Raw genomic sequence first — 72,089 nt, 5'->3', positions numbered from 1 at the left:
TCACACAGCTGTAGTCCATGGGCAAACAAAGCAGAGGTCACGCAGTGGGGCCCACAGCTCTGAAAACGGAAGGGAAAGTCACAATTCAGTTAACAGGAACTGGGGGGGGAACTCAGACAGTAGAGAGGCAGGAGACTTTAAGTAAATGTAAAATGGCGTGGTTGATTCGTACCTGTGTGCTACTGAAAATACTGTTGTATCACTGTGTCCCTGTTGTCTGTGTCGTCCCCGTCGTCTTCCTCCTCTTCACTCTCCACAGGCTCCACAGCTGCTACAACACCACCATCTGGGCCATCCTCCTACAGGAAAGGCACCTGGCGTCGCAAAGCCAGATTGTGAAGCATACAGCAGGCCACGATAATATGGCACACCTTCTTTGGTGAGTACATTAGGGATCCACCTGTCATATGCAGACACCTAAACCTGGCCTTCAGGAGGCCGAAGGTTCTTTCTATAATCCTCCTAGTTCGCCCATGGGCCTCATTGTACCGTTCCTCTGCCCTTGTCCTGGGATTCCTCACTGGGGTAAGTAGCCACGAGAGGTTGGGGTAACCAGAGTCACCTATTAGCTACACACGGTGTCTCTGTAGCTGTTCCATCACATAAGGGATGCTGCTATTTCGCATGATGTACGCGTCATGCACAGACCCAGGGAACTTGAAATTTACATGGGAGATGTACTGGTCAGCCAAACAGACCACCTGGACATTCATCGAATGATAACTTTTTCTGTTCCTGTACACCTGCTCGCTTCCACTGGGGGGAACCAAGGCCACATGGGTCCCATCAATGGCACCAATGATGTTGGGGATATGTCCAAGGGCATAGAAATCACCCTTCACTGTAGCCAAATCGCCCACCTCAGGGAAAGCAATGTAGCTCCGCATGTATTTCATCAGGGCAGACAACACTCTGGACAAAACCTTAGAGAACATAGGCTGAGACATCCCTGATGATATGGCCACTGTTGTTTGGAATGATCCACTTGCCAAAAAATGGAGTACTGACAGAACCTGCACCAGAGGGGGAATCCCTGTGGGTTGGCGAATGGGGGACATCAGGTCTGGCTCCAGCTGGGCACACAGTTCCTGTATAGTGGCTCGCTCAAGTCTGTATGTCAGTATGACATGTCGTTCTTCCATTGTCGACAGGTCCACCAGCGGTCTGTACACGGGAACATTCCTCCATCTCCTCGCAAGTCCCAGTGGACGGTGCCTAGGAAGGACAACATGGAGCACAGAGTCAAGCAACCCACAGGTACGTAACCACAGCTTGCACAAAACACGATTCGCTATGCATTGAATGGCTTGTATGAGTGGAAATGCAAGGCCTAGGCCTGTGTGACGCAGTAGAAATTAAGCCATGTGGGCCCTTGAAATGGCGGCTGCCTGACCTGTGAAGTGTGACAATGGGATGTGAGGTCAATGCGCTGGCGTGGCACACCGTGGCGGTAGGCGGTCGAAGACCGCGGCGCAAAGCAGCATTGGTTAACATTGAACCCTATGGGTCTCAGGAGCCAATGACGATGTGCGCCGGCGGTCGCGGTACGCACCGCCGCGGGCGTGACCGCCTTTTTCTAACTGCTTAATCACTCGAGACCTGATCATCCACAGGAGAGGACCTATACTGCAAGTGCTGCTGTGACCTCGGTCTGGGAGATACAATGGCTGCTGCGACTGAGGAATTGGAAAAACTTGTGGATGGGGTCCTCCCCCAGTATGCGCTACTCTACGGTCCTCCAGACCAACAGGTAAGTACACAGGGAGCACGTAGTATGGGCTATGCCTGTGTTGAGTGGGGTGGGTGTAAGATGGTGGGGAGGGGTGCGAATGGGGAGTGCAACGCACGACAGATGAGAGCATGTGCCACATGGCAAGGTTGGGGAGGGGGGCCACTCACATCGACCATGCAGGAAAGTGATGATATTTCTTGTTCCATCCTGTCCATGTCACATAGGTCAGCGCCCATCAGAAGATCGACATTTGTCGTGCCATCGCCAAGGACGTCCGGGCCCTGGGGGTTCACAACAGACAGGACACCCACTGCCGCAAGAGGTGGGAGGACATCCGCCGCGGGAGCAGAAAGACCGCGGAGGCTCTGCTGGGGATGGCCTCCCAACCTAGGAGGGGAGCCACACGGCAATTGACCCCCCTGATGTCCCGGATCCTGGCGGTGGCCTACCCCGATTTGGATGGGCGCGTGAGGACATCACAGCAGACACAAGGGGGTGAGTATCAGCACATTCTGCTAGATTAGCGCACAGTGGAGGTGTCTGGGTGGGGGAGGAGGGCCGTGGCTATCTCTAGGCCAGGGCGGTTTCTGTAGGCTAGGCCCCTCCGTTAGGCATGGCCCTGTGCCCCCGCCCCCCACCTCTGTAGGGTGCTAAGTACAGATATCCATGGTTGGGCCTCACCTATGTGTGCATTTGTCGTCCATTGACTTGTAGGCCAAGTCACAATAATTGAGTAGTGTACCCCGAGTGGGCGGCGTAGTGCAGGGGGCTTCTGTGTCTGTCCTCTCTGCCAACGGTGCCGCCAATGCATGCACTCAACATGTCTTTCTTTCTCCCCCCCCCCTTTTTTTGGTTTTCGTGCTCATGTGTGCATTAGCATCATCAGGCGGAGGAGAAGTGGCATCGGCGCTCGAGGGAGCTGCATCTCACATGGCCCCGGAGGGCCATGCAACCGACTCAGAGTACACCATTGAGACGGAGGGCGAGGGGGGCTCCACAACGGGGACCCGTGGAGACGTCAGCGACACCGACACGTCCTCGGAAGGGAGCTCCCTTGTGGTGGCGGCACCACCCGTGCCCACCGCAACAACAGGTACAGCCGCCACCCAGCGCACCAGCCCCGCCCTCCCAGCAGCCCCTCAGCGTTCGCCCCGTGCCCGCTCGGCCAGGAAGCCGGGCATCTCCTTCGCCCCTGGCACCTTAGGTCCTGCCCCAGTTACCCTTGCTGCCCTCAGTGCGGAGATCATTGACCTCCTCCAGACGCTCATTGTTGGGCAGTCTACCCTTTTGAATGCTATCCAGGGGGTAGAAAGGGAGGTGCATCGGAGCAATGCATACCTGGAGGGCATTCATTCGGGTCAGGCTGCCCATCATCGATCGTTCAACACTCTGGCCTCAGCCCTGACGGCAGCAATTGTCCCTGTGTCTAGCCTCCCCCCTCCAACTTCCTCAACCCAGTCCCACTCCCCTGTTCCTCTGCCTATCCCAGACACACCTACAGACCAGCCTGCACACACCTCAACACCCAAGGGCAGCTCATCCAGACATAAGCACCACAGATCACACAAGCATTCACCCAAGCAACATCCACATGCAGACATGCCAACAGCCACTGCCTCCTCTGTGTCCCCCTCCTCCTCGTCTCCCTCCTCCCTCCCTGTGACGTCTCCTCTCACACCTGCATGCACACCACCATCAGCCAGTATGTCCATCACCACCACACCCACAAGAACAGTCCGCACACGTGCAGTCACCACCCCCACTGCCATTTACACGTCCCCTGTGTCCTCTCCCAGTGTGTCTGTCACCCCCTCTTCCAAACCACACAAACGCAGGCAGTCACCCACCCAACAGCCATCCACCTCACAACAGCCTCCGTCACAAGCACCTGCACCCAAAGACAGCACACTTGACTCTCCTACAACCACATCCTCTCCCTCCACTCCCATGCCCACTGCACCTACCCTTCCCATTGCTCCTAAAAAGTTGTTTCTCTCCAAAATTAACCTCTTTGCATCACCTGACCCACCCCCTCCATCTCGTAAGAGTCCAAACAGCACCTCAGCCACCACAAGCCCTGCACCTACTAGGACCATCGTTCAGGGCTATTGGAGTCCACCAGCTCCTAGGGCAGGAACATCGGCCAGCAGCAAGGGGACAGCCAGCCCACCCCCTGGGAAAAAAACCAAAAAAGGGAAGGGCCGGCGCGACAGGCCTGAGACGGCTGCCCCCAAGGACACCACCCTTGCACCGTCACCTGGCCCATCCACAAAGGGAGGCAAGGGCCCCAGAGATTCCGCCAAGGGGGGCAAGGGCAGCAGGGCAGACAAGTCCGGCAGAAGGCGAGCTGCCCAGGAGGGCCCCACCAGCCCCATTTGGGGTGTGACAGAGGACACCCAGGGGCCCAGGAGTCCTGCACAGGAGGGCCCCGCAAGCGATATTGGTTCTTATTGAGTCGGGATGAAACATTAAAGAAATTCATAGGCAAAAGACCAGAGGTGATTTATAGAAGAGGAAACACCCTCAATAATATTCTGTGTCCGAGTTATCTGACAGAGGAAACTACAAAGGATTGGCTTACGAAGCGAAATTTGGGCTTCTTTAAGTGTGGATCATGCGCAGTATGTAAATGGGCATGGCAACCAAAAAAATAAAAAAAAGGATTTGGAGGGCATTAGAGGAGAAAAAAAAAAAAGAAAAAAAAATACCCATAAGATCACATATTGATTGCAATACAAAATTTGTTATATATATGCTCATATGTGCTTGCGACAAAATATATATAGGCAGTACGATACGGCCTTTGAAAGTTAGAATATCGGAACACTGTAGGGCAATTAAACAAGGGGATGAACGGTATCCCATAGCATCTCATATGAAAACATGTACAGCACAGGATGTTCATAAAATGTTTAAATTCATAGGTTTTGATTATTGTGAAATAAACCCACGGGGGGGTAATAGGGAGTTAGAATTACGGAGAAGAGAATCGAAATGGATCATGAGACTGGGAGCAGTAGAATGTGGTTTGAACACAGATTATGAGTTGGAATATTTTTTAGGTGATAGATAGTTTAATTGAGAGCAGGGTCTAGGTTTCATTTAAAAAAATTGTGTAGATATATATGAGATTTGTCCTCTAGAATATAATACATTAATTTAATTATAGTACATTTGCTCTATAATAATCTAGTCCGTTTTAAAAGAGTAGTATATATTTATCTAGACATAATGTATTTATAGTATAAGAGTGGAACATAGTGAAATACATGAGACACAAGGTATATATTAGCTCTTATTATATGGAGTAAGATACATGCAATTAAATTTATAGGGAAGTTTGATAATATACTATTTCTGCATTTTACTTATTAGTTTTTTCAAAAAAATGGTGAAAGCGGCATATATATTACTGCTGGAGTAGATTGGAACATTATAGCTGCAGTTGACAACATCGGGGAAATGTTATTGTTATAACAGAAATATTGAAAAGAAGTCCGTCATTAGTTTCTACCATCCCGGAAACGGTGATGGGAATGTTTGAAGTCCGTCCTCCATTTCCATCTTAAGGAAAGACGTATAAATGGCTGGAGGTTACGGAGCCTCGGTTTCTAACACTGGAGCCGAACAGGACGGCAAAACAATAGCGTACTCGCTTACGTTAATATATTTATCAGGTAAGAATAGAATACTAGGACTATGAATATAACTTTTAGGTTATATTATGGGTGATTTTGGATTTAAGGACAAGGATTTATCAAATATTGCATTCTTCATATAATTTTATAGGGATACAAAGAAGATTATAATTAACGATTGGAGCTACTAAAAAGAAAATAAAGAAAATGTAGGCATACTGGGTGAGTGGTATATATATATACATTGCAGTAATGTATATTTTTTAGATTATACTTAAAAAGAAATGTTTGCTGAAGAGTTATAATATTTTACATGTGTTTAAAATAGGATATAAGAAACAAACAAATAAGCTATAAAGGATACTATGGTGTATAGATAACAATCAAGGTTACTCTGAAGGTATGATTACTTTAAATATAGCTTGAGAAACTTGGCTAAGTTTGGGGAGCATCCTCTATGAACACACTACAAAATAGGGTGACCTGTGCATGAGATGTACACTTCTGTCTGTCTTGTGATGTAAAGGATATGCATGCACACTTTGGATAACTAGTCACAGTTTTTCACACATGGTATTTTGATTTGTAAATGTGGAGTAGTAATGCTAAACCTGTTACAATCAAGTAATAGATATATACATATATTTCCACTGCCAAGCATGTAATTTTGCCACAATGCAACTAATCGAATAGTTTATGGAACATACAATATATGTAATGTATAACATTATGTGCACAATGTTATTATAGGAGGTCCTGACGAAATCCAGGGGTACTCCCCGGATGAAACACGTGTTGACAAAGGGACAAAGGAGGAAGTTGCTGGACTGAATGGTAACTTTGGAACAAATTACATAAGACAACACAATTTGACTAAGGGATAAAGGAGGAAGTTGCTGGACTAAATTGATGACTCCGAAATTAATCATATAGGAAACTCAATTTGGACTTGTAGATACTATTTTTGGACTGTGGAGATAATACAAATATTTTGGACTGATTTGTGTGGAACCTATATTGGAAGAAGATTTGATTGGAGATTGGACTGCAAAACAATTTGATTTTTGTTTCTGTATATATTAGATGTGCAATATGATCTGAATACATCATTGAAACTTGAATGGTTTTTGTGTTACTGTTACGTGTGCAAATATATCTATTTTTTAGGTCGGATGGCGACTGAGTGGGAATGATTGCCCAGATCTGGTTCCCTAGGAACACAAGAGAAGCACCGCTGAACAGGGCCCCGCCGAGAGAAGCACCGCTGAACAGGGCCCCGCCGAGAGAAGCACCGCTGAACAGGGCCCCGCCGTGAGAAGCACCGCTGAACAGGGCCCCGCCGTGAGAAGCACCGCTGAACAGGGCCCCGCCGTGAGAAGCACCGCTGAACAGGGCCCCACCAAGAGAAGCACCGCTGAACAGGGCGCCGCCGCGAGAAGCACCGCTGAACAGGGCCCCGCCAAGAGAAGCACCGCTGAGCAGGGCCCCGCCGTGAGAAGCACCGCTGAACAGGGCCCTTCCTGTCAAGCACCGCTCCGCTGGGCCCTTCATCTCAAGCACTGCTTCGCTGGGCCCTTCCTGTCAAGCACCGCTCCGCTGGGCCCTTCCTGTCAAGCACCGCTCCGCTGGGCCCCGCCGTCTCTGCACCGCTCCGCTGGGCCCTTCATGTCAAGCACCGCTCCGCTGGGCACTTCCTGTCAAGCACCGCTCCGCTGGGCCTTCCTGTCAAGCACCGCTCCGCTGGGCCTTCATCTCAAGCACCGCTCCGCTGGGCCCTTCATCTCAAGCACCGCTCCGCTGGGCCCTTCCTGTCAAGCACCGCTCTGCTGGGCCCTTCCTGTCAAGCACCGCTCCGCTGGGCCCCGCCGTCTCTGCACCGCTCCGCTGGGCCCTTCATCTCAAGCACTGCTCCCCTGGGCCCTTCCTGTCAAGCACCGCTCCGCTGGGCCTTCCTGTCAAGCACCGCTCCGCTGGGCCCTTCATCTCAAGCACTGGTCCGCTGGGCCCTTCATCTCAAGCACCGCTCCGCTGGGCCCTTCCTGTCAAGCACCGCTCCGCTGGGCCTTCCTGTCAAGCACCGCTCCGCTGGGTCCTTCATCTCAAGCACCGCTCCGCTGGGCCCTTCATCTCAAGCACCGCTCTGCTGGGCCCTTCATCTCAAGCACCGCTCCGCTGGGCCCTTCATCTCAAGCACCGCTCCGCTGGGCCCTTCCTGTCAAGCACCGCTCCGCTGGGCCCTTGCTGTCAAGCACCGCTCCGCTGGGCCCCGCCGTCTCTGCACCGCTCCGCTGGGCCCTTCCTGTCAAGCACCGCTCCGCTGGGCCCTTCATCTCAAGCACCGCTCCGCTGGGCCCTTCATCTCAAGCACCGCTCCACTGGGCCCTTCCTGTCAAGCACTGCTCCGCTGGGCCCTTCATCTCAAGCACCGCTCCGCTGGGCCCTTCATCTCAAGCACCGCTCCGCTGGGCCCTTCATCTCAAGCACCGCTCCGCTGGGCCCTTCATCTCAAGCACCGCAACGCTGGGCCCCGCCGTCTCTGCACCGCTCTGCTGGGCCCTTCCTGTCAAGCACCGCTCCGCTGGGCCTTCATCTCAAGCACCGCTCCGCTGGGCCCGCCGTCTCTGCACCGCTCCGCTGGGCCCTTCATCTCAAGCACCGCTCCGCTGGGCACTTCCTGTCAAGCACCGCTCCGCTGGGCCTTCCTGTCAAGCACCGCTCCGCTGGGCCTTCATCTCAAGCACCGCTCCGCTGGGCCCTTCATCTCAAGCACTGCTCCGCTGGGCCCTTCATCTCAAGCACCGCTCCGCTGGGCCCCGCCGTCTCTGCACCGCTGGCCCATTGGCAGGGCCGGATCTGTGTCGGGCAGGGCTTCACGAAGCACTCTGGGCACCATGCCTCCTCCACAACCAGTGGAGTCTGTAATCCACCAGATGGACTGTGGCTTTGCACTCCCCAGGATGGTACAGTGGGCAACCCACCCACTGTAGAGACTTGAGAGACTGTGGCTTTGCACTCCCCAGGATGGTACAGTGGGCAACCCACCCACTGTAGAGACTTGAGAGACTGTGGCTTTGCACTCCCCAGGATGGTACAGTGGGCATGGAGGCCCCTCGTGGATCTGGCGTCGTGGACTCATGTGGCTGAGGTGCCCCCCCTTCTCTTCCCCCTGAGGTGCCTGTGGTTTTATTATCTGATGCCCCAGCAGTGTTCTCTCCAATGGAATCGGGTCTCGTGTGTGGGCTTTGCCCATGTGTTAATGCACATTGTCTGCCGCCTGTCTGTTGGCGGTGACCGCCGCGCTGTTTGTTTGCCCCGCCGTGGCGGTCGGAGTGTTAAAGTGGCAGGCTGTGTTGGCGGTTCCCGCCAGGGTCAGAATTCCATTTTTTTTACCGCCTGCCTGTTGGCGGGTTGGCCGCCGCTTTAACACCGACCGCCAGGGTTGGAATGACCCCCTTAATTGCTTGAACATGCGATTTGACTACTTCTCCACCAGGCAACTCCCTGAACTGGCATTTGAGAATTAGTTTCTTGCTGAAAAGCTTCATTAAGGAAATTATCTTAATGAACACAACAGATGAGTTTTAGTAACTTTTTTCAAAACATAGGGCCTCATTCCGACCCTGGCGGTCATGGACCGCCAGGGCCGGGGACGGAGGAAGCACCGCCAACAGGCTGGCGGTGCTTCTTGGGCAATTCTGACCGCGGCGGTAAAGCCGCGGTCAGAAAAGGGCAACCGGCGGGAAACCCCTGCCCCAAAGAATCCTTCATTGGCGGCGCTGCTCGCAGCACCGCCATGGGGATTCCGACCCCCTTCCTGCCATCCTGGTCCTGGCGGTAAAAACCACCAGGAACAGGATGGCGGGAACGGGTGTCGTGGGGCCCCTGGGGGCCCCTGCAGTGCCCATGCCACTGGCCTGCGGTCGCCCAGTGGGAAAGTCAGAATGACCGCCGCGGTACGTCTTCTGGCGGTTCCCGCCAGGCGGCGGCGGAAGGGTCGGAATGACCCCCATAATTTCTTAAAACAACCAATACGGGATCTTCATTTATGACAGCCATGAAACCTGAAGTGCAATGTCTTGTGATGACTGAAGATTATTTGATTTATTGATTGATGCCGATTGTCCCTGCCTGACCCCAGCCCATAGAACAATGCTGCTGTCTCATTTCTCAGGTCAGCTTCTGGAAGTCTTAATTAAAATATGGCGAAAAACAAGCAAATGTCACCACCAGAAAAAACAGAATAAAGTTAGAACAAAACAATTGGAGTTATTTGACCTCAAATATTGCAAGTCATCAAGAAACATCAAAAGATCCCAACGACTAATTGAAACACTAGGCACGCTCATGCTAATCAAAAAGGGGGTGAGCCATCATCTCATAACTTGGGTGACAGTCACCACTACATGCAGGTAGTACTTTGATACCAGACTCCAATCAGAGGAAGTCAGTAAGAAAGGGGAAGAGGCACTGATGAGCAGGAAAGGTCACTTGTTCTCTACCAAAGGATACAGTAACACGTTTGGGGCGGAGCTCTAAGCAGACGAAGACCCTGTAGCAGTATGGTGCTACAACCAATCGATAAACTGTAAGTGAGAATGATTTTTCTGCAGCTGCATGGAGATGTAATGCAACCTGGAAAAAAAATGTGACACGGCCTTGTTACTGTTTTGCCTTTCAAGAATTATGAGAATGGGGGTCATTGGTCTCATGAGGCCTTAGGCCAAGCACCATCATTTGCAACTACCTCACTGTGTCAATGGTCTTCCTTTCAGGAGTAAGAAAACACCTCTCCACTCCCAGGCAATTGTCCCTGCTCTGGGAGCATTTGTCAGACGTCTTCCACACCTAATTCAGGCCAAGTGCAGTTACATTTCCCATATAGTTAATACAAATTCAACTTTACAATTAGCTAAGATTTGTATTTACTATCAAAAACTTGTCTTTAAATCAAGTCTGTTGTTGGTACAGACCAAAAGTTAAAACTTTAAGTGTAAGTGTACAATCAATACTTTGACTTTTCCTATGTGCTAAGTACAGCCTGGCCAGTGACAAGGTAGTATTGGTAGTTTTGGACCTAATCATGGTGGAACATTCCATTTCTAATGTCACATATGTCCCACTCTGCATATCATGCACTCTGTCTTCTGGGAAGCAATGTGTGCCAAGGAGTGATTTATTTAATATTTAAAATCAGGTTTGCCTACCTGCTGTATCATTAGAGTTAATCTTCACCTTTATATAACTGCTTTATTCAAACACAGCATCTCTTGTGTGAGATACCCGAGTATGTCAGACACAGCTTTCTTACATGGAAATTAAATACACGCCAACCTTTGGCAACTCCTTAATGGAAGATTTCATTAAAAAACTGTAGAAACCGATGCTTCCCTAACTTGCGTTGGAGTCAAGGACATTTAGGCTCTCATTATGAGTTTGGCAGTCTGAGTACCGCCACGGTGGAGGTGGCAGTCGCACTGCACAGGCCCGGCAGAGAAGACTGCCATAATATGAGCATGCCAATGTTCCCAGCGGGACACAACCAATAGACCGCCAGTACCACCAGTGAGGACGGACCTCTACGGCTGGAGGCAGGCATCTTTAGTCCGGCGGGGACCATGTTACCGCCAAGCATATTACGTGGTTACACACCACCAGGATATCTGGTGCAGTCGGACCTCCATTAAAACCCCGCGGAAACCACTAGTATAAAAGGAGACACTCACCTTCAGGAAAACAAACTTTTCAGGAGCCGCCATGGAACCTGAACTTGAAGTCTTCCCAATGCTCCTGATCGCCCTACGACTCCAGAACCAGCGACTAAGACAACAACCAAAAGTACACCCACCTAGTACACTGGAGGGAAAGACATTAATACACACTCACACAACACACACACATCCGGGATGGTGAGTGATGGCCACACATGCAAACTAACACCTATACCAACACACATACACACACCAACATAAACACACGCACATACAAACTACACACACCACGGTCAAAATACACTTGCGATCCACATACCACCCTGCACACACATCTCCGCCAATGTCTGAACCAAACATACACAGCACCACAGACACACACACAATGACATCACTACTGCAAACACACAAAGCCATTGGCAAGGAACAACACTGCACACCTCCACATGAAAACACATACTGACAGCAACATGTAACAACGACATAAAACCAACTCATACCAAAAACAATGCCACTCAACGTGTCAGATGTCACACCACGTCCACATATAACACATGACAAATCCATCACCACACAGACGCATGCACACACAACCACACAATGCCATACAACACCATCACAACACATCACACCGAGTAGAATGCACAAGGAAAAGCACACACGCAACACAATCACATACAAAAAACACACACAAACCAAATCGCAAAAATACAACACATCCATCACGCAGGAAAGGCAGGACAAGTATGTCTCCATCGAGACCAACAGGTGGTTGGCACATATATGTTATTAATAAAGATATAAAACTATCAAAAAAGTACAAATAGAGCCAACTGGCTAGTCCAAATAGTCCAAGTGCCACCAGGCACAGATGGCACTTTTGACTCCTGACTGCAAAGTGGCCTCTGTAGGAAGGTAGCCTCTTTCTAGCCTTGTTACCCCCACATTTGGCCTGTTTGTGAGTATATGTCAGGGTGTTTTTACTGTCTCACTGGGATCCTGCTAGCCAGGGCCCAGTGCTCATAGTGAAAACCCCATGTTATCAGTGTGTTTGATATGTGTCACTGGGATCCTGCTAGCCAGGACCCCAGTGCTCATAAGTTTGTGGCCTATATGTGTTCCCTGTGTGGTGCCTAACTGTATAACTGAGACTCTGCTAACCAGAACCTCAGTGTTTATGCTCTCTCTTTGCTTTAAAATTGTCACTGCAGGCTAGTGACCAATTTTACCAATTCTCATTGGCACACTGGAACACCCTTATAATTCCCTTGTATATGGTACTTAGGTACCCAGGGTATTGGGGTTCCAGGAGATCCCTACGGGCTGCAGCATTTCTTTTGCCACCCATAGGGAGCTCAGACAATTCTTGCACAGGACTGCCACTGCAGCCTGAGTGAAATAACGTCCATGTTATTTCACAGCCATTTTCACTGCACATAAGTAACTTGTAAGTCACCTATATGTCTAACCGTCACTTGGTGAAGGTTAGGTGCCAAGTTACTTAGTGTGTGGGCACCCTGGCACTAGCCAAGGTGCCCCCACATCGTTCAGGGCAAATTCCCCGGACTTTGTGAGTGCGGGGACACCATTACACACATGCACTGCACATAGGTCACTACCTATGTGTAGCGTCACAATGGTAACTCCGAACATGGCCATGTAACATGTCTAAGATCATGGAATTGTCACCCCAATATCATTCTGGTATTGGGGGGACAATTCCATTATCATCCGGGTCTCTAGCACAGAACCCGGGTACTGCCAAACTGCATTTCCGGGGTTTCCACTGCAGCTGCTGCTGCTCCCAACCCCTCAGACAGGATTCTGCCCTCCTGGGGTCTGGGCAGCCCCGGCCCAGGAAGGCAGAACAAAGGATTTCCTCTGAGAGAGGGTGTTACACCCTCTCCCTTTGGAAATAGGTGTGAAGGGCTGGGGAGGAGTAGCCTCCCCCAGCCTCTGGAAATGCTTTGATGGGCACAGATGGTGCCCATCTCAGCATAAGCCAGTCTACACCGGTTCAGGGATCCCCCAGCCCTGCTCTGGTGTGAAACTGGACAAAGGAAAGGGGAGTGACCACTCCCCTGACCAGTACCTCCCGTGGGAGGTGCCCAGAGCTCCTCCAGTGTGTCCCAGATCTCTGACATCTTGGATTCATAGGTGTTGGGGGCACACTGGACTGCTCTGAGTGGCCAGTGCCAGCAGGTGACGTCAGAGACCCCCTCTGATAGGTTCCTACCTCTCTTGGTAGCCAAACCTCCTTTCTTGGTAGCCAAACCTCCTTTTCTGGCTATTTAGGGTCTCTCCTCTGGGGTATTCTTCAGATAACGAATGCAAGAGCTTACCAGAGTTCCTCTGCACTTCTCTCTTTGACTTCTGCCAAGGATCGACCGATGACTGCTCCAGGACGCCTGCAAAACCACAGCAAAGTAGCAAGACGACTACCAGCAACATTGTAGCGCCTCATCCTGCCGGCTTTCTCAACTGTTTCCTGGTGGTGCATGCCCTTAGGGCTGTCTCCCTTCACCCTGCACTGGAAGCCAAGAAGAAATCTCCTGTGAATCGACGGAATCTTCCCCCTGCTAACGCAGGCACCAAAAAACTGCATCACCGGTCCTCTGGGTCCCCTCTCATCCTGACGAGCGTGGTCCCTGGAACACAGGAGCTGGATCCAAGTGACCCCAACAGTACAGTGATCCTTCAGTCCACGTTTGGTGGAGGTAAGTCCTTGCCTCCCCACACCAGACAGCAAACCTGTGTGCTGCGTGATTTGCAGCTGCTCCTGTTTTTGTGCACTTCTCCAAGGATTCCTTTGTGCACAGCCTAGCCTGGGTTCCCAGCACACCGTCCTGCAGTGCTCAACCCTCTGAATTGGACTCCGACGACGTGGGACCCTCCTTTTGTGACTCTGGTTTCATAAATCTTCTAAGTGCCTGCTCTAGTACTTCTGCGGGTGCTGCCTGCTTCTGCAGGGGCTCTCTGAGTTGCTGATCGCCCCCTCTGTCTCCTCCTCCAAGGGGCAATATCCTGGTCCTTCCTGGTCCCCAGCAGCACCCAAAAACCTCTACAGTGACCCTTGCAGCTAGCAAGGCTTGTTTGCAGTATTTCTGCGTGGAAACACTTCTGCAACATCCAGCTCACCGTGGGACATCTTCCATCCAAAGGAGAAGTTCCTAGCCCTTTTCGTTGTTGCATAATCTTTGGCTTCTTCCACCAGGAGGTAGCCCTTTTGCACCTTCATCTGGGGTTTCCTGGGCTCCTGCCCCCCCTGGACACTATCGCGACTCTTGGACTTGGTCCCCTTGCCTTGCAGGTCCTCACGCCCAGGAATCCGTCTTCAGTGTTTTGCTGGTGCTAGTGGTTCTTGCAGAATCCCACTATCACGATTATTGTGTCTTTCTGGGGTAGTAGGGTAACTTTACTCCTACTTTCTAGGGTCTTGGGGTGGGGTATTTTGGACACCCTTACTGTCTTCTCACAGTCCCAGCGACCCTCTACAAACTCCCATAGGTCTGGGGTCCATTCGTGATTCGCATTCCACTTTTGGAGTATATGGTTTGTGTTGCCCCTAGATCTATGTTTGCCTATTGCATCCTATTGTGATTCTACATTGTTTGCACTACTTTTCTTACTGTTACTTACCTGTTTTGGGTTTGTGTACATATAACTTGTGTATATTACTTACCTCCTAAGCAAGGTTATTCTCTGAGATACTTTTGGCATATAGTCACTAAAATAAATTACCTTTATGTTTAGTAACTCTGAGTATGGTGTTTCCGTATGATATTGTGCTATTTGATATAAGTGGTATAGTAGGAGCTTTGCATGTCTCCTAGTTCAGCCTAAGCTGCTTTGCCATAGCTACCTTCTATCAGCCTAAGCTTCTAGAAACACCTCTATTCTAATAATAAGGGATAACTGGACCTGGCACAGGGTGTAAGTACCAAAAGGTACCCACAATAAGCCAGGCCAGCCTCCTATAGCCTCCACATGGTAGGGGCATCAACGGGACAGGCAGGCACCTCAGGGGTGATGGGGTGGCGGTCGAGAAGGGGATTTGGGAGAAGGTCCTTGGGTTTGCCCTTGGGTTTGGAGAGGGGTTGGGCTTGGCTTTTGCCTTAGTTTGGGGCTCCTTAGGTTTGTCCTTGGGAGGCCAGAGCTTGGGTTTGGTAGGGGTGATTTTTTGGCAGGGGGAGGGGCATGTGAAACATCAGGGGGGCACGGGAGGACTGGGAGGTGGAAGGACTGAGGTTGGGGAGGGACACAGTGTGTTTTGGGGAATCACAGGGTGGGAGAGTGGTAGGGAAGGGGGAAAATTAATGTAGGAACCTTTTCTTAGGGACACAAGGCTGGTCATTGGAAAAGCATTTGGGAGTGGAGGGAGAGGGAGTGGTTGTGAGGTGTGTTCATGTAGGTGTCCTGGGTGCAGGTGTGTTGGTGGAAGGCATTTGTGTGCTGGGTGTCTGTTGGGTGTGTGACTGCGGTTGTGTAGGTGTGTTGGGAGGAGGGGGGAGCAGGTACAGGGAGATGTCATTGTGAATGGGTGACTGTCTATTGGGGTGGTGCCTTGAGGTAAGGTGGATGTGCTGCTTGTGGGGGTGCTGGTAGTTGTGGTGAGTGCGCATGTGGTGAATGTGGTGGATGTATGTGGGTCTGGAAGTGTGGTGACTGTGGGTATGATGGGACTTGTGGCTGGATCAGGGAGTGTTGGTCTTGTGCCAGCAGGTGTGAGTGGTGTAGTGTCTGTGAAACAGGGGGTGGTGTGGGGGTGAGTGTAGGGAGTGGATGTTGTTGTGTGTGCAGCTGAGTGTTGCCTGTGTGCATGCCAGTGTGGGTCTTGTGCTTGTGTTTGTCACTGCGAACCGTGTCTGTTGAGCTGGATGAATGGTGGTCTGACTGTGTGCTCTGGATGAGCGTAGGGAGAGAGGTATGGGAATAGGCAAAGGTAGCTGGAGGTGGACGGAAGAAAAAGGGACACTGGCTGCTATCTGCGAGGAGGTCAGAGCCTGAAAGGATCTCTGCAGGCCAGCCACGGCACCGTGAATGCCTTCCAGGAACACGTTGTAATGCTGTACCTGAGCTACCAGTGTCTAGATGGCATTCAGGATGGTTGTCTGACCCACAGAGATGGACCTCTGAAGGTCAGTAGCCTCCTCTCTGAGGGCAGCAAGTGTAGGAGGCTGGCCTGGCTTGTAGTGGGTACCAAGGGGTACTTACACTCTGTACCAGGTCCAGTTATCCCTTATTAGTGTAGAAGAGGTGTTTCTAGCAGCTTAGGCTGATAGAAGGTAGCTATAGCAGAGCAGCTTAGGCTGAACTAGGAGACATGCAAAGCTCCTACTATACCACTGGTGTCATATGCACAATATCATAAGAAAACACAATACACAGATATACTAAAAATAAAGGTACTTTATTTTTATGGCAATATGCCAAAAGTATCTCAGTGAGTACCCTCAGTAGGAGGATGCCAAATATACACAAGATATATGTATACAATACCAAAAATATGCATTAATAGCAAAAGGAAGTAATGCAAGCAATGTAAAGTTACAGTAGATTGCAATAGGAGCACATAGGTATAGGGGCAACACAAACCATATACTCCAAAAGTGGAATGCGAACCACGAATGGACCCCAAACCTATGTGAGCTTGTAGAGGGTCGCTGGGACTGTAAGAAAACAGTGAGGGTTAGAAAAATAGCCCACCCCACGACCCTGAAAAGTAGGTGTAAAGTGCACCTATAACCCCCAGAGAGTACCTGTGAAACAAGGGGACCAAGTCCAAGAGTCGTGACAATGTCGAGAGCGGGCAGATGCCCAGGTAATGCCAGCTGAGGGTTCAAAGAAGCTGCCACCGGATGGTAGAAGCTGTGGATTCTGCAAGAACGAAGAGGACTAGGAACTTCCCCTTTGGAGGATGGATGTCCCACGTCGTGAAGAAGCTTGCAGAGGTGTTCCCACGCAGAAATACCGCAAACAAGCCTTTCTAGCTGCAAGGGTCGCGGTTAGGGTTTTTGGATGCTGCTGTGGCCCAGGAGGGACCAGGATGTCGCCACTTGGATGAGGAGACAGAGGGGGCGCCCAGCAAGTCAGGGAGCCCTCACAGAAGCAGGCAGCACCCGCAGAAGTACCGGATCAGGCACTTTGAAGAGGAGTGAACCGGAGTCCACCCGAAGTCAGAAAAGGGAGTCCCACGACGCCAGAGGACAACTCAGAAGGTTGTGCACTGCAGGTTAGAGTGTCGGGGACCCAGGCTTGGCCGTGCACAAAGGAAATCCTGGAAGAGTACACAGGAGCCGGAGCAGCTGCAAATCATGCGGTACCCAGCAATGCAGTCTAGCGTGGGGAGGCAAGGACTTACCTCCACAAAACTTGCACTGAAGAGTCACTGGACTGTGGGAGTCACTTGGACAGAGTTGCTGAGTTCCAGGGACCACGCTCGTTGTGCTGAGAGGGGACCCAGAGGACCGGTGATGCAGTCTTTTGTTGCCTGCGGTTGCAGGGGGAAAATTCCGTTGACCCACAGGAGATTTCTTCAGAGCTCCTGGTGCAAGAAGGAGGCAGGCTACCCCCAGAGCATGCACCACCAAGAAACAGGCGAGAAAGCCAGCAGGATGAAGCGATACAAGGTTGCAGAAGTCGTCTTTGCTACTTTGTTGCGGTTTTGCAGGCGTCCTGAGCAGTCAGTGGTGGATCCTTTGGCAGAAGGTGAAGAGAGAAGTGCAGAGGAACTCTGGTGAGCTCTTGCATTCGGTATCTGAAGAATTCCCCAAAGCAGAGACCCTAAATACCCAGAAAAGGAGATTTGGCCACCTAGGAAGGAGGATAGGCTAGTAACACAGGTAAGAAGGAGTCTCTGATGTCACCTGCTGGCCCTGGCCACTCAGAGCAGTCCAGTGTGCGAGCACACCTCTGAATCCAAGATGACAGAGGTCTTGGGCACGCTGGAGGAGCTCTGGGCACCTCCCCTGGGAGGTGCAGGTCAGGGGAGTGGTCATTCCCCTTTCCTTTGTCCAGTTTCGCGCCAGAGCAGGGCTGGGGGATCCCTGAACCGGTGTAGACTGGCTTATGCAGTGATGGGCACCATCTGTGCCCATCAAAGCATTTCCAGAGGCTGGGGGAGGCTACTCCTCCCCAGCCCTGACACCTTTTTCCAAAGGGAGAGGGTGTAACACCCTCTCTCTGAGGAAGTTCTTTGTTCTGCCTTCCTGGGCCAGGCCTGGCTGGACCCCAGGAGGGCAGAAACCTGTCTGAGGGGTTGGCAGCAGCAGCCGCTGCAGTGAAACCCCGGGAAAGGCAGTTTGGCAGTACCAGCGTCTGTGCTAGAGACTCGGGGGATCATGGAATTGTCTCCCCAATGCCTGAATGGCATTGGGGTGACAATTCCATGATCTTAGACATGTTACATGGCCATGTTCGGAGTTACCATTGTGACGCTATACATAGGTGGTGACCTATGTATAGTGCACGTGTGTAATGGTGTCCCCGCACTCACAAAGTCCGGGGAATTTGCCCTGAACGATGTGGGGGCACCTTGGCTAGTGCCAGGGTGCCCACACACTAAGTAACTTAGCACCCAACCTTCACCAGGTGAAGGTTAGACATATAGGTGACTTATAAGTTACTTAAGTGCAGTGGTAAATGGCTGTGAAATAACGTGTATGTTATTTCACTCAGGCTGCACTGGCAGGCCTGTGTAAGAATTGTCAGAGCTCCCTATTAGTGGCAAAAGAAATGCTGCACCCCATAGAGATCTCCTGGAACCCCAATACCCTGGGTACCTCAGTACCATATACTAGGGAATTATGAGGGTGTTCCAGTATGCCAATGTGAATTGGTAAAATTGGTCACTAGCCTGTTAGTGACAATTTGTACAGCAGAGAGAGCATAACCACTGAGATTCTGGTTAGCAGAGCCTCAGTGAGACAGTTAGGCATCACACAGGGAACACATACATATAGGCCACAAACTTATGAGCACTGGGGTCCTGGCTAGCAGGGTCCCAGTGACACATAACAAACATACTGAAAACATAGGGTTTTCACTATAAGCACTGGGTCCTGGCTAGCAGGATCCCAGTGAGACAGTGAAAACTCCCTGACATATGCTCACAAACAGGCTAAAAGTGGGGGTAACAAGGCTAGAAAAAGGCTACTTTCTCACAACCCCTTCTTGTACTGACGAAGGAATCTTTGTACACACATAGCAATTTCTCGCATCCATTGTGTCAACATACTCATTCAACAAGCGATAGAAAACATTAGTAGATAGTTCCCTTTTCGAATTAGTTCCCTCATGCAAGTATTTTGTATCCTGCTCAAACTTCTACCACGGTGTTAGTGTAGCAGTTTCAGGAGTTGAAGCATTGTTATTCACTTTTTTATCCACCAATGGCATTCCCACAATCACACTTATTATTATCACTGCACACATAATTCCCACACCAATAGCTAAACAAGCACGAGTCCTACCCTTACTACTATTATCCCTAATGTAACTCATGATCTGTTAAGAATCAGAGCAGAACAATACAAAACAAACAATCAACTTGAGGACGATATAAACTCTTTTTTTGTGTGCAAAGTCTATCTTTCTCAGCAAGTATTTACAGCGTTTCACTCACTCCAGGACCCTTTTTGTCAAATCGGGTTAGCAGCTTGTCATAATCGGTTTTTCATAGTCAATTTAGGTTAACAGTGTCACATCCGTTAATTTATCAGTCTCTTTTCGTAGCTTTTCAGCTTTCAATTTCAATTTTCAACTTAACACAGTCTCTTCCTAAAGTTGAATTCAGGTGCCATAGTATTGACCTGGAACCTCTCGATGAAAACAGAATGCCAAGAATTCTTGTTGCCATTCAGCTGACGTTGCGTACGCCCATTCAGGACCTGTGTACCTTCTGTTTACAACTCTTTTTCTTTTCAATTTGCGATCACCTTGCAACTCTCCTTCAGTGAGATCTTCTTTCCTGGTTGTGTCGACTTCTTCCTCTATTGTGTCATTTGGGATCCCCTTCTCCCCTGCAGCTTGTGGCTCTGGCCAGTTGTCTCCTTTAAGTGTATTCTTTCTGCTTGGCCTTTCAGAACGCTGAACAGCTCCCTCCTCTTGTGCTATGGTGTTTTCTCTTGATGGACCTGCAAGCGGCTCAGGAGGAGTCAGACACCTTGATTTCCTTCTGCCTCGCTTCCTTCAGGGTCAGTTATGGGCTCAACTTCAAACCCGGATCCGTCTGCTTCTGGGAGAACCTCTCTTGGTGTCGGTTCCCCTGTTGCCTCACTGAGATAGGCTCACTGTCACCCCTCTCAAACTTGTTTACTGGTTGAGTGTCTAAGCCGTCCTCAGCAGGCTCTCCTTCAGTGTCAGTTCCCCTTTGATTTCTCTACAGCCCTGAGACTTCCTTCTGTGCAGCTGTTGTTTTGGACAATTCAAGTTCCTCATCAGTTGGACACGTCACCTTCTTTGTGTGACTGGCATGTATCCAATTCGGAAGACCTGCACATTTCACAGCTGTGGTAGTCGTCAGTATTACTTGATACGGCCCCTTCTAACGTGGCTCCAAACACGACTTCCTCACCCAATCACCGGCTTTCAGGGTGTGAGCTGGATCACTTATCGGTGGCAATGTGGTAGCCTCCACCTGGTGAGAAAAAGATCAGACTACGTCAGCCAGACCCTTGCAGTAGTCCAACACCATATCATCTGTGATATTCAAAAGAACATTTGCAGGCACTGCGGGTAATCTCGTAGCTCGACCCATAAGAATTTTGTGGGGAGACAGTCCTGTTTTCTTGTCAGGTGTATTTCTTTTTGACATCAGCACTAAGGGTAATGCATCTGGCTATTTCAAATTGGTAGTTGCGCACATGTTTGCCATTCTTGACTTCAAGGTACAATTCATCTGTTCCACTAGTCCTGATGCTTCAGGGCGATAGCTACAATGCAGCTTCTGTTCAATGTTCAATGCGGCACACAAGAGCTTAATCACCTCATTGTCTAAGTGTCTTCCCCTATCTGATACTAAAGAGATCGGAAACCCGAAACGTGGTATCAGTTCCCTAAGCAACAGCTTTGCTACTGTGAGACTGTCATTACTATGTGTAGGGTAAGCTTCAATCCAGTGACTGAACACACACACAATCACCAACACATATCTCAGTCCTCCACACACAGGCATCTCAATAACATCCATCTGCATCCTGCTAAACGGACCACCAGCTCTCCCAATATGGCTCAAATTCACCACAGTCCCTTTCCCCGCATTCATCTGCTGACAGATGATGCACCTGTGACAGATAACCTCTGCAGCTTGTCTGAATTTCGGTTTGAACCAATCAATTTTGAACAACCTGATCATTGCGTCTCTTCCAGCATGTGCTTGACCATGGTAAGACCTCGCAAACTGTGACAAACGACTGTTTGGCAAAACCATTTTCCCCTCTTCTGAGACCCACAAGTCATCAGACCTCTGTATGCATTGCATTCTCTGCCAGGAGTGTTTCTCCTCTTTGCTGGCACGTCCCTGTAATGATTTAACTCATCTAATGCATACCCTGTGCATGTTTCATTTTCAGTTTCAGGTAACAATTCCCACTGATCTCGAAACGATATACAGTTCAATGCACAAAACCTTGCGACTTGATCTGCATATCCATTTCCCATTGACACAAAGTCCTGTGACTTAACATGGGCATTGCATTTCACCATGGCAATTTCAAGAGGTAACTGAATCGCGTGCAACAAATCCTTAATTTTCTCGCCATTTTTCACTGGTGAACCAGAAGAAGTCATGAAACCCCTCTGTGACCATAGCTGGCCAAAATCATGCACAATTCAAAACCCGTATCTGCTGTCGGTTTAGATAGTGACTTTCAAGTTTTCAGCTGCGTGGCATGCCCTAGTAAGAGCAACTAATTCAGCCTCTTGAGCGGAGTATACTCTTTCGAGCCAGGAAGCTTCTAAGATACTGGTGATTGTACACACGGCATATCCAGCCCTCAGTACTCCTACTGCGTCTCTCAGGCATGAGCCATCAACAAACATAATGTAATCATTTTCCTCTAATTGGGTATATTTAATGTCAGGCCTTGGTTTGGTGCACAGATCTGTTACCTCAAGACAATCATGTTCGACTTCCTCAGCATCATCAATGTTCACATTTTCAATAGGAAGCAAAGTTGCCGGGTTCAACACAGTACATCTCTTAAGGGAAACATTAGGAGACCCCAGTATAATTGTCTCGTTTTTAGTTAAACGTGCATTTGTCATATGCTGCGTCTTTGTTCGGGTCAACAGGATTTCAACTGAATGAGGGACCATTACTGTTAAGGGATGTCCCATCACTATACCTTCACACTGAGTGAGGCTTTGACCAACTGCACGCAAACAACCTGGTAAGGCTGCAGCGACTGGGTCCAAAGTAGCTGAAAAATATGCTACTGGGCGGTTTGCACCTCCATGGACCTGTGTCAGGACAGACAAAGAACAAGCATCACGTTCATGACAAAACAGTACAAATGGCTTCTTGTAATTAGGCATACCTAAAGCTGGTGCCCTGCACATACTTTCTCTCAGTTCCATGAATGCCTTTATCTCCTTCTCAGAAATGGTTATAGCACCCGGGCCATCCTGAAGCTCTTTAACAGTCAACCTCACCAAGGGTTTACAGATAATCGAGAAGTTGGGAATCCACTGACGACAGTAGCCCACCATTCCCCGGAAACATCCTAACATCTCTCTTGGTTGTCGGGGGATTCATCTGCAGTATGGCTGTCACTCTTTCTTTAGATAGTCTCCTAGACCCTTTTTCAATCAGGTGACCTAAGTATTTCACCTCCTTCTGACAGTACTGCAGCTTCTTTAGGGACACTTTATGTCTGTTCTTTCCCAAATGATTCAGTAAGGCAATTGTGTCATACCTGCAGTCATCTTTTGTTCTGGATGCAATGAACAAATCATCAATGTACTGTACCAGAGTCGAACTAAAAGGCAATTCTAGTGGCTCCAAATCCTTCTTCAATATCTGATTAAAGATGGAAGGTGACTCGGAAAACCCTTGAGGAATTCTGCACCAACTGTAGACCTTACCCAGGAATTTGAAACTGAAGAGAAACTGGCTATCCTCATGAAGAGGCACCGAAAAGAATGCTTGTGACAAGTCCACAACTGTGAACCATTCTGCATCACACGGAACCTGAAACAAAATCACTGCTGGATTTGGCACTATGGGGCAACATTTCACCACAATCTCATTTATTTTCCTCAAGTCTTGAACAATTTGAACCTTCCCACAAGGCTTTTTCAAACCCATTATTGGTGAATTACATGGGCTGCTCATCACTTCTTTCAGAACCCCTTGTTTCACAAAGTCCGCAATTATTTGTGTCACTTGTATAAGGACAGCTTGTGCCATGTGATACTGCGGTACCTGAGGAAACACTGCATTTGGCCTCACCTCTACTTTGACCGGTTCTACTCCTTTTATTAATCCCACTTCTTTACCTGTCAGGTCCCATACATTTTCTGTCACTGTTCCCTGTAAGTCAGCTGGTAATTAATTCACTGTGAACATCGGGAATAAGGTTATCAAAGGGTATTCCTCATTTGGCATCTCTGTCTCTAGCTCAGAGATCTGAACATCGTCCCCTTCATCATCACTGTTTGTCTGTACCTCGATTCCTTCATTGGAACAGGTAATTGAACACCTCGTTTTGCACAGTAAGTCTCTTTCCAGTAGGGATACGGGACTCGAATCACAAACTACAAATTTATGTAATCCCTGGAAGTTCCCAATCTCAACTTGGACCAGATCTGTAATCGGATTTGTCAGGAACTGATTTGCTACTCCTACCACCCTTATAGTACGCCCCGAAAGTGGCAACTTCGGAACCTCTGCACTTCTGACTGTAGAGCGTGTAGCTCCTGTATCAACTAGGAACGAAACCTTATGTCCCATCACCTTTCCCTCTACATAGGGACCCCTCTGATCTACTTCTAGGGAAGCCGCAAGCCTGCACTCCTCACTGTCTGAACAATCATCCGACCATTCATCATTTATTCCATCCACACCACGCAATGGGAACTGCTGTACTGTGCTATTTTGACTCATTGTGTGACCTGTTGAGGAAGCATCACCTGTTGCTGTCCCATCGGAGCTAATGGTATCTGCATTTGCTGTCTAGGTACCATGGGAATCTGCTGTTGCACTTGTTGCACTTGTGCTGGTTGAAAACGCGGCATTTGTATCTGTTGCATGGGCTGTAACCCCTGCATTTGAACCATGTTATTCTGGAAGTTCAGATTTTTAACCCTCATTTTTGGACCCCTCACATTTTGAAATGTACTGACACCATCCTGCACCAACATTGGACATTCCCGCTTCCAGTGCCCCACGCCCCCGCACGCGTGACATGGCGACACCTTTTGCATCCCCTGCACATCATTCTGAACCACAACAGTATTTATATCCGGACCCCTATTCACAAAACCTCCTCGACCTCGTCTTCCTGGTTGTGCCTGAAACATTCCATTAACCTGCGGTTGCTGCTGTACCATCTGCTGGATTCCATTTCCCTGCATTCCTGCTTGCGCTGCCTTAATCTGCATCAGCATCACTTTCTCCTTCAACTTTCTCTGCTTCAGCTCAATCTCATCACTACAGTATTTTGCATACTGCAATACCTCATCAATCGGCTTCGCTTGCCAACAGATCAAATGATTCTTAATCATCTGGCTAATTTCTGTTCTCAGCCCTTCAACAAACCTGAACACAAGATGATTCATGTCTTTCGGTTCTATGGTCTCAGTGCCACTATAGTGTGTGAACGCCTATAACAGCCTCTCATAGTAAGCATGGATCGACTCTTTGGCCTCCTGTGAGGTTCAATCGATTTTCTGCCCATCAGTCACCTTCTGCGACACTTTCTGCTTCAAAAACTCAATCACTTTATGATAATACCTCATCACATCTTTCAATGGTGCTCCAGTAACCTTATCCCTTGCTGGCTCCTCTGACGGCCAATCTACACCTCTTTTGCACTCAAGCCATAAGTCAGGTGGAACTATGATCTCAAACAGGGTATTCAAGTCTTCCCAGAGACATTTCGCAAGCTTCACAAACCTGTCTGTCTGCTGGTACCACTCTATCGGCTTCTCCCTCAACCTGGGATAATCATTTGTGAATGACAGAATGTCACCTCTAGACCACGGTACATGGACTAGAACTCATCCAGCTGTTTCTCTCATTGGTAACATCTTTATTGTCCCCGTGTCTGGTGCAGCTTTAGCCTGCTTCGGATCCGGACCATCACCTTTCTCCTTATCTCTCTTCTTTGCCCATCTGCCTTCCCACTTCTCTAATGCTCCCCAAATCTGAGCACTTTGCAGTATTTCTTTCTTTAAGATGTGCCTTCATTCCGGTAGATCTCATGTGTTCAAAGTCTTTAGGCTCAAAGTCTAACCTGTGGCTCCTCTTCAGGTGCTTAGTATTTTCTATATCTATGCCGTATTTGTCTTCTAGGTTCGCCAACCTCTGGTGCACCTTTCTCACTTCTCTGGTTATTTTGGGGCACAGATACCTCAATTCTGCCTCTGTGTACGACTCTAATCTGTTCACCCCCATTGTCCCTTCTACTAGTTCTGTGGCTTCCACACCCAGTCTCACAAAATTCAGGTATTCGTCTCTCTCTGACCTCTCTGCAGTCACTGTAGTATTGAGCTTGTCTAGCCACTCATTCAATTGTTGCGCTGTTAATCCCTGCAACAAGACATTTCCAGACTGCACCAATGGTGTCTGTGTCGTATTTGTACTCATTATCTGTGGGGTTAGCGTTCCTAACCCTGCTTGCCTCATCGTCTCCAAAGGAACCCCAATTGGACTAAAGTCTAATAAGGATCTAGATTTCTCGGCTAACTGTCCTCCCTGTGTTATTCCCTGCAGGTTTCCGGTAGACCCTCCTCTTATTGCCTCTTGGGTCATTACTCCCTGATCACACACGCCAGGCTTACCCTGCACATACAGCGGTACTGGTGGACCAACAGTAATTGGCAATGATATGGCAGCTGGTGACTATCCAAGTCCCACACCCTGTGGAGCATTAACTCCCATAGCTCGATTTATCATAGGTGCGGTAGCTACTGGCTGTGACCTTGCAACAGAAGTATAACTCGGAACCACCTGTTGCTGCGGCTGGGGCAGCAACTGTGGAGTTGGCTCAATCTGCACTAACTTTGATCTCGTGTATGCGGGATCAGGCGGCACCATTAAACTCGTAGTTGTCTCCAATACCGGGACATCTGGATAGAGCCTCTGAATCTGTGGTGGCTGCAACTATATCTGCGTGTCTGGCGCAGTGGGTACACTGACACCATTTTGTATCAAAACTGTATCACTTGTCTGCACTGTACTCATGATTCCCTTAGTCTGTGCCGGATCTTCAGAACCCACACCAGTGCTCTGTGTATTGTCATTCATGGCATATGGTGGCGGGCGATCATGTAACAACTGATTAAGAAACTATTCATCGTCCGAGTCATCTTCATCTACCCAAGACCTCTGCGTCTCCTTTGTTTTACTAGAGCCCTTGTCTGTCTTACAAGTGGCTTTCTTTCCCTGTCTCATCTTCTTGAGTTATTGCCGGAAACATCTTAATTCCGTCAACTATTCCCCTTCTCCACATCCTGTTCTTGTCAGCCCATCTAGTCTCAGCTAAAGACTTTTCTGCCCTTTTCATTCTCTTTTCAAATTTCTGCTGTCTCTCTCGAATGGCCATTAAATCCTAGATTGATAATGCCTCATACTGAGCTGGCCTCGGAGGCGGTTTTTGCAAACTTAACATCCACCGCAAATTCTCCAAAATTCTCGCATTAAACCTTCTGTGTTCCGGAAACGCCAAACATCCCTCCTTCTCTGTCAGTTTGCACCACTGCTTTAACCAAAGACATGGCGCGATTCCCTTCTCCTCCTTTACAATATAAGCTGGAGTACCCTCAGGCGGTGGAGGCTCCCCTACATTTGCTGCAATGAATGTATCTCCCCTCAAGGCACACTTTAAAGCCTTGAAAAACTTCATTTTTGCGTCTCTTATTTTGTTTAGAATCTAATCAGGAAGTGACTTTAATTCCCAGAACACTCTTCACCCACTTTTCTCAACCAATTGCCTCTCACGGACGGCTGCCAATCCGTGCGCGACCCCTTTCGGCAACTGACCTATCCTCAACTGACGTCACACTCACACACACTCTACGGCTGACAAAGTCTTGCGGCTTGACCTCCTCACACAAAACGAATGCAATATATTGCGAGCACCTTTAACAACAAAAATCCAAATTTGCTGGTTCACTATAGGAAGGGTAACACAATCGCTTCAGAACTTTACAAAGATTTCACTTGAAGCCTCGGCCGCTACTCTCTCCTTCTCAGCTCCCGCACTCGCAAGCAAAAGTTGACCCGCAAATCCTACTCTCGACTTGTCAATGGTTCGTTCTAGTGCACTTTAGAACTTGCCAAATCTCCTTCGAAGGTTTCATTCACACAATTTCACTCAAACCCGACTTGTCAACCACGCCCGATTGACCTATTAAACTGCACAAATTACAACATAAACCAAGTGTCTCCTACACTTATCAATATACTCCGGAGTCTTAGACCACGACAGGTCCGTACATCACCAACAACCACGTGGATACTTTTTGAGCACAAAGCGCCACACTCACATGAAGTTCGCTGACTTCCCTACTCTCATACTGCGGAGTACGCCCACTCCTACTAAAACAACATTACCTCTGCCTAAACACACACAACCTTCACAAATCACCTACAATATGCATAAAGCTGAGCAAGCGCAAATTCTACACCACACATCCTAAAACACTGAGAACATACCCCTCTCACTTAAGCAGGCTCCGAGATTCCGGGAAAGTCATGGGGAATTTAGAAACGCATCATACCTCCAATTTGCATTATCTCAAAAACAATTTTAAACAATAGTCCTCCGTCCTAGGGCCCCCAAAGGGCCATACCGAACTCTGCTACCAGAACTGATAACACGTCCCTTTATGACTAGTTTATTCACTCTGGGACTTGTTTTAGGCCAATGAATCTTTCGACCTTGATTGAAGCCACCTTAGGACAAGATAGCTGTAGGCGGGTGTCGCTCACCTCGCCTACCGTCGCACAACAAGGGCAACTGCCGCACACTTCCTCCGGCACCAGTTCGCGTCGTCAAGGAGACGCGTGGGGGCGGAGACGACGATCGGCACCGGACTTCCGGGTTGCCGTCTCTTCACAAAAGGAAGACGCCGCAACCGAACGCCGCGGAGCAGAGCTGGAGGAGCAGGAGAGAAGCCGCACAGCCGCATCCAGAGAGAGGAAGACGAACGAAGACGCCGAACGCGAGGAGACGGCCGCTGCAGGATCGGAAAGACGTGCTGAGCCGACGTCCAGTTCCGACACTGAAGACACAGAACCCCGAGAGAAAACGAGACAGCCTGCCACGGCCCCGGAGGGTCGTGGCTGTACAAGGTACGTGCGCTCTTCAGTGGCAGCCACAACAAAGGGGAAAAAGGGGAGTTGGAGGGAGGAAGAGGAGAGGGGGGAGGGCAGGAGGAGGCTAAGAAAGGCTATTTAGGGAACAGGGACTGGGGGAAATCACAGATCGTCTTCCCACCCGATCCCTAGCCTGACAGAACACGAGCACAACCTCCTCCCTTAAAAACTCCTAAGCCCCGACTAAAACACCACCTCCTATAAATCCGCACCCCCTCACACTTCCCCTGGACTAACCACTTAATTGAGAGAAAATAAAATATCGTCCCACTTACCTGGCCTATCCTTTTTCTTCCGAGAAACCGCGAGACCCCGAAGAAGCCACCGGAAGATCGCCACCTAAGGAGAAGAAAAAGAAAGCTATTAAAGAACCCCTATAAACTCACCACCCACGTAGAAGAGAAAATCCACGAAGTAAAGAAGACATACCAACCTTGTTATTTTCTCATCAGACTTATAATACCAATAAACAACGTATCAGCCCTGTTAAGGGTTCTGAAATCCGAGTCCGTGTCCTCTGTACCCCTGAGCAACCCCACAGTGGTGTCAGAAGTGGGATGCGAGTTGGTCTCGACTGCATACTGGGTGTACAGAGGTATTACAACTATGGAGGAAAAAGCCAGTCTCGAGGATATGGTAAAACAACTCGCGGAGGGTCAACGCCACCTCCAATTAGTGTGGGAGGCACAGCAAAGGGAGGCCAAAGAGGATAGGGAGGCTCTTCAGTCTGCCTTGAAGAGTCAGGCCACTATAATGGCCAATAATCAACTGGTTCATGAGACCGCTCTCCAAAAACTGACCGACACAATTGCTGCCAGCAAGGTTTATCCGAACGTGCCAAGTTCAGTATTACAAAAATATCAGGAGGGAGAAGATCCTGATTCTTTTTTCACGAACTTTGAAAGAGTAGCTTCCTCCGCTCAATGCCCAAAAATAGGTGGGGCCAATACATCGCTCCCCTCTTGACAGGCACGCTTCAATCCGCTTATCAGGCTGCAAATCCGGGTGGCACCACCCCATATTCGGAGATAAAGAAAAGTATTTTAGAGAGAGTGGGATATGATACTGAGTATTACAGGACAAAATTTCGCAAAGTGAAATGGGGACCCAGCGAAGACCCACGTACCTATTATTACAGGGTGAAGGACCTCGGACTGAAATGGCTGGGACCCATAGGGACTGACCGTGAAGATGTTATCAAAGCCATCATCTTAGAACAGTACCTAGATTCCCTGCCTCCAAGCACCCGGAACTGGATAAGGCAACACCCTAAAATAGATACCGAGACAGCCGTTGACCTGGCATGCGCCTACCACAGGTCAGTGGATGTGAAGCATCAAAACCCCAGACCCCTGGGTAAAATGCCTATAAATCCTCCCCAATTTACACCCAGACGAACCACGGAGGAACCCGGACCCTCCCGGAATACCGAGAGAAATCCCATGCAACAACCTCAGTGCTTCAGCTGTGGGGAGTGGGGCCACATCGCCTGTGGATGTCCAAAAAAACATGAGGGAGTAGAACCGATGGAAATAGGGGTTACTCGAGGGAGAGTCCTGTGACTGGGGAAAAGTGATGCGTCCTTCAAACACCCCCTTCGGGTAAATGGACAATCAGTCATGGCCTTGATTGACTCCGGATGTAGTCAGTCAGTGATACGTCGCAATATAGTCAAATCTATCAACCCTAATGACGATCACTGGGTGACGATATGTTGCATCCATGGGGACCGGGCTCAGTATCCCCTTGCAGTGGTAGAAGTAGAATGGGACACTCACCATGACTTCCTCTCCGTGGGGCTCATGGATAACCTAATAGAAGACTGCGTCATTGGAACTGATTACCAAAGATTTGATGAGATCTTGGATCAAACACGGAAGCACAATCCTATAGATGATTGGTGGGTTGCTGCTCCTTTTCGGGATGACCCTATCTATAGCCCCCCCCCGAACGGAAAAGGTTAACTCGAAAAGAAAAGAGGGTAGAGAAACAAAGATTTTCTACTAAACAAGGACAGAAGGAAGTAGGAAAATTAGTGGCCAGTATAGACAGCGCCCCTATATCATTTAGAATGAGCCAACGTGAAGATCCCACCCTAGGAAACGCCTGGAGGAGTGCCAAAAACGACTCTACCGGAGAGGTAGGTCCCTACTTTTTAGTGCACAAGGACTTGTTGTATAGAGTAACCACAACCGTGAATGGGGAAAAGAGACAACTAGTAGTCCCCGAACCTTACCAGACTCAGGTACTATTCCTAGCCCACAACCAGCCGGGGGGAGGTCATTGTGGCCGGGAGAAAACCGAGGAATACTTACTGAGACGGTTTTACTGGCCAGGGGTATATGCGCATATTCGAAGGTACTGTACCCACTGTCCAACATGTCAGCTAGTAGAACCGGGAGCCATCAAAAGAGCCCAGTTACGTCCATTACCTATTATCGATACCCCCTTCAAACAAGTAGGTATGGACTTAGTCGGACCACTTATACCATCTAGTAAAGGACACACCCATATCCTCGTCCTGGTCGACTATGCGAGCAGGTATCCAGAGGCGATTCCCCTTACCAGTACTACCACTAAGGCGGTTGCACAAGCCATGATCAAATTTTTTTCCCGGGTTGGGTTCCCCGAAGAGATTCTTACCGATCAGGCGACACCCTTCTTATCTGGTCTTATGAAACAGATATGCAAATCCCTAGGCATTGTACAGATAAAGACGTCAGTGTATCATCCACAGACGGATGGTTTAGTCGAGCGATATAATCGCACCATCAAAACGCTCTTGAGAAAAATGGTGAGCGACTCGGGAAAAGATTGGGACCAGAAACTTCCCCTAGTGATGTATGCAATAAGGACACATGAACAATCCTCCACCGGGCATAGCCCGTTTGAACTTGTATTTGGGAGACAACCCCGCAACTTGCTCGATATGGCAGCAGAATTGTGGGAAGAGGAGAACAACGAGGAGAGACCCATCCTAGAGTATATCCACAAACTAAAGACCCACCTCCAGACGGTTTGGGAAGATGTAAGGCACCAATTAGAAAAAGCACAAGAAGTACAAAAAGGCTATTATGATCAGGGCACCAAACTGCGGGTACTACAGCCCAACGATAAGGTATTGATCCTACGACCCACCTCTGAACAAAAGCTACTAGCTAAATGGCAAGGGCCATATCGGGTGGTAAAAGCAGTCACCCCTGTTACGTATTTGATTGAACTAAATAATCACCCGAAACTGACTCAAATCTACCACATCAATCTATTGAAAAAATGGGAGAATCCGGAAAATGATAACAACGCTTCTGCGAGGGGGTGCCTGATCTCCCCGACAAACCCACTAGGGTTAGAACTATGTCCCACGCCCCAAGCAGACCAACAAAAAAAATTCCAGTATCAAAGAGTCCCTTTCTGAGGTGGAGAAACGACAATTATTCGAGCTAATCCAGAGTCATACCAACTTCTTTTCAGAACTTCCTGGGAGAACATCCCTAGTCCAACATCAGATTCGAACACCTGAGGGACAAACTGTTCGTCTACGTCCCTATCGAATCCCCAAAGCTAGAAAGATCCTTATAGAGGAAGAGGTAACAAAGATGTTATCTCTAGGAGTCATTGAAATGTCCACGAGTCCATGGTGTTCTCCTGTCGTCTTAGTGCCTAAACCGGATGGTTCAGTCCGATTCTGTATCGATTTCAGAAAACTTAATGAGGTATCACTTTTCGATACCTATCCTATTCCGCGGGTAGATGAGGTTTTGGAGAAAATCAGGCAGGCCCGTTTTATGTCCACTATTGATCTGACGAAGGGATATTGGCAGATTCCCTTAGCCCCACAAGACAAAGAGAAGACAGCGTTCGTAACCCCTTCGGGTTTATATCAATTTACCGTCCTCCCCTTTGGCCTTCACGGTGCCCCGGCGACATTCCAACGCCTGATGGACCGACTCCTAAGACCCTTCCAAGACTTTACGGCCGCCTATCTCGATGACATTGTCATTTTTAGTACCACATGGTCAGACCACCTCCTCCATCTAAAGAAAGTGTTCTCAGCGTTAGCAACCGCAGGTCTTACCGCCAATCCTACAAAATGTGTCCTGGGACAGACTCAAATTTCTTATCTTGGGTATGTCATCGGTAGGGGAGTGTTGCGTCCTCAGAAAGATAAGGTAGTGACCATTAGGCGGATACCACTCCCCAAAACAAAGAAAGAACTCCGTTCATTTCTGGGGTTGGTAGGGTATTACCGACGGTTCATACCACAGTATTCTACCATTACTGCCCCCCTTACTGACCTGTTAAAAAAACAATATTCTAACACCCTTCCTTCTTTCTCTCCTTCACAACTCCAGGGTTTTGAATGTCTGAAAGAAGCCCTTTCTACAGAACCTGTGTTAAGATGCCCTGATTTTTCCAGACCTTTTCACCTTTTTGCCGACGCTTCCAATGTCGGTTTGGGGGCCGTTTTGGCACAGCCTGACGATCAGGGACACTAGCATCCCATTGTATATATCAGTCGTAAGTTATTACCTAGGGAAACGAACTATCCTACTATTGAGAAGGAATGTCTTGCCATAAAATGGGCAATAGAGTGTCTCCAATATTATCTCCTGGGTCGCCCTTTCGTCCTGTATACCGATCATGCGCCCTTGACCTGGTTGGCCTCCCATAAGGATACTAACTCCTGAGTGTTGCGCTGGTTGCTTGAACTACAACCCTTTACCTTTCAGGTTCGTCACATTCCCGGGTCACGTCAATGTCCTGCTGACTTTCTCTCCCGCTGCCCGGACTCCACGGTACTCTACCAGTCCCGTTCATGGGATGGGGTATGTAGGCGGGTGTCGCTCACCTCGCCTACCGTCGCACAACAAGGGCAACTGCCGCACACTTCCTCTGGCACCAGTTCGCGTCGTCAAGGAGACGCGTGGGGGCGGAGACGACGATCGGCACCGGACTTCCGGGTTGCCGCGTCTTCACAAAAGGAAGACGCCGCAACCGAACGCCGCGGAGCAGAGCTGGAGGAGCAGGAGAGAAGCCGCACAGCCACATCCAGAGAGAGGAAGACGAACGAAGACGCCGAACGCGAGGAGACGGCCGCCGCCGGATCGGAAAGACGTGCTGAGCCTACGTCCAGTTCCGACACTGAAGACACGGAACCCCCGAGGGAAAACGAGACAGCCTGCCACGGCCCCGGAGGGTCGTGGCTGTACAAGGTACGCGCGCTCTTCAGAGGCAGCCACAACAAAGGGGAAAAAGGGGAGTTGGAGGGAGGAAGAGGAGAGCGGGAGGGCAGGAGGAGGCTAAGAAAGGCTATTTAGGGTTTGGAAAAATAGTTTCTCACCCTTCGTGCAACCACTGTTCATTTGACATCAGGACAACCATATTGAATATGGCATCCATTTTGTGAGTGTTTTAAACACCCCGTCGCAGAGGAAGTAGGCAGAAAAAGATGCAGCTTGAAAGCAGCTGCATCGTGTAATATGCCTAAGGCCGAATACCAGACCAGCCACATACCTGCGGTTAAGCTAATTTTGAGAAAAACTAATTTTCACGGAATAACCTGCAATTGGAACAAGGTCATACCTGCCATTTACTACACACTATTATACGCTTCAGCTGTTTGCACATTTTTGTTTGTAAGCAATCTCCCACTCCTCTCCCCTGAGGCATACAAATGTTTTCATACCTAACTAGTGGAAAATGATTGAACCTCTGCCATTTGTTTGCATGTAGTAGAAAAATATATAAAAACTCTATGTTGCGCGAAGTAAGACAGACTACTCCCTAACCCACTTGGTGAAGGAGCTCTCCCTTAACTCGAGTTACTGAATAAATCCCGATTATTCTCTACGTCTCGGACCCCGTCTCTTTCCTTTTTATTATTTAACTTACAAGGCAAATTCAGAGGTATTTTAAAGTATTTACCACATTTTGGCGCCCGAACAGGGACTTTCCCTTCTCTACACGCGCCGGTTTTGCCGGTCGCGGGTTTTTCCCATACTCTCTCTCACGACGGACTTTAGCTGCACCCGGTGGGGATTTCCCGCCGAACTCCCTCGGAGACCCAGGGGCGGACCAGCGCCCGGCATACACATGAGGTGGTGAGAGACGCGGAAAGTCCATACTCAAGTCCGACAACGAGGAGAAGAGGGGAAGAGGAGTCCGAGACGTTCGGGAACCCTCAAAACGCGCAGCGTCTGGATTCGATCGAAGAATAACGAGTTTGCGTTTTCGGTGAGTACTGCTGAAAAGTATCAAGACGTTTTCTGTTTAAACAGAAACGGTATAGATATACATTAAGAATGTCATTATTTACTAAATTCAAGTATCGGGCAAAAGAGAAATAATTGTTAGAGAAGGCGATTGCACTCCCACCCAAGGATACTCCAGCCAGGTTCATGTATAACAAACATGGTATGCCCGCCATTGTATTCTTGGACCTATGGGTAGAATATACTAGTCAATTAGCGGAACGATTCAAATGGCCAAGTACGGGGATTTTTGATATAGAGAATGTCCTCAAAGTAGAGGAACAGTTGTTCAAGAGAAAAGCAAGACAGGGCCAGTTAGAGGCCATAGATTGGTGGAGGAAAGAAGCCCATCGGAGGCAAGAGAAAGATCAAGGAAAAGTTGAGAAAGCGCAGAGAATGTCAGGAAAAAATAGACAAGAGGAACTACAAGAGAAAGGAAAGGAGGTAGTTCTCGAGCAGATGATAAGGGAAAGTCAAGGAAATGTTACAGGTTTATACCCCGTACTGCCAAGTTGTGAAAATTCCTGCCCCGATAAATCAAAAAAGAATCCTCTCCTTCCCAGTGCACCTATGCCCCCTGATGATTCGGCGCTTATAGACTTATTAGATGTGCCACCCCCATATTCTACCAATACACGACCACTCTTACCCGTACATAATCTACCACCATTGGTTTCTCCTGAAACTGTCGAGGATCTCTCCGAAGCCGCAAGATTTCTTACTATAGCAGAAAAGGATAAGAAGGACGAAGCGGGAGGGGAGAACCAGAAGGACAGTGCCCACACGATCCCTTATCCACGATATACCCCGTCTTAGGAGACGAGGGAAAAAGTCTAGTTGCCATTTGGAAACAAATAGAAAAGATCCCCGCTGTACAAAATAATATCAATGGTATGCTAGAATTCATGTTAAGAGGGGGCGACTCTACTCCCTACCAAGATGTCCTGAAAGGAAGAAACAGAAAACAACAAATGTATATATATATACCTTCATGTTATATCTATTTGTCCGATACTTCCAATTTAAGAGATTAAGAAATCCCGCGAAATTAGAAGATTTAATGGAAGAGGTGGCGGAGGAAAAGGAAGGGGGGGGAAGGGAGAAGGGGTGGATTCCAAATTAAACAAACTATTAGATCTTATGAGGGAACATAGACATAAATTTAAAGAAGGAGCAGTAACAGCAGAGAGGAAAATCAGCAAACAGCACCCTGTACGATGTGCACCACCCCTAGGAGATAGGTTTGCTCCCCTACACGCGTCCCCAGAACCTCCCAGTAGCGAAGAATTATATGAGGAAACTGAGGAAGCTCTCGACTGGTTCTTTGAACAAGAACCGCCATTGGCAGCCGAGGAACAAGAACTGGTCCGTACTGTTACCCTATGGACTTCACAATCGAAGATTTATAATTCAGACATTATAGCCCAGTTATATTCTAGTTTACCCCTCACCCAGCGTAGGTTAGCAAGTCTGTACATGACACAGCATCTGATGACACTGAATAGAGTTTTCAGACCCCATCAATCTGCCCTTGAAGACTTGTTATCCAAATGTACCTCCTTGGTTTTCTTGCAAGATCCTGCACACTTCCTTAACATATTTTTAGATGCACGAAAGGAATATCATGATGAAGTGGCTAGGACACTCCTATGGGCCCGCAATACTGATTATAGGGAGAAAGAAATGTATCGACAATACCCTCTCAGAGAGGTCCATCCTAGAGTAAACGCCGCAAATGAATTGCAGAAAGTTTTTGTGTATACACCTCTTACTAAATTGGAAATAATGAAAATGAAAGAAATGGTACCACCGCATTCTAAGGATCCTGTTGGGTTTTTTAAGGAACTCACAGACGTCCTTACTATGGGAATATATACCTTAACAGATCTAACAATTATACTAAAAAATTTGCTGCCCCCTGGTATTTATGAGAAATTAAGGGGACAAGACTGGTTAGTGGATAACGCTAATTTGAATTGGGCCGCCCTAGAGACAAATGACAACGCCAGGGCAGCTGGAGCCGACATACCAGATGATGTGAAATTAGCACCAACCCTCATTCTTAAAGTGTTGCCCCAACTTCTTACCACAGGAAAGAGGATTGGGACGCTATCTCCGCCTGTAAACAAAAGCCAGGTGAAGATATAGGGGATTATTATACGAGATTAGAGAAATGTTTCACTGCCAATAGTGGTCTTAAATTAGAAAGTGATTCATATGCACACCTTTTTGTATCCAAATTAGTGGAAAACAGCCTCCCGAAGTTAAGGGAAAGAGTTCAGAAGGTACAGAGCTCCTGGCAAGCACAAAGTCCCTCCCAAGTCCTACGAATATTACAATACCACCAAAATAGGATAAGGGGGGAAGAAGAAAGCGAAAGGGTTAGGGTAAAGGAGACTAAGTTGAGATCACTGGTAGCACAAACATTGCTGCCCAAATCAGGCCCACAGTCTCAAGTACAAAAGAAGGTCAACAACACTAAAGGTGTTTGTAACTATTGCAAAAAGCCTGGACATTATGTTAAAGATTTACAAGGGAACGTTACGTGCCCAGTTCTAAAACATAATGTGGCCACTTGGAAAACTACACCCAGAATACATGTTCCTCGAGATCAGTACAGACCTCAAGAAGGAACGCCCCAAGAACAGAATCAGGGAATACCAAACACAACACAAATGTACATATCTGATGAAAATACTGGATATGCCGATTTCCCCAGTTTTTTATGAGGCTGCCCAGGGAGGGTTGAGGATAAATTGCCCCTTATCCCTATACCTGTGGACCAAACTGGTCCATATGTAGACGTTCACCTCCTGGGACAAGACAAGAAATTCCTATTGGATACAGGGGCAAGTGAGACAACGATAGATCATAATGAGCTTGTAACCGGGTGCATCCTGACGCCGGTTCATATGCAGATAGGACAACCACTGAGGGATACCCCGGGGGCACCAGAGAAACTCCGGACGTGATGACGTCCAACGCCATCTGTCAGGAAGAAATACCCGACAGAGAAAACGGACCAGGAGACGACGACGCGAGAAGGAGAGAGAGAGAGACGCTGGATCGACGAGGAGCCGAGAGGAGGAACGCCGCGAGCCGCCGACTGGGAAGGGAAACCCCGCCGCGAAGGAAGAGGCATTGCTGAGGAGCGGAAAGCTCAGGGAGCCTCCCGCCCCTGCTCGAGAGAAGTCGGGAGATCACCTGGAAGCCGGCCGCGTCCCTGGAGGGGCGTGGCTAACTAAGGTACGCGCGTACCGACAGTGGGACTGGGGTTCCGGGTGGCTAGCTGGATTACGGGGCGTTAAGGGGAAAGGGCTGAGATCCTGCAGAGAAGGGGAGACGGTGTAAATAAGACCGAGACTAACTGACTATAATAGCACGAAGTGCCGCAAACAGGAAGCAGTGGGATAGAATAAAAGGGGAGCACGAAGAGTTCACAAAGAATAAACCACGAAGGAAAAGTAGCCCCCACCTACCTCCACTCTCACAACCCCCCCCCCCTCCACGCCCTACTAACCTTAATTAACTGTGTTTAATTACTTTTTCCCCCCACTTACCTGTTCCTTTCTCATTCTTTGTTTTGGGAAACCCGGTGCCACTGAGAGTCGGGAGAACGAGACCTCTCTCCAAACCGGACCAGGCTATTCCCGGAGCACCACCGAACCCTGAAAAAGAATAAAGGGATTTATATTAATTTCTTTGGAGTCTGACCACAAGAAAACTTTGGAAAAGTAATATAGTTGTCTCGCGCAAACGAACAGAAATAAACTCACTAACCCCATAAAAGCCGAGTCTGTCGCCTTCTTCCAATATCTCTTCCACTCGGGATAAAGAACCCGTCACAGTGGTGTCAGAAGTGGGATATTGGAACAGGCGACAGGGACTTCTAGACCATGGAAGAAAAGCCAACAATGTCCGATATGATGCAACAGTTGGCCGCAGGACAAAGACACCTGCAAAAAGTGTGGGAAGAGCAAAAGAAAGAGGCTAGGTTGGAAAGAGAGGCCCTACAAAATACCCTTAAAAGTCAGGCCACCATCATGGCCAACAACCAGTTGGTTCATGAGACCGCCATCAAAAATCTCACGGATACAATCGCTGCCACCCGAGTACACCCGAATGTGCCCAGTTCGGTCTTACAACGATATCAAGAAGGGGAAGACCCTGATGCCTTTTTCACCAATTTTGAACGGGTCGCAACTTCCGCTACCTGGCCTCTGGAGCGATGGGGCCAATATGTCGCCCCCTTATTAACGGGAACTCTCCAGTCTGCTTATCAAGCGGTAAACCCAGGCGGAACAACCCCGTATATGGATATTAAAAAGAGCATCTTAGAACGGGTGGGTTTTGATTCTGAACATTATCGTGTCCGGTTTAGAAAACACAAGTGGGGGCCCTCCGAAAATCCCCGGGCCCTATACTTCCGGATTAAAGATCTGGGTCTCAAATGGTTAGGTCCCATAGGGACTAACCGGGAAGACATCATTGAGATCGTGCTCTTGGAACAATACCTAGACGCTCTACCCCCTAATACGCGCAACTGGATCAAACAACATCCAAACCCAGATACCAATACCACCATCGAGTTAACCTGTGCCTTTCATCGCTCCCTCGAATTCAAGATCCCACCTCCTCGATCAGCACCTAGTCCCCTGCGTCAGGGTTCTGGGGCATCCTCGTCAGTGGGGCGAAGAATCAATGAGGACATAGGGAGGACACGAGGACTTGAACGGCCATACATACAACAACCTCAGTGTTTTAGCTGCGGAGAATGGGGGCACATAGCTCGCGGTTGCCCCCTGAAAACAGAAAAAACAGAACACATGGAAATAGGAGTTACTAGGGGGAGAGTCTTTTATACTGGGAGAAGAGAAACCCCTTATAAAAAGAGACTGGTTATCAATGGGAAAACCACAGTGGCCCTCATCGACTCAGGGTGCAGTCAATCTGTAGTCAGGGCTGGTTTATTCGATAAACCTCACTTCACTTCAGGACTTACGGTATCAATCTGTTGTATCCATGGGGAAACCAGAGAATATCCACTAATCTGGACAACCCTCACATGGGAAGGAAAAGAAACCCCCATAAGGGTGGGTTTAGTAGAACGGCTAGTTGAAGAAGCCATAATAGGAACTGACTTTTCGGAATTCTCAAAACTCTTGGATAGTGTTCGACAGGTCGAAGAGACGAATATCTGGTGGAAAGACGCTCCCTTTTCCAACATACCTCTGTCACCTCCGAGAGTACGACCTAAACCCTCCCGGAATGAGAAAAGAAAAATTAAGAAGGCCTACACACAAGAAAACTCAAGTCCCGCGAGGGTAATTACAAAGGGTCTTGCCCTTACTACCCTTCCCCCTTTCCGGACCTCCCAAAGAGAAGACCCCAGTTTGGTTCATGCCTGGAAAAGTACACGACCCCGGACCCTCCAGGATAAGGGTCCCTCGTTCACCATAGTTAAGGACCTATTATATCGAGTCACTAACAAAGACCAAGAAGAAAAGAAACAATTGATAGTTCCCGAACCTTATAGGCAACAAGTCCTACACTTAGCGCACAGCCAGCCAGGGGGTGGCCACTATGGAAGGGAGAAAACAGAAGAGTATTTGTTGAGGAAATTCTATTGGCCGTTTTTTTTTTCCCAGATTAGGAGATTCTGTCAACAATGTCCTAAATGCCAATTGATTGATCCAGGCTCGCGGAGAAAGGCCCCTTTACAACCCCTTCCCATCATTGATGTTCCCTTCTCCAGAATAGGGATGGATCTGGTTCGGCCCCTTCTGCCCTCTTCTAGAGGCTATCGTTATATATTAGTATTAGTTGATTACGCCACGAGATATCCTGAGGCTATCCCCCTCTCTAGTATTAACACCAAGAGTGTTGCCCACGCCATGATAGGGTTCTTCTCCCGAATCGGGTTTCCTCAGGAAATCTTAACGGACCAAGGTACCCAATTCATGTCCAACTTGATGACACAAATATGTCAGTTATTAGGGATTAAACAATTGCGGACGTCGGTTTATCATCCACAAACCGATGGTTTGGTGGAGAGGTACAACCGTACCCTAAAGACACTACTAAAGAAATCTATCTCTGAGACAGGTAAAGACTGGGATAGGAAACTTCCCTTAGTATTATACGCAATCAGGACCCATGAACAAGCCTCTACGGGCCATAGTCCGTTTGAGTTGTTGTTTGGGCGACAACCCCGGACCCTACTAGATATGGCCGCTGAAATATGGGAAGAGGAAGAAGGAGAAAAGACCATTCTGAAATATGCCCGTGAGTTAAAAACCCACCTACACACAGTATGGGAAAGCGTAAGGGAACACATGGAGAGGGCCCAAGACAAACAGAAGAGGAATTATGATCGGAATACCCAATTAAGATCTTTTTCCATAGGAGATAAGGTGTTAGTGCTTCTTCCCAGTTCAGACAACAAACTGTTAGCAAAATGGCAGGGGCCATACCCCGTAATAGGAATTGTAACCCCCGTAACCTATAAAGTTCAGCTCAACGATAATCCCAATAGGTCGCAGATCTTCCATGTTAATTTATTAAAGCGATGGGAAGAACCTCTGAGCGACCAGAGACAAGGCTGTCTAGTTAACACCGTTAAGGAATTAGAGATAGGGTGGTGTCCCACTGATCCCCCTGGCGGGAGGGAAGTTCCTACCATAAATGCAGATATCTCAATTCATCAAAATAGACGGTTAAACAAACTCTTCGATAACCATATCCGGGTGTTCTCCTCGATGCCCGGTAGAACACGACTGGTACATCATCAAATCATCACACCACCTGGGAAGATAGTACGATTAAGGCCTTATCGTATCCCTGAAGCTAGGAAAGCCCTGGTAGAAAACGAAATCGAGAAAATGTTAGACCTAGACATCATAGAACCTTCCCAAAGTCCCTGGTGCTCACCAGTAGTATTGGTGCCCAAACCTGATGGGTCTATACGCTTTTGTATTGACTTTAGACAAGTCAATTCCATATCGCAATTTGATACGTATCCCCTTCCGAGGATAGACGAACTCCTAGAAAAGTTGGGAAAAGCTAAATATATGTCTACCCTCGACTTGACCAAAGGATACTGGCAGATCCCGCTGGCCCCCGAAGACAAAGAAAAAACGGCTTTCTCTACTCCCTCAGGATTGTATCACTTTAATGTTCTCCCTTTCGGGTTACACGGGGCACCCGCCACCTTCCAACGTCTCATTGACACTATATTACGACCTCATAACAGATACGCGGCGGCCTATCTGGATGACATTGTTATTTTCAGTGAGACCTGGGAAGACCATTTGGTACACCTAGAAGAAATCTTTTCGGCTTTACGGAAGGCTGGACTGACAGCCAACCCCGCCAAGAGCCGACTGGCCTTTAATGATATCTCCTACCTGGGATATCACATTGGGAAAGGCATACTTCGACCCCAAATGAATAAAATCGAAGCCATCCTGCACACCAATGCTCCCACCACGAAAAAGGAGGTTTCTTTCCTTTTTAGGCCTAGTGGGTTACTATCGAAGGTTCATCCCACACTATTCCAGTTTGGCTGCCCCCCTAACCGACCTTTTAAGAAAAGGGCAGCCCAACAATATCACAAAACTAAACCCGACTCAACTTCATAGTTACCATACCTTACAAAGGTGTCTCACTACTCAACCGATTTTAAAATGGCCCTGAGTTTGAAAAACCCTTTCATCTCCAGACTGATGCCTCCGACGTCGGAGTGGGAGCCGTCCTTTTTCAAAAAGATGAAAACGAAATAAGCCATCCCATCGTCTTCATCAGTCGTAAGCTGTTTCCCAGAGAACAGAAGTATCCCATTATAGAGCGGGAGTGTCTTGCCATTAAGTGGGCAATCGAAAGTCTCCAATATTACCTTTTGGGCAGGCCCTTCCTGTTGTATACAGACCATGCACCCCTTACCTGGCTCTCAAGATATAAGAATACCAACAGTCGTATATTGAGATGGTTTATAGAGCTCCAACCTTTCTCCTTCCAGGTTTGCCATCTCCCTGGTGACCTTATGGGTCAGGCTGACTATTTATCCCGGTTTCCGGGTCTTGTGGGGCTCGACCAGCCCCATTCATGTGAGGGGATGTGTAACCGGGCGCCTCCTGACGCCGGTTCATATGCAGATAGACAACCACCGAGGGATACCCCGGGGGCACCAGAGAAACTCCGGACGTGATGACGTCCAACGCCATCTGTCAGGAAGAAATACCCGACAGAGAAAACGGACCAGGAGACGACGACGCGAGAAGGAGAGAGAGAGACGCTGGATCGACGAGGAGCCGAGAGGAGGAACGCCGCGAGCCGCCGACCGGGAAGGGAAACCCCGCCGCGAAGGAAGAGGCATTGCTGAGGAGCGGAAAGCTCAGGGAGCCTCCCGCCCCTGCTCGAGAGAAGTCGGGAGATCACCTGGAAGCCGGCCGCGTCCCTGGAGGGGCGTGGCCAACTAAGGTACGCGCGTACCGACAGTGGGACTGGGGTTCCGGGTGGCTAGCTGGATTACGGGGCGTTAAGGGGAAAGGGCTGAGATCCTGCAGAGAAGGGGAGACGGTGTAAATAAGACCGAGACTAACTGACTATAATAGCACGAAGTGCCGCAAACAGGAAGCAGTGGGATAGAATAAAAGGGGAGCACGAAGAGTTCACAAAGAATAAACCACGAAGGAAAAGTAGCCCCCACCTACCTCCACTCTCACAACCCCCCCCCCCCACGCCCTACTAACCTTAATTAACTGTGTTTAATTACTTTTTCCCCCCACTTACCTGTTCCTTTCTCATTCTTTGTTTTGGGAAACCCAGTGCCACTGAGAGTCGGGAGAACGAGACCTCTCTCCAAACCGGACCAGGCTATTCCCGGAGCACCACCGAACCCTGAAAAAGAATAAAGGGATTTATATTAATTTCTTTGGAGTCTGACCACAAGAAAACTTTGGAAAAGTAATATAGTTGTCTCGCGCAAACGAACAGAAATAAACTCACTAACCCCATAAAAGCCGAGTCTGTCGCCTTCTTCCAATATCTCTTCCACTCGGGATAAAGAACCCGTCACAGAGCTCCCGCAAGCTCCACTCTCTGGAAATAAAAATATTTCGCTGGGTTTTTCTGGTCAACCCATTACAAGTAATACATCAGAGCCACTACCCTTACAAATTGGCCCCCTTACCACTACGACAGATCTTCTCTTGACTGATGCTTGCCCCGAGAATCTATTAGGAATAAAACAATTGAAAGAATTAGGAGCCAAAATAGTGTGCTCCCCCCAGGATGTGCGTCTGTTCCTTCGAGACTTCAAGGGTCATTATACAGTCAGAGATTTAGATCCTCGATTGGCCCACCTCCCAGCCGAGTTGTGGGCCACCAGTCCCACATCGGTCGGGCGGATGGTCATTACGCCCCACAAGATCATTTTAAAGGAGGGAGCCATACTACCACGCCTCCGTCAATATAAAATGCCTCCACAAGCTGAGAAAGACCTTACCTCCATTATAGAGGACTTCATCACTAGTGGGGTGGTGATCGAAGTACCATCAAATACCGTGAATTCACCCGTATTACCTGTGGCAAAGAGAGTACAACAAGGAGAAAATACCAACTATAGACTTGTGGTAGACTTACGGGAATTAAATAAATGTGTTGTGGCACAACATCCTGTCGTACCAGACATATCTACCCTTTTAACAACAATTGATTGTGAAGCCACACATTTTACCGTCATCGATCTCAAAAACGCGTTTTTCAGTGTACCAATACATGAAGACAGTCAATATTTGTTTGGGTTCTCATTATCCGGAAGGAGTTTCCGGTTTACCCGAGCTCCTCAAGGATTTACTGACAGCCCGAGCATCTATAGCCAAGCACTAAAAAGACAGCTAGACACCATACAAATGCCTGATCAAACAGCTCTTCTGCAGTATGTCGATGATATACTCATTACGGCCAGATCCGAACAGTCATGTGTCGAAGCTTCATTATTGGTATTAACATTCTTGGCTGAAAATGGCCACAAAGTGTCATCAAAGAAATTGCAATTCTGTCAACATCAAGTGACCTACTTAGGGCACTTGCTGTCAAAGGAGGGAAGACAGCTAACAAAGGAGAGAATACAATTGATACAAAATATACCACAGTCAAAAACACAGAGACAGGTACGCGAATTCATAGGACTAACGTCCTACTGAAGACAATGGATACCCCGATTTGCGCTAATATCAAAACCACTTGTAAAATTGACGACATTAGAAGCCAGCACGTCACCCCAGCTTCCCTGGACAGAGGAACACACGCTCGCTTTCAAAACATTGAAAGAGGCGATGTGTCAGGCCCCGGTGTTGGCCACCCCTGATTATCATAAAGATTTTACACTATTCGTCACTGAAAAGAATGGGACCGCTCTATCGGTCCTGACACAAGAGCAAGCTGGAAAACAAAGACCATGTGGATATTTTTCATCCACCTTAGATCCTGTAGCACAAGCTCTTCCCGCATGCCTGAAGGCTGTAGCAGCAACAGCTCAAGCTATTAGACAAAGCGATGCTATAGTATTGGGACACCCTTTGATAGTACGAGTTCCCCATACAGTAGAACTATTACTTAACAGAACACAGACGCAACATCTAACAATAGCAAGACTGTCAGGGTATGAACTGACACTTTTTCAACCTCACATACAGATCTTAAGATGCAACACCCTGAACCCTGCCACACTCTTACCCATTCATGAGAACATAGATGAGGTACATGATTGTATGGAGGTGATTGAACAAGTGACGAAACCACGATCAGATTTAAAAGACACTCCTTTACCAGATGCAGAAGAAAATATTTATGTGGATGGCTCCTGTAAAAGAACAGAAAAGGGGGAGCTAAGGGCCGCCTACGCTGTTACCACAAATACTCAAATTTTAGAAAGCAAACAGATACTCATTCTCTCAGCACAAGCGGCCGAGTTGATAGCATTGAGCAGGGCCTGTCGATTGGGTAAAGGAAAAAAAAAAAAAAATTATACTGATTCACAGTACGCCTTCGGAGTAGTACACAATTTTGGAACATTATGGAGAGAAAGAGGATTCATGACATTGCATGGATCGAAAATACAACATGCAGACTTGATAACACAATTGTTAGATGATATACATTTACCAGAACAAATAGCTATAATAAAATGTAAAGCACACACAAAGGGGACAGATCATGTTATATTAGGAAATGCATTAGCAGATCAAACAGCTCAAGACATGACACAGAAAGACGTAGAGAGTACGCTGCATCACGGTCCCGAATTTATGCATATGCAGGTCACACGAGATATAACTATGGACATCCAAGACATACAGAGTCACGCCACAAATGAGGAAAAAGAAAAATGGAAAGAGGAAGGAGGGATACTAACTGATCAAGGATGGATGACACCACATAAAGCAGTCTGGTATCTTCCCGATGCCATGGTGCAGATTTTTATATATACAATACATGGACCAGCCCACCTTGGGGAAAAAGCTATGCTATACGCAATACAACATATATGGGACAATAAACATCTTAGGGCAGCAGCCAAACAAAGAGTCCAAACATGTATGATATGTTGTCAGTATAATATTGGAAAAGGCACAACAGTAGGGGCAGGAGGATTTCATCCTCCTGAACACCCTTTTGAAGTTATACAGATGGACTATATACAAATGGAAAGGTGCAGAGGACAGAAGTATGTACTCGTAGTAGTATGTACATTAACACGATGGACCGAAGCTTATCCTGTACCTGATTATACTGCCAGCACTACAGCCAAACAATTGATTAAGGAGTATTTCCATAGGTTTGGTCTGCCCCGAGTTATATACTCTGATAATGGTCAACCATTCTCATCTGAATTAATGAAAAAGATATCGCTACTTTTGGGATACCAGTGGAAATTTCACTGTGTGCGTCATCCACAGGCAGCAGGCCTGGTTGAGCGACATAACCAGACTTTAAAAAACAAAATGGCAAAGATATGTGCTGAAAAGGGAGTTGATTGGATTACTGCCTTACCAGTAGCTCTGTTTTACATGCATATGATTCCTCATTCCAGAACGGGGCTCGCGCCCTACGAGATAGTTTTTGGTAGGCCTCCTAACATATGGGGAATACCACGTGCGAAAGCAATAACAGATATTGAAATGCCTGTACTGACCGATTATCTGGCTTCTTTGATGTCTGCACTCCAATCTTGTCGTTCACAGGTTGCTGCCGCATTTCCTGATAATACTGAGCCCAAAGAACATCAAATCAAAACGGGCGATTGGGTCTATATCCGCAATTTTGATCGAGCAGCACCTCTTGAGCCTCGATGGAAGGAACCGAAGCTCGTTCTACTGGTTACCAGGACAGCTGTAAAAGTCGAAGGTCGTAAGGGATGGCTCCATGCCAGTCACTGTAAGAAACATTTTCCCAAAGAAAAAAGCGGACAGACATCGCCACTTAAGACACAACAGAACGCAGAACAATTGACATTACCCACAGAAGAAAGTCTCCAGCAGACTTATAGATCTAAACTCAGGTCATCTACTCGAGCCCAGGTCAATTAAGTCTAAACAAGCTCTACTTGTTGGTGAAACGGCAGGGGCTCTGAGAAGTGTACCTGACAAAAATGACGACGGAGACAGTGAAACAGAAGATGTTGAGAGACAAATACAGAAAGAAAATGTGTGCGGAAAGAAATTTTTGTATAATGGTGTTAATGTTGTTTCTGGCAGCAGCAATGTGTTTAGGTTGGGGTTTACATTTAATTTTTCCATCTAGTCATCTCCCTATATTCCCACCCAACAGTACACAAGAACATACCTATTATGATCTTACACCTCATGAACGGGCCCACAGATTAGCTATGCAAAATAACTCCTTTGTACGGGTGTTGCACTATACTCACCAGGTTGCCAATACTACCGATTGCTGGATATGCGGACAGATTCCCCCTCATCAGAATGACGGAGGGATACCACTGGTACCTTTTCCATTTTCATATAATGGTACCTGTGAGGCTTGGTTTGCCTTAATAACAGCGTACAATACCTCTAATTCCGCATGCCCTGAAGGAGATGTCGGGATATGTAAGAATGGGTGGCCATGGGGAGATCTGAATACCGTCCTTAATCAAGTCTGTTATCCCGACGATAATGGAATACCACAGGCTAAGGGGACTATATTCGAAAGTGAAGAGTATAAACAGGAGTATTGGTCTTCCAAATTGGTAAATACCAAGCCTAAAAAGAAAGGCGGACCAACCTCCATATCTGTTTCCAAAATGAAAGGACAGCTGGGTGTCCAGAAGACTGGTATAATCCAGGTATTACACAGTGAATGTAATATTACTGTGAGTTTCGAGGACAAAGGCCAATCAACGTTTCCAGCGTCTAGACATACATATTTTGTCTGTGGAGAGATAGCCTATATACGTCTTCCCCTCGGATGGGGAGGAAGATGCTATATATCTTTCTTATTGCCTCCCGTTTTCCTTGCCCCGCCGATGTATCATAAGGATCGCCTACTCCCTAATGAGAGGCATAAGAGATCTATAGATACTTCGGGGATAGACCAAACAGAGACTACCCTGGAACAGTATACAGACTTCAATAGAGGTTTCTTCTTTTTTATTGGACCGATTCAGAATAGTAAGCTTATCCGTAGGCTTACTCGAACAGTAGAAGCAGTTGTAAATCAGACTATAGCCGCTCTGGGAAATTTGACACAGGAACAATCCGCTATCAGAATGGTATCGCTTCAAAATCGTCTTGTTCTTGATGTCATACTAGCAGAGAAGGGCGGAGCGTGTAAAATTATCGGGTCGAGCTGCTGTGTTTTCATACCCGATAATGCCCCCTCTGTCTAGGAGGCTATCTCTAGATTGCACAAAATTGCGTCCAGCTTACACCAGGATCCTGGCAACTGGACCTGGTCAGGATGGTTGTGGGGACTAGTCTCCACATGGGGCTGGAAATTGATTTCTGCTATTGGCATAGCATTGTTTACATTAATGGGATGATGCCTGTGCATCCAGTGCGGCCCCCCAATCTGTGGATTGTGTGCTACCATGTGCATTCCTAAACCACACATCCAGAAAAAAGAAAATGTTAAGATTATGCTCCAAGACCATATTGATGATCTTATGGCCATCGAGATAGAGGACAATGGTTGCACTCTGGTGCAAGGAGGGAATGTGGAAAAATAGTTTCTCACCCTTCGTGCAACCACTGTTCATTTGACATCAGGACAACCATATTGAATATGGCATCCATTTTGTGAGTGTTTTAAACACCCTGTCGCAGAGGAAGTAGGCAGAAAAAGATGCAGTAATATGCCTAAGGCCAAATACCAGACCAGCCACATACCTGCGGTTAAGCTAATTTTGAGAAAAACTAATTTTCACGGAATAACCTGCAATTGGAACAAGGTCATACCTGCCATTTACTACACACTATTATACGCTTCAGTTGTTTGCACATTTTTGTTTGTAAGCAATCTCCCACTCCTCTCCCCTGAGGCATACAAATGTTTTCATACCTAACTAGTGGAAAATGATTGAACCTCTGCCATTTGTTTGCATGTAGTAGAAAAATATATAAAAACTCTATGTTGCGTGAAGTAAGACAGACTACTCCCTAACCCGCTTGGTGAAGGAGCTCTCCCTTAACTCGAGTTACTGAATAAATCCCGATTATTCTCTACGTCTCGGACCCCGTCTCTTTCCTTTTTATGATTTAACTTACAAGGCAAATTCAGAGGTATTTTAAAGTATTTACCACAAGGGAACAGGGACTGGGGGAAATCACAGATCGTCTTCCCACCCGATCCCTAGCCTGACAGAGCACGAGCACAACCTCCTCCCTTAAAAACTCCTAAGCCCCGACTAAAACACCACCTCCTATAAATCCGCACCCCCTCACACTTCCCCTGCACTAACCACTTAATTGAGAGAAAATAAAATATCGTCCCACTTACCTGGCCTATCCTTTTTCTTCAGAGAAACCGCGAGACCCCGAAGAAGCCACCGGAAGATCGCCACCTAAGGAGAAGAAAAAGAAAGCTATTGAAGGACCCCTATAAACCCACCACCCACGTAGAAGAGAAAATCCACGAAGTAAAGAAGACATACCATCCTTGTTATTTTTTCATCAGACTTATAATACCAATAAACCACGTATCAGCCCTGTTAAGGGTTCTGAAATCCGAGTCCGTGTCCTCTGTACCCCTGAGCAACCCCACAATAGCTAATCAACATGTCAATCAATATGTCAATAACGTCATCAATATTTACCGTAACAAGACACTTCACATTAGTAAAAGACATTAATAAAACTCAGAAACCACAATGACCTTTCAGTCATGAATAACCACACCAGTTTAGTAAAATGCTGTGATATTTATTCCCTATTGATTACAATTCTAATAGCAAGTTTATTAATCTCAATAGCAAACAGCTCATCAACATTGTCAAAATTTGGCAACTCGAATAAGACTTCATCAAAGCAAGAATCACAATTATTAGAACATAACACGACGTCAACATAGGTTATCCTTAGCAGAGTAAGATTAGCACGTCATTTCAACAAAGCATAGATTCAGTCATTTGTCTATTTGCGTCTATTTAGTGAACCCCTTAACTAACCTCGAATTAGCATTGGCATGTTGGGCTTCATGCAAAACAATTTAGCAACATCAATTTAGAAAGCCTCTAACTATGGTCTCTGTCAAAAGAAGCAGTTGGTACCTAGAAAGGAAAAGCAAACAGACAATCACAATTTCATTGTCATATAGTTACCCTCCGTATTGGGTCAGCATTCAGATTCAGTCTCCGTCCTCAGGACATCAGTTGATTCGCCATCAGTCAGGAATTCAGCAAGTCGGGCAAAAGGGTAAAAGAGTACTTCCCTCATAAGGAGGTAAAGTATAAACGGGCAATATAAAGAAAGGATGGTTTTAAGAACCAAACTACAAAATCTCTAAGAAGAGTGACAAAGTGTCTGGACCATAGCAATGGCAACAGCATCTCCCCCTCCTCTGTCTCTATGGCTCCCCGTGTCATAGGTTTTTATCCCTTTTCTGTTGTACAGTCCCCTAATTTCCCATTGGATGAGGGGTTGCACCCCACTATCTCCATCCAATAGGTTTCCAATTAGCTCATCAAATTTGTCACCCCATAACAGTTCTCACGTAGTTTATTGGTCCTTATGATTGACGTCTTAAGCGGGTAGAATGTCCAGTATGATTTCATACTCTCGTGGTTCTTTGCACATCTTCAGTCTGTGGCTCCATTGTCTGTACCGGTTCAGGCGACCTTGTACCTGCGAGTAGTCTACACTGTTGCATTCAGCTAAAATGTTTCTTTAAACAAGTCGAATTTCATGAGAATGGATCTACTACATTTACATTCATCTTCTAGCTTTGGAAAAACAAGAGTTCATGTCCTTCAGCAAGTCAGCACACTGCATGTTAGAAAAACACATTTAATATGAAACCAGGCAGCTAGGCCTCGACTCATGCTAACTAAGGCCTAATGATTTATTAGCAGAACTTTAGCATATAGCCCTTTAATTATTAGTGTAAAACTATAATTTAATATAACATTTTAACATTATTAGTCATTTTCATTAGTCCCCGTATATATTGTCGGCCACTCCCCGTGAGCACATTTCAAGCACCCGTTTAGCAAAAAATACATTAATACATTTTCGATGCAGGGTTATTATACATTAATTCATAAACATTTCATTTTAATATTGATTATATAAGCTACGCTCTCTCAACTAAACCGCCCCAAGGCGGGACAAACGTAAAGCACTTACCAAAAACATAGAGGGATTTTTGAAAGGCAAGCCCACGAATGAGTGAAAGTGATGGGCATGACATGGGCGTGGCTAAAAGCCACAAATAGACTACAACAGATCGGGAAAGCTCCATGCTCGACCTAAAAACGGGAGTCTCCCGCCTGAACAGGGCCTCTTGGCATGTATTCAACTATCATTAAAACATGCCTCTCAATACAGTGATATATTGTGGTAAAGTGAATAGTTTCCAGATGTTAAATGTTTTATTTTATAAATGCCACACTTGTCCAGGACTTCGCCTGTGCACGTGCTCTTAGTTCCAAGCCAGACCCCTGACGAATCTCTCAGTATAAATTTAACTCGCCCACCACAGAGAGCAAACAACTGCACTGTTAAGCCATATCTAAAAACAACGGTTTTTATTTTGCTAGTTTTACCAATTTTTTATCCACCTAGTGGGTAAAATACCAGGTACAGCGCACTTCTGGGAGCAGATCAGAGGATGGGTTAAGTAGTTATTTTACGGCTTTTGCTTTATGAATTAATTTCTTACAGAGTGAAATAAACGTTATTATTTTTACGTTTAAATTCCGAACATAAGAATGTTCATCTACACGTAATGTCAATAGGAAAGCGAGGACTTCGAGTATCACACCGAGGCACTTTTTCTTCTAAAGAACTCGGAGCTAAAATACCCTTACTTATGTTTCCTGTAAACTTTAATAAAGGAATGATGATGGTATATTTTAAACAAGCAACTACATAATCATCGTGTATGATAATTAATTAAGACTAATTTCACCCCGCGGAAACCAAAATATTTCAAAAGCTTACATCAGAAATTACGAAACTGTACAGCCTTTACAAGATTTATTTTTGAAGGAACTCCTTTGAAAAATGGCCGCCTTATTCCTTGTGGGTGCGGTAGTCCCACTTCTATTTTCGCTTGCTGCTTTGGCACCTGTGTCTTTCTCTGCGTTTGCTGCTGTTCATTCCCAGGCAAGACTCATCTTGATCTCGGTCAGCGGTATGGCGGATGTGTTGCAGACCCTCATGGAGGTGGAAATCGACCCGGAGGGCACCTTCAAGTATATTCTGGTGCGAGTGCAGGTGCCCGGAGAGGAGGGACATCGTGACATTGTGCGAGGCACCCGAAGTGCCGAGTTCCACAGTGAGTGGTTTGAGGTCTCCAGTGAAATGTTGTCACCTCGGTGGCTTGACAGTTCTTGACTCTGTTAATGGGGACTCCACGAATATAGAAATAATGAATGCGAGGGTTCTATGCTGGCAGCTTCTGGGGTTAAGAGTTAAAGTCTGTATCAGGACTGGAGGTGAGCATTATGCAGATCTTTCTTCACTCTTTATTTAATAGCAAGTTCAAAGTTCATAAGAAAAACACATAACAACTACAAGTCCCATGAGGCTGTTTCTATAGCAACCAATGTCCAATGAGACCTAGTTCCGGCCAAATGTATAAATGCCCTCTTTCTTCACTGCTCACAGTGATAGATAAGTGCCCTTATTGCCTTTTAGTGCTTTTCGCCTTTAACTTTACTGTATTTTTCTCATTGCTCGCTTTATGCACATTCGATTTGTTTTACTGTGTTTGTTTGTAGCATCGAGCGTTGCTAAGGTCGCGTTGCCGTAGCGCGGTGACGCGTCAGGCGCGCTAGAGGCTGCACGTCTTGAAATTGCATGTTTTCACAGTGCTCGAGTCGCTTTGTGCTCGGATTTTCTGCATGTTAGGGGTCTTTCTCCAGCCCAGGCTCCTATTACCCCTCCAACCCCCCACTTACACTGCGTTTGCGGTCTGATAATTTCCCAGAGCGGGAAGAGCGCCCTTGGGCCACATTTTGACGCGACCCTGCAGGCGCGTTTTTTTCTCTGCAACTTCGCTTGCACATTTGGCCGTTTTTTGGTGACAGAAGTGGGGGGGGGGCTACCCTCATTATATTTTGGGTGTATATTCTGTCCAGTTGTCCGCTGGGTTGTGTGATGCAGTCCACGCAGGACCACTATTCATATCCCATCATGTCCCCTGGTGAAGGCCCTTCCCACCGTGTCCTACCTCCTGGGGTGGATGCATTGCTCTTGCAGGCCATCGCCCAGGCTCTAGCCCCTATTAAGGGGAGCGTGGCGCAGCTTGCGGAGCAAGTGTCCAAAGGGCAAGGCATGTTTGGGGCGACGGGGGCTGAGAGTAGGGCTTCTGATTTGTCAGCACCCAAGAAATTGCACAAGCGCGACGCAGAGCACCTTGAAGACGTTGCGCTCCTCGCCGATGTCTCCAGTAAGAGCGCAGGCGCGCACAAGCGCATACCCTTCCGGGAGGGTTCTCTTCCCGGCGTAATGGGTGAAAAGCTTCACCATACATTGGGCCTCGACGTGGGGTCACCTAAATGCATCACAGGAGACTCAAATGGGGACTCCTCCTCGGTGGAGGACGATGAATCCTGGCGCCCTAGGGCCTCTTTACCAGATCCACAGGATCAGGGGGACTCAGACTCTGATATGTTTGAACCTGAGGGGATCTACCACCCTCTTTCATCGGAATAGCGGCCGTGACAGAAGGTGGCCGAATACGTAGTATGTAAAATTCGGCAACCACTTGACAAGGAGGTACGGGCTCGCTTGAAGGTTGAATGTCCACGTCCTACCTTGCCTGAAAAGGTGGCAGCAACTCCAGATATTGACCCAAAAATGTGTACCTTCTTCGTGAAGAAGGGTATTAACCGGTCCTGGAGGGCATGCCAGGACAAACTCCTTGATGTGTTGGGACCACTGGCACAGATCATCCAACTGGCGGAACGTGCCAAGCAGTCTAATACGCCCCTACCGATGGATGTCGTAGCTGGGTGGGCCCAGAGGGCAGTTTGTCTCATGGGCAATGCCAATAGTGCCATTTCAGCCGAGAGGCGCCTGTCCTTGCTCATTAAAGTAAACCCCAAATTGGGGGAATTGTCTTCCTCAGAGGCAGGGGCAGTTGCCCAGGGCAATTTATTTGGCAATCCTTTTGTTAAGCAGTTAGGCAAATTTGTTGCCACCTTCTCTGCACTCGACAAGGCGCAGTCTTCTATTAAGAAGATAATCCCGGGCAAGGTTTTTGGAGGGGCCGGACAAGGCAGGGGTCGCTCATCTGTCCGCCAGTACCAGCAAGGCCCCGGTTCCTACAGGAACAACGGATGGCAAGACGGTCGCCAAGGAACCTTCTTCCCCAAAAGAGGCAAGGGGAAGGGCAGAATGAACAGGATCGTCCGGGGAGCACCCAACGCCCCAGGAGGGCCTTCTGGTAAGGATCATCCCTTCTTACATTCAAAAAATTGGAGGGAGGTTACGTTTTTTCAGATGCAATTGGGAGCTCATAACCGCCAATGCTTGGGTGTTGCAGGCAGTGTCTGGTTTTCACATCGAGTTTTGGGGAACTCGGATCCAGGAGAAACTTCCCACGCCTTTAATTTTTTTCAACAGCAGTTTCCGTTCTAATAGATTCAGAGGTTCAGGAACTCCTTCGCAAAGGAGCCATATGCAACTCTTCTCTCCATCCCAGAGGTTTTGTGAGCATTCTTTTCCTGGTGGAGAAGAAGGACAAGAGGTTTCGACCGGTAAACAATCTCCGATCATTCAACGAATGGATGATCTACAGACATTTTCAAAATGGAGGGTATTCGCATGCTTCCAGACCTCCTGTCACAGGGAGATCGGATGGTCCGTCTGGACCTCAAGGACGCATATCTCACAGTCCCGATTTTTCCCCCTCATCGCAGGTTTCTACAATTTCTGTGGAAAGGTCAGGTGTTCGAGTTCACCTCTCTCCTCTTCGGACTGTTGTTGGCACCATGGTGCTTTACCAAACTTCTCAAGCCGGTGGTGGAGTTTCTCCGCTCTCGAGAGATCCATCTCATCGTTTACCTGGACGATCTCCTTCTGATGGATCAATCCAGGTCCCAACTTATATCCAATGCGAACACGACTATTGCACTTCAGCAGGAATTGGGATTTGTGATCAACCAACAGAAATCAGAGCTTCTGCCTTCGCAGTTGATGATTTTTCTGGGGTTCCTCATAGATTCCCAATCGGCATCTCTCAGTCTCCCGATTCCAAAGATCTCCAAGATCAAGAAGGAGTTAAGGAAGGTCTTGAGGCGAGACAGGATCTCACTACAGCATCTTGCTAGAGTGGTGGGTCTGCTCTCCTCATCGATTTAGGCCATTTTTCCGGGCTCTCTTCACTACAAGGCCCACCACCTTCGGCGAGGTTTAACGTATTCCAAACTAGTCTCTCTCACCCCAGAGGCGAGAACGGAGTTGCAGTAGTGGCTAGACCACATGGAGGAATGGAATGGCAGGGCCATTTTCAGAGCCTCTCCAGACCTTGTCATGGAGTCGGACACCAGTCGCCAAGGATGGGGAGCTTGATGTGGGGACATCTCGTTCGGGGGACGTTGGACCCCTCAGGAGCACAATATGCACATCAATTGTCTGGAACTCCTTGCGGGCTCATTTGCGATCAGGTCTCTGATTCCGGACAGGGTCTCCTGTGTTGTTCTTTTTCAGATGGACAATGTGTCAGCCGTGCAATATATAAACCACTTAGGGTGTACTCGGTCAAAGGCCCTGGCGGAGATGGCGACGGATTTTTGGCACTTTTGCCTCAACATCAGATCTATGTCACGGCAGAGTATCTCCCGGGTTCCCAGAACACTCTAGTGGACTGGAGTTCCAGGTTCCTGTCGGACTCCAGCGATTGGCAGCCTGATCAGGTGATTTTCCAGGCGATCATGGAACGATGATGTCCTTGTTCAGTGGATCTCTTTGCGTCCAGGTGGAGCACCCATCTACCACTGTACTTCAGCTGGTGCCCGGATCCAGGGGCGGCGGTGGATGCGTTACTGGGGACAACACCAGGGATATGCCTTTCCCCCCTTTCTTCTGATCCCGAGAGTATCAGACCAGGTATGTCGTCAGGAGGCGACGGTGGTTCTCATAACCCCTCTGTGGAGATCCCAGGCATGGTTTCCGTCTCTTCTGGAGCTCTCATGCGATTTTCCAATCCGTCTTCCGGACTCCCCCTCAATTCTCCGAGACCCAGCGGGACACTTCTATCCCCTGGTCTTTCTAGGCCATCTGTCTCTGGTGGCCTGGAAGATTTCAGGACTCACTGGCAGGACTGCCGACTTTCACCGGAGGTTAAGAACTTCATTGCACAGGCCTGGGCTCCAGGGACTGGTAAGCGCTTCAGGTCCCCATGGAATAGATCGGCTCGCTGGTGTGGACAGGCATGCCGATGCCATGGGGGCCCAAATTACGGATATCCTAAATTTTCTGGTGGAACTAGCGGGCTGGTTTATCTTATTGTACAGTAAATTCCTTTAGGTCGGCCATCTCGGCGGGTCACCCCCATCTCGATAACCACCCTTGGGTTTGTAAACTTCTTAAGGGTATCAGACTTTCCAGACCTCCGGACCCAGGTATTCGGAATTCTGGGACATCAACCTAGCTCTTCATCCGTTATCCTCGTGGCAGGACAATCAATATCTTTCAAGGAAGGAATTGTCAGCTAAGCTGGCTATATATTTGTGTCCTATTTCGTGCAAAAGGGTGTCGGATGTCAGAGCCCTAGACGTTTCGGATAGTGTTCTCTCTGGATGGGGTAACTGTCACTGTTTTTAGGAGAACCAAAAGTAATACCAAGTCACTATCTTAACCTGGGTTTCCTCACACCCATAAACTATGCATGGTGCGATGCTTAAAGATTTACGATGAGGTAACAGCTGAACTTCGTCCTCCTGGAAAGCGTCAGCTGTTAATATCCTTGAAGAAGCCATTTCCTCCCCTTCAATCGCCAGGTGGATCAGATGGATCTTGGCGGAAGCAGGTATCAATGTACGTGTTTTCACGGCACACTCTACTCGAGGTGCCATGGCCTCCAAAGCCATCCAAGTGGGTGGCAGGTTGGAGGACATCATGAATGCGGCAGATTGGTCTTCTGAATCTACTTTTAAGAAGTTCTATTTTGAACCGATACACGAGGCAGCCTCCTTGGTGGTGAGTAAGCTTTGAACTTGCATAATCCTCCCCTCCGGTCCTGATATAGAATGTGTAATTTCCTAGCTATCGTGAAGGAAAGTTTCAATTCTAGTAAGGACACGGAGCTAAGAAATTTCGCATTATCATTGGATAGATTCAAAATAAAACCTTGCAGTGCTGTCTGATGTCGATATGTCAAGCTTCCTTTTCGGGTGCGAAACAATTTCTCTTGCAGTATAATCCCCTTCAGTACGAACAAATAGGCAAAATACTCATCTGTTTTGCTTTCTGTTACGAAATCGCCTTTGTGCTTCCGTAGGCAAAATTGACTCCACCGTTTCCCCCCCCCCCCCCAATAGGGTGACCAGATCTTGAGAATCAAAAAATGGGACATTTTACACAAATAGAAGAAGAACTACAATTTTCCATCAATTTAGCGGGCGGCATGATTGCTTTCATCAAAATAGGAACACAGTAGAGTCACTATGAAGAGAAATAAAACATACTTTTTAAAACTAGCATCATACTTATTAATTACATTGCTTACTAATAACAGCTGCTAACTAGCTGAGCATTAAAGCACCTAAAAATTGCCTTTCCCTGTTCTCAGTCGAACTCTTCTAAAAGATGACATAAGAGACATAAGCCAAATGTGCACAAATCTTCCAGGAGAGCTGGTGAAAAACCGTCTGCTCACCTACCTCTACCCCTCTCCTTTGCTGCTTCTCCATGCCCTGAGTAGTCATTTTGACCTGTAATGCAGGCCTTTCACTAGCTTCTGGCTACTAAGAGAAAGCTTGTCTTTTCGCCTCTGCTGGCCTCAGGCCATTTGGAAAAGAGGCATCTGCCTACTATAGGGGACATTAATTGTGCCCTATTGCTAAAGTCTGTTAAGCGTTAAGCCTCTTATCATCATCTTCTTCTTCCTTTTTTTTTTTTTTTTTTTTTTTAACATTCCAAAAACTTACTGTGGGCTTTGAAGACCGTCTATTGCTTACCGCTGGATGGCTTTAGTGCCACTCTCATTTGCTTGCTTTTTATTAGATAATTTGCTTTCCTCTTGTGTTTGTCCCTCCTCTGGAGCAAGTCATTTTTATCATCCTTTTGACTGGCTGACTTGTAGGATTCTACTGCTCGCTTTTAGAGAACTGCTTTCTTCTTTTTTTATTAAGCAGTCCAAATAAAAGTGCTTCATTTTGTGCTCTCTCTGGTGTGTGCTGATTACGCCCACAAATACTTTCCCACTCTAGCTTTGCCTCCTTCAACCTCTTTGGCTCTTTTTATTTTTTAATAATTACTTTTTTTTGGGAAAGTGTAAAGTTGTCTTTCACAATAAATTACTCACCAATACTTGAAGAAGAGTTGCTTTATTATAGTCTAATGTAAAAGCACCAGAAAGCAACTGACCCCTGCTCAAAACATGACATTCCATAAAGAATGTAGAACACCTCTGCTTAAACATTCTATTGTAAAACAGTATAAGCAATGCTTTGCTATACATCTTCCCCTTCTCAATAAACCAAACTAATAACCTCTGGAAGGTCATTGCCCAGGATACAATCTAGGGGAAGGTCAGCACTGACTACCACCCTAATCCAGTCAAGGATACCCTCCCTCTCTAGGGGCACTATGGCTACAGGTTTGGAGCTGACCTCCCCTGTGGCTATCCTGACTTTCTTTGTCTTTCCTGGGACATACATGTCTGGAGTCACTAACCGGTCACTCACTATAGTGTGACTGGCACAGGTGTCTCTCAGGCCAGTGGTAGGGATCCCATTCACTTGAATGTGGTGGAAGTGCCTACTCCCACCCTCAGGGATCACCAGCTTACCATCTGGTCCTGTCTCCCAGCACAATGCTAGGAGGACTTCATCATCTGAGGAATCCTCCTCTATGGCTACACTGGACAGCCCAGTGCTAACCACCTTCCTTGGACAGGCTGCATCTCCTCTGAAGTGACCTGTCTGCTGACAGTCAAAGCAAGCCCTACTGACCAAGAGTTTTTTTAACCCTGGGTCTCCCTGTCTCTGCTTGTCAGAGTGGGAGTGGGATTTACTCTCCTCTCTCTTAGGGTTCTGGGGTACAGAGGGAGTCTCTGTGGTGGGCTTACCACCTCCCTCCTTAGGTTTTTGGGGACCTATCCCCCCCTTCTTGGAGTCTCCCCCCTGGGACTTGACAACCACCCTGGTTCTCAACCACTTATCAGCTGCCTCCCCTAGCTCTCTAGGGTTGGTCTGCTTAGAGTCCACTAGATGCTGGCGTAACCTTTCTTGGATACAATTGGTCAAGATGTGCTCTCTCATGATCAAATTGTATAACCCCTCATAAGTATTTACTTTGTTGCCAATAATCCAGCCCTCTAGTGCCTTTAGTGAAATGTCCACAAAGTCAACCCAAGACTGGGTACTGACCTTCTAGGTGTCCCTGAACTTCATTCTATATTGCTCTGGGGTCAGACCAAACTTCTTGGCTAAGCACCTCTTCATACTAGGGTATGAATCTGCCTCCTCCCCCCTTAAGGTCAGAAGCCTATCCCTCCCTGAGTTGGGGACCAACTCCCACAAAAGGGAACCCCAGTATTGAGGCCTAACCCTTCTCATTTGGAGTGCCCTCTCAAAGGCCCCCAGCCACTTATCTATGTCATCCCCCTCTACATAAGCAGGAACCACCCCCTTGGGTAATCTGGGGCAAACTCCCCCACCCATGGACACCTCAGCTTCTTTATCGCTGCCTCCATCTCTTTTCTCTTTGTATGCCCACTTTTTCTTTTCTAGGGCCAGCTTCTCTGCTTCCAAAGCTATGTATGCTAGCTGGGCCTCCAGCTCTCTTTCTCTGATGGATGGGTTCTCTCCTCCTGAAAGGACCCCCTTCCCACCACTAGCTTTGGATCTGCCCCTAGTGACTGTATTTACTGAGGACCGTTCTTCCTCATCCTCACTTGGGCTCAGATGCCTTCCCTCCCCTGAGTGGTTAGAGCTTGCATCCTCCCTTCTTTCTCCCTCCTCTGGAGCTTCTTCTGACTCTACCTCTTGGGCCTCAGCCCATGCTGTCAGGGATGTGATCAGGATTTGCTTCCTGAGATCAGTGGTTGCAGGCAACCCTCTTTCAACACACAACCCCCTAAGCTGGACTACTGTCAGTGTGGGTAGGCTAGCCAGATCAAGCTCCATGGTTCCCTAGTTTTGTGTCAACAAAAACTTTTTGCAAAAATTGGTAACAAGAATTTAGAAAAATTACAAAAATTCAATAATTGAAATTAATCCAAATTAATTAAAAAAAATTAAAATTAAAAATTAAAAACAATTTTTGCACTAGGACAATTTAAAGGATTTTTAATTTGTTTTATCTAAAACTGTAACGTGATATTGAACACAAGTACAGGATCCCGTCGCTGCTTCCAATTATGTTGGAAAATGGGTTATTGGTAGGGCAGGTAGGTACCTACACCTAGCAACAAGCCACAAACCTCCACATAAGTACAGTTAGGTCTCAGTAAATTAATCCCAGCTCTACCCTTGGTAGCTTGGCATCGAGCGTCAAGGCTTAACTTAGGAGACAAAGTGTAAAGCATTCAAATATCACAAAACAGTAATTAAATAAAACACAGGAAACAGTTTAAAAATCCAAAACCAATTTATAAAAATAGCTTATATTTTTATCTTTAAAATGACACAAAAACGATTAAAATCGGTTCAGGGGAACCGGAGATATGAATTTTTAAAGTATTATTATTTTCTAGCGCTTAGAAACAAAAAGCGCCAATCGGGTCATCTGGTTGCACCAGGACCGGGGCAAAGTCAAACTTTCAGGCCGACCGCAATGGAGCCCTGCTCGCCTACAAGTCGCGGGAGGCCTCGGTTAAAAAGTTACCTTCTGACTTAGTCTTTATTTTGAAGTTTTTCTTCACCGGGACGAACCTGCCAGTTGAATCCGACCTCCTGGAGCCCTTGTCCGGATACGCGAAGTCGGTTTCCTCGGTGGTGATTTTTACCTTCGGACTTAGTCGTTTTTTCGAGATGAAAATCCTTCGACCGGGGTAAACCTGGATCTTGATCCGACGTCCATGGAGCCCTTCTCGGATACGATGGCTGGGAGGTCCCGGTCAACTTTTTACGTTCGGACTTAGTCTCTTTTTTGGATGTTTTTCTTTACCGGGACGAACCACGAAGTCAGGCCGAGTCGCGGTTGAGGCAAGCCGGCTAGAATTTCCGCGGCGGGTCGGTCCCTCTCTGGAGCTTTTTTCCAAAAATTGTCAAATCTTTTCCAAACTTCTGGGGCTTCACCCAGATGTTCTTTTGGGGTCCACAGCTCACCCCAAGGGTCCAGAAGTTCTGTGATGGTCCTTGGGGGGTGCGGACTTCAACTCCCAGAATGCACCTGGCGCAAACTCCTTTTTGGCCACTGGACAGTGGTCAGCTGGTCGCTTTCTTCAGGAGTTGGTGCAGGGGACTCTGGTTAGCAATTTTTCACCTGTAGCAAACAGGGAGTCCCTCCTTGAACCAGTTGAAGCCAGGCAAAGTCCTTCTTGTGGTGAAGCCCAAGTGTGCAGCTGGTGCAGTCCTTCTGAGTGCAGGGTCCAGGTGCAGGCCAGGGGTCCAGCAGGGCAGCCCTTCTTCTTCTTTAGTTCCTTTCTTGTTGAATTCTGGAGGGGATCTGAGGTGTGGGTGCAGGTCTGCCAGTTTTATCCTTGCTCCTGGGTGAAAAGCAGGGGGGCCCTGGTTCTCCAATCAGGGACAGGGTCGTCTCCGTGTGATGACCACTTCCTGGGAAGTGTGGCAAAAATCCATCCCAGAAGGCAACAGTCTCTAAAAATCCAACATGGATGAATCTGATTTTTGGAGGTTACATCTGGCTGAGCCCACCCACTGGTGTGGCTAAAAATCATAAACACACCCTCTCCTGCCCTCTCCTAATCTAATCAAGGGGGCACCTAATTGTCTGGGGTTGCAGGATGTGGGGGTGTTGCTGGGTGCTGCAAATGTCCTTCTCTGCCTTTGAAGACCAGTTTGGCAGCCCTCCCCCTTCCTGCCTCACCATCTGCTGAGGGGAGATTCTCTCCCCCAAGCACATTCCTTTGTGTGAAGTCAGGCCACTTCACACCTCATCAAGGTAGCCTGGCAGAAGCTGCTGCAGGCTGGCCAATCAGAGCACAGCAGCAAAAACAATGCAGAGCTGAAATTGGCAACTTTTTAGGTAAAGTCTAAACTTTTTACCTGGACAAGTTATATTAAATCCAACAACTGGAAGTTGTAGGATTTATTACAACAATTAATTTGATACCAAATTCTTGGTATGCAACATTTAAGGAGACTTTAACATTTAAAATAAAGTCTGCCCATTCTAGCCTATGAAGGCCATTTACTTCAATGAGGGAAAAACGAATTTGGCTGTTTTTACCTCACCAGGGCTTATAAATCTATTTCTATAAAGTCCCTGCTTATAGTTACATGGCACCCAGCCCTAGGGGCACATAGGGCACACCTTAGGGGTGACTTCTATGTAAAAATAAGGTAGTTTAAGACTTTGGAAGTACCTTTAATTCCAAAGTCGAATTTGCATATAACTTTAATTTAAAAGCAGCCAGCAAGGCAGGCTGGCTTTTAAAATGACACTGGGCACCTCAGCAATGCACCTAGGTGTGCACCACCTATGCTGTGGTCCCTAAACCTACATGCCCTACCATATACTAGGGACTTATAGGTAGGTTAACTTAGCCAATTATAATTAGCCTAATTTGCATATCCATTTTACACAGAGCACAGGCCCTGGGACTGGTTAGCAGTACCCAGGGCACCATCAGAGTCAGGAAAACACCAGCATAAAGTGGAAAATGGGGGCAAAAAGTTATGGGGCCTCTGCAATCAGCCCTAGTTTCTCACAAAAATGTATTGATTTTCTTATCATTCTTTTCTCTCTGACATAGTCTTGATATCCTCCAGACTGACATGATGATTCATTACTCTTGATATCTTGTGACTCTCTTCACACAGTCACATTGACAACCTTTCTCAAATATGCAATGTTCATTTCCTTTTATCTTGACACCATTGCCTTGGACTCCTTCTACCAAAGCAGGTTCCCTGAAATTAGATAACCCTTTTTGGGCACAAGTTGCTCCTTGAATTCATACTTACCTGAGTTTTCTGTTCTGGAACTTTGACACCATGTTTATTATCAAAATACTCTTATTTTGTTTTGTTTTTTACATTTATTTTCCTTCAACCACTGTGGACACATCACACATGTTGCCAACCGGCCCCTTAAGAGTTCAAATGGGGTTTTGCCTGTTACACTGTTTGAACTTGTGCAATGAGAGAATAACATGCTATACACTGCTTTACATATGTCCATTGTGTTTCTAAATGCCCACTGTATGGATTCAATTAATGTATGTTTAATTTTCTCAACCAAACTGTTTGCTTGTGGATGGTATAAAGCCACCCTTTTATAAATAATTATATAGCATTCAGTAAAAAAATCTGTAATTTCTTTTGAATTGAACTTAACCCCCTTTGTCCGATACCAGTTCTTTAGGGAAACCCTCTCTGAGAAATATTTATTTTGGAGAAAAGTAATGACAAACCTTGTGTTAGATTCATGAACAAATTCCACCTTCCACAATTTGCTGTAATAATCGACAACCAACACTGCATATCTTAGATTGCAAGAGAACACCCTAAACGGCCCATCTATAGCCTGTTTGACCACTGACCTTCTGGCAATTCTAAGGATGCAGAGGTGTTACTTCAACTTTGAATGACTTATCTCTGGGTGAGCATATTACACATTCTCTGACTGATTGAATAATTTCTGCATCCATTCCTGACCACCGTTATATTGATCATATGTTTCTCTTAGTAATGATCTGTTCTAAATGTCCCTCATGACCAGCTCAATTGATCTTATTGTGTAAAAGTTTTGAAGGCACAAATTTATCCCCCATCATCACTACGTTTCCCTTCTCCAATGTCAAGTCATCCGCCACTTTTACATAAGGCTGAAACCTAGAATGGAGTGTCTTTTCTTTAGGGCAGCCCTCTCTCAGATATTTTTAAATTAAGTTCAAGTTTTCATCTGGTTTCATGCATTCAACCTGTTCATTTTCGTCAGAGCCACTCTCATTGCAAACATCAACTGCAGGTATAAGGCATTCCTCAACTTCGTCATTCTCTCCACAAAACTCAAACTGTCAATTAGTTAAGGTGATCATGACAGGTAATCTGCTCTTATGTTCTTGCCTCCTGCAATATGCTCAATATCAAAATTGTAATGGAGTAATTTACAATTTAGCCTGGCAATTCTAGGTGTGTGATCCTTTATGACGCCTCCGTTCAGAATGTTTACCAAGGGTTTATGGTAAGTCAACATGATAAATTGTTTTCCCAACACAAAACGCTTAAAGTTCCACAGCCCAAAAACATGCCAGTAATTCCTTTGCAATGACAGAATACATTTTTTCATTTACACGCAATGCTCTGGGTGTCAAACCAAACCTTTTTTTTTTTGTCATTGGTGTACTGAAAGAATTACCCCATCTTCACTATTACTAGCATCTACCCTGATTAGACATTGAGATTCAGGATCAGAAGGAGCCAGCATGTTTGCGGATACAATCTCAGTATTCAGTGCTTTAAAATCTGCCTCACACTTTTCACACCATTCAAAAGCTTTGTTTTTTTTAGTAATTCCCTTAAATTTTCTGTCTTGCTTGAAAAATCCTCGATACATTTAGTGTAAAATTCACATGCCCCAGGAAATGATGAAACCTGTTTGTTACTATTGGGAACAGGAGCATTTTTGATAGGATCCACCAATCCTGGCTGTGGCTCTAAACCTTTTTCTGATATGATATGTCCTAAGTATTCCGTGCTTGTTTTTTACCAAAAACATTTTTTTTATGGTCGCTACAATTCCCACTTGTTCAGGTCTCTTTACCACCTTATGTAAAATGTCATCATGTTCCTGTTAATTATTTGCAGCAACCAATATGTGGCCTTAAAAGTAACAACCCCTTTGATATACCACTCAAAACTGACTTTATTATGCATTGAAAAACCGAAGCGTCTGAAGCCAGCCCAAAAGGCATTCTCTTAAACTGAAATGTACCCGCTGGTGATACAAAAGCAGTAAGATATCTTCATGATGGATCTAATTCAACCTGGTGATATGCAGATGATAAATTGATTTTACTAAACATCTTTGATACTGCAAAAGTGCTCAGAATATCATCTATATGTCGCAAAGGATGAGTATTCACCCAAATTACCATATTCAAACTTCTCAGATCAACACAAATTTGTAACTCACCATTCTTTAGGGTTGAGTGCAAAGCGCTACGTCCCAGATGTAATCTCTCTGGGCTTAAAAGCCGCCCATGTCAAGACCATCAGTTTGATTGGTTCTTGGGCTTGCCCTTTAAAATTAGCTTGATTTAATTAGTGAAAGGCAAGCATATGTCATGCCTTTTCCAGTGTTTAGCCCGCCTCAAGCGCACTGGCCAACTACTGAAAACATGCGAGGCTCCATGTTTTCCTTATGCTTTCTGCACTATTTTTTCTCTTTATATTGTAGGCAGCGCAATCTTGCTAGGCAGTAGTAGAGCGCTTTGCCTGACAGCGACCCTGTTACATGGATATTTGAACTTTTTCTAGTTACATGGATAACTGCACTTTTGCCAATACGCTTCACTGCGAGCAAACTTCTGTTCCCTTTTGTGTGTTTGCTTTGCGCTCATGGCGGCTGTCGGCTTGCTTATGTGAAACTGTTTTACTTTTCAGTTTATGTTGCAAGAAAAGTCCGGTTAGGAGTTTACAATGCTAATAGCTTTAACTCCAGTGTACGCGAGACCCATTGCATTGCAAATGCTTGTCTTTTTTGCAATAACTAACGGAGACAACAAGAAAGAAGACTCTACAGGTCCGATTACACCATCTAGTGAAATCTTTTTAAACATTTCCGCTAACACTTTCCTAATTCCGAAAGGAACATTCCTTAACTTGTGTTTTACAGGAGTCACTCCATCCTGTACACATATTTTGTGTTTGAAACCTCTTGATTTTCCCTAAACCTTCCTTGAAAATACTCATAAATCTGTAATACTATTTACTATCGATAGTTTGATCATGTGAACCCCACTGCGCATCGATTTGATTTTCTTCACTTATCAATGGCACCTGTACCTTTTTCCCAGGTGAAGTGTCATGCCAAACAATCCTTAATGATACCATCCTAATATATTCAATCCATCTTACCTACATACACTTTCCCTAAAAGGGTTTCCTTTTGAACTGCAGCATGGTTTAAAAATATCCCTTCTTATCGATTTCGCCCCCCCCACACCCCCTTAATAAGATACAGGACACTTGTCTGGTAGGAGAAGCACTCTTTTTCTCCCTGGTTTTCACATAAAGATCTTCTGTAATTAATGTCATCTTTGTCCCAGAATCTGCCAATATATTGAGCATTTTTCCATCAACACAAATTTCAGAATGTGTGGATCCACACATTCTTGTTCATATTCTGCAACTACCAAGACTACATCTTCCATTCTTTTGACCACTTCCAACCTTTCAGTACCATTCTCATCTTTGCTTTTATGGATAATGGCATTCACTCTGTTTTTCCTGCTTTGGCATACTTTCATTAAATGTCTGACTTCACCACAACTTTTACATGTAGCATTTCTACAAGGTCGACCCATAGGTGTGTGACTGAGGTACCCACATCTAAAGCAAATATTCTTTTTTTTTTTTTAATGAGTTTTTGTCCATTATTTCATGTTTCTTCTTGTGATAGCTCATTTTAATATTCTCTGTGAACGTATGCATGTAGGAGGCTGGACTGGCTTGTAGTGAGTACCAAGGGGTACTTACCCCTTGCACCAGGCCCAGTTATCCCTTATTAGTGTATAGGGTGTCTAGCAGCTTAGGCTGATAGATAATGGTAGCTTAGCAGAGCAGCTTAGGCTGAACTAGGAGACGTGTGAAGCTCCTACAGTACCACTAGTGTAATATGCACAATATCATAAGAAAACACAATACACAGATATACTAAAAATAAAGGTACTTTATTTTTATGACAATATGCCAAAAGTATCTCAGTGAGTACCCTCAGTATGAGGATAGCAAATATACACAAGATATATGTACACAATACCAAAAATATGCAGTATAGTATTAGAAAACAGTGCAAACAATGTATAGTTACAATAGGATGCAATGGGGACACATAGGGATAGGGGCAACATAACCCATATACTCCAAAAGTGGAATGCGAACCACGAATGGACCCCAAACCTATGTGACCTTGTAGAGGGTCGCTGGGACTGTAAGAAAACAGTGAGGGTTAGAAAAATAGCCCACCCCAAGACCCTGAAAAGTGAGTGCAAAGTGCACTAAAGTTCCCCAAAGAGCACAGAAGTCGTGATAGGGGAATTCTGCAGGAAAGACCAACACCAGCAATGCAACAACGATGGATTTCCAGACGAGAGTACCTGTGGAACAAGGGGACCAAGTCCAAAAGTTACAAGCAAGTCAAGAGTGGGCAGATGCCCAGGAAATGCCAGCTGTGGGTGCAAAGAAGCTGCTACTAGGACGTAGAAGCTGAGGATTCTGCAGGAACGACAAGGGCTAGAAACTTCCCCTTTGGAGGATGGATGTCCCACGTCGTGAAGAGTCGTGCAGAAGTGTTTTCCTGAAGAAAGACCGCAAACAAGCCTTGCTAGCTGCAAGTCTTGCGGTTAGGGTTTTTGGATGCTGCCGTGGCCCAGGAGGGACCAGGATGTCGCCATTTGCTTCAGGGGACAGAGGGGGCGTCCAGCAAGACAAGGAGCCCTCTCAGAAGCAGGCAGCACCCGCAGAAGTGCCGGAACAGGCACTATGAAGAGGAGTGAAACGGTGCTCACCCGAAGTTGCACAAAGGAGTCCCACGCCGCCGGAGGACAACTTAGAAGGTCGTGCAATGCAGGTTAGAGTGCCGTGGACCCAGGCTTGGCTGTGCACAAAGGATTTCTGCCGGAAGTGCAGAGAGGCCGGAGTAGCTGCAAAAGACGCAGTTCCCAGCAATGCAGTCTGGCGTGGGGAGGCAAGGACTTACCTCCACCAAACTTGGACTGAAGAGTCACTGGACTGTGGGAGTCACTTGGACAGAGTTGCTGGATTCAAGGGACCTCGCTCGTCGTGCTGAGAGGATACCCAGGGGACCGGTAATGCAGTTCTTTGGTGCCTGCGGTAGCAGGGGGAAGATTCCGTCGACCCACGGGAGATTTCTTCGGAGCTTCTAGTGCAGAGAGGAGGCAGACTACCCCCACAGCATGCACCACCAGAAAAACAGTCGAGAAGGCGGCAGGATCAGCGTTACAGAGTTGCAGTAGTCGTCTTCGCTACTTTGTTGCAGTTTTGCAGGCTTCCAGCGCGGTCAGCAGTCGATTCCTTGGCAGAAGGTGAAGAGAGAGATGCAGAGGAACTCGGATGAGCTCTTGCATTCGTTATCTAAGGAAATCCCCAAAGCAGAGACCCTAAATAGCCAGAAAAGAGGGTTTGGCTACTTAGGAGAGAAGATAGGCTAGCAACACCTGAAGGAGCCTATCAGAAGGAGTCTCTGACGTCACCTGCTGGCCCCGGCCACTCAGAGCAGTCCAGTGTGCCAGCAGCACCTCTGTTTCCAAGATGGCAGAGGTCTGGAGCACACTGGAGGAGCTCTGGGCACCTCCCAGGGGAGGTGCAGGTCAGGGGAGTGGTCACTCCCCTTTCCTTTGTCCAGTTTCGCGCCAGAGCAGGGCTGAGGGGTCCCTGAACCGGTGTAGACTGGCTTATGCAGAAATGGGCACCATGTGTGCCCATGAAAGCATTTTCAGAGGCTGGGGGAGGCTACTCCTCCCCTGCCTTAACACCATTTTCCAAAGGGAGAGGGTGTAACACCCTCTCTCTGAGGAAGACCTTTGTTCTGCCATCCTGGGCCAAGCCTGGCTGGACCACAGGAGGGCAGAAACCTGTCTGAGGGGTTGGCAGCAGCTGCAGTGAAACCCCAAGAAAGTTTTTTGCAGTACCAGGGTCTGTGCTAGAGACCCGTGGGATCATGGGATTGTGCCAACTATGCCAGGATGGCATAGAGGGGGCAATTCCATGATCATAGACATGTTACATGGCCATATTCGGAGTTACCATTGTGAAGCTACACATAGGTAGTGACCTATATGTAGTGCACACGTGTAATGGTGTCCCCGCACTCACAAAGTCCGGGGAATTGGCCCTGAACAATGTGGGGGCACCTTGGCTAGTGCCAGGGTGCCCACACACTAAGTAACTTAGCACCCAACCTTTACCAGGTAAAGGTTAGACATATAGGTGACTTATAAGTTACTTAAGTGCAGTGTAAAATGGCTGTGAAATAACATGGACGTTATTTCACTCAGGCTGCAGTGGCAGGCCTGTGTAAGAATTGTCAGAGCTCCCTATGGGTGGCAAAAGAAATGCTGCAGCCCATAGGGATCTCCTGGAACCCCAATACCCTGGGTACCTCAGTACCATATACTAGGGAATTATAAGGGTGTTCCAGTATGCCAATGTAAATTGGTAAAAATTGGTCACTAGTATGTTAGTGACAATTTGAAAGAAATGAGAGAGCATAACCACTGAGGTTCTGAATAGCAGAGCCTCAGTGAGACAGTTAGTCATAACACAGGTAACACATTCAGGCACACTTATGAGCACTGGGGCCCTGGCTGGCAGGGTCCCAGTGACACATACAACTAAAACAACATATATACAGTAAAAAATGGGGGTAACATGCCAGGCAAGATAGTACTTTCCTACAATGCATCCCTGCATTCTCTTTTGTAATTAACTTTTTTGATGCCTTGTGTGATATTTCTATACTGTTCACGATATCAATAGTCTCCGTAAGAGACAGGTTCTTTAGTGTCAGAAGCCTTCCCTGAACTTTTTTGTCCCAATATCCTAACAACTATCTGCTCTCTAATCAGTTGTGTAGTGAATTCTCGAAATTCAGTCTGCAGCAAAAATTTACACAGAGCAGCTACATACACGAGTCGACTCTTCTGGTGCTGTTCACACTTGAAAAACGTATGTCTATTTACTATTAAACTTGGTTGAATATCAAACTGCTTTTCCAATTTCTTCACTGCCTTTAATATTCACATAATTCCTCTTCTTCATCACTTTATTCCTGTAATTGGGTCAAGTGCTCATAAATGGCTTGCGCTTGAAAATCTAAGTTGTGCTCTAGCACAAACGTTTATCTTTCAGGACACCACTTGTCACCCCCAATGGCACCCAAATATTTTGTAAATGCTTGAAACCATGTCCTTCTATCTGATAGGAGGATCACTAGGCACTTTTAAGAATGGTGGAGGTGAATTTACATTCTCCATATTGTCTGTCAGTTTTACAACCTATATACAAAACTATTTATAATGACGCTGACAGACACTTCAAATAATCACACGTTTGACTACAGAACTACCTGACAAAAATATGGTGCGTGTCCGTGATATCGCTCTAACTGTGACACTTCGTATCGTTTACCAGTGTGCATCACCGAATACCTTGCAGGTTTGAAGCACGCTTATTTCTTGTAATGATGCACAAAAGTGTTTGTCACGGAAATAATATCTGCTGCATACACTTATTGCTATGTGTGCGTGTCACAGTATTTTTCTTTCCTTTTTTTGTATGTCTATTATGGAAAGTATAGTGAGGGAGTGTTATGGGTGACCAGGATTTGAAAAGTGTGCGCTTCGAAATGTGTGAGATCAGAGAAATAATGGTGCTTTGAAATGTATTCGCGTCACAGAAATTCTACACTTTGAAATCTGCGCTCCAAAATTTGTGCGCATCACAGAAATAATGGCGCTTTGAAGTGTGTGTGCATCACAGAAATACTGCAGTTTGAAATGTGTGTCCTTTGAAATGTCACAGAAAAAATGCAACTTGGAAATGTGTGCTCACCAAGCTGTGTGCACATCACAGAAATAATGGTGCTGTGAAATATGTGCACATTACAAAAATAATGGGCTTTTGAATGTGTGTGCATCACAGAAATGCCCAATCCAATGTGGTCGAAGAAGTAACGCCGGGCATAGTGGGCGCGTTAATGACCTAGCGCTCCTCAACGAAACTGCAGGGTGTGCAGCCATAGTTATGCACTCAGTGAAAGAACAGTGAACCATGGGAGGACTTCAGGCTGACCGCGAGGTAGGGCCCGCCCACGCTGCACTCAGCAGACACAATATGAGGTTCGCTGACATCCTCCCGGCTCAGTTTCAATGACACCGCACTGTAAAGCACCACAAACACAGACACGTAGTCATGTTAGTCGCAATGTGTCAGCTCAAAAACTCGTGCTGTAC

At 47.0% G+C, this 72,089-nt stretch overlaps 1 protein-coding gene and 1 long non-coding RNA gene across 2 annotated transcripts in view; one reads left to right on the top strand and one right to left on the bottom strand.

Annotated features, from left to right (window-relative positions):
- Nucleotides 1-19,631: 19,631 nt before the first annotated feature.
- LOC138294114 (uncharacterized) lies at nt 19,632-47,494 on the bottom strand. Its single transcript, XR_011203196.1, has 7 exons — nt 47,068-47,494; nt 44,062-44,104; nt 43,882-43,970; nt 43,662-43,769; nt 38,432-38,539; nt 28,896-28,959; nt 19,632-20,715 (listed from the first exon to the last, which is right to left on the bottom strand). It is a non-coding gene; the product is annotated as an uncharacterized lncRNA (long non-coding RNA).
- Nucleotides 47,495-52,577: 5,083 nt separating this feature from the next.
- The window catches only part of LOC138292472 (14 kDa phosphohistidine phosphatase-like), a 194,061-nt gene continuing 174,549 nt past the window's right edge, over nt 52,578-72,089 (top strand). The window contains exon 1 of the mRNA XM_069231090.1: nt 52,578-52,868. Coding sequence (XP_069087191.1) covers nt 52,595-52,868 — 274 coding nt within the window. The 5' untranslated portion in view covers nt 52,578-52,594. The remainder of the gene's footprint in view (nt 52,869-72,089) is intronic.

Source organism: Pleurodeles waltl, chromosome 4_2 (assembly GCF_031143425.1).
Source record: "Pleurodeles waltl isolate 20211129_DDA chromosome 4_2, aPleWal1.hap1.20221129, whole genome shotgun sequence".
Lineage (NCBI taxonomy): Eukaryota > Metazoa > Chordata > Amphibia > Caudata > Salamandridae > Pleurodeles > Pleurodeles waltl.
This window is presented reverse-complemented; position numbering and strand designations above follow the sequence as displayed.